Source organism: Oculina patagonica, chromosome 5, assembly GCF_052425735.1.
Source record: "Oculina patagonica isolate OP01 chromosome 5, crgOcupat, whole genome shotgun sequence".
Classification (NCBI taxonomy): domain Eukaryota; kingdom Metazoa; phylum Cnidaria; class Anthozoa; order Scleractinia; family Oculinidae; genus Oculina; species Oculina patagonica.
Genome location: NC_135762.1, coordinates 32,213,679 through 32,275,168, shown reverse-complemented (window position 1 = coordinate 32,275,168; position 61,490 = coordinate 32,213,679). Strand labels below are relative to the sequence as shown.

Below are 61,490 nucleotides of genomic sequence, written 5' to 3'. Positions count from 1 at the left end.
AGATTTCTTTCGATAAGATATTTGAAGCAGTAACACAAAAGCTTGCAATCAGGTGTAAATAGTTTTGGTACATCAGAATTTTGTCCAATAACTACTCGAAGTCCTGGCGGATTTCCTCTTAAACACTTTATTTAGTTTCCTAGCTAATGTATTTTCGTAGCCCCAAAATTGGGAATTTGAGGAAAGAGTTCTTAAGGCCAGATATTGTAACATTGTTCCATCCTATTTGCTCTTCACACGAAGTGCCTGAACTGATCACCCGCATTGTATTGTATTGTATATTGTATTGTATTGTATTGTATTCACACGAAGTGCCTGAACTGATCACCCGAGGATTGCCGAATATTTCCGAAGAGGTTCCGAACATAATAGAGTCAAAAGAAGGCAACATCCTCTCTTGCAGAAGGATAAAAACTATTTTCAAAAACCTCCCGGAAATTTTCAGAATAATTGCATTGCTGCGTATTATCAACAAGTAATTTAATGTGCAATTTGGCAAAAATAAGCACTCGTAAAACACTCATGTACATGTGAACAAAATATCAAACTTTGAAAAAGTAACTCCTGCGTATTTTTTGCGAATTGCACTTGAGTCACGTGGTTGCCTATACTAAATTTAGAAACAGTTTAAAACCTTGAAAATCTTCCCACGGTAAAAACTGAATGAATCAAAATATTATCATTATTTTTTCACATTTTCATAGCTGCTTGATTTCAGTTTTTAATGGATCAAGCTCATCTGAAATTCTGGACAGTTGAACAAAAGGAATAACCACTGTACCCAAAACGATGAAAAGAAATTGTTTATTACAAACAGCAGCAGCTCTGTGTAAAATAAATCAAAATAATATTCGGCCAATTGAGGTTCGTGATGACTATATGCAGCTCCACCCACCTTCAAATGTTCAAGGTTCATATGGTTTAAATTTTAATTTAGTGCGACGCCTAAGTTCTTAATTGTACTCGCCTAAATTTACACTCACCGAGAAAGGCAACAAAAGTCGTATTGACAGCCCACTCGTGTTAATTTCGGATAGTTTTCTTTGCGAAATATCACCATTTATCTCAGCTGAATGTACACTGACGTAGTCAGAATTTTTCTGGCCTGGTTTTTCTTATTCGTGCTTAAAATCGTTCTTTTAGATACCAATTTCCTTTTTTTTAATGGGCCAGGCTTCGAACAGTCTATATTTGACATCGATTGAGTTCGGTAGCCATGCTCTCAATATGGTGAACTCATTAGAGTACGTTTGGGTGATTGTCACATCTATAACATGGCGTTTGTATTAAAAGCAATGGATGTACCCCAAAGTGATTTTAATTTAGCGATTCATGTTTAATTCATCCACACAGGAAGGTTGAGTATTCGATTTTTGCACTGGCTTTACTGATAAAACGTATACACTCTCTAGTGTAAAATAAACAAATCGATTTTGCTATACAGTTTGAAGTCTTTGAAGACTAGCCTGTTTTTCTCCCCTAAAATTCCACTGTCAGCACATGACACCAGCTTTTCACACAGTAATTTCGGTCTGACAAAAAGGCAGTAATTGCTTTTCGGGGAGGAATTTGATTATCGAAACCCTGTTAATTGTTCAGTTATTTTGAGAGGAAGCAACTTGTCAATCGCGTTTTAAAGTTTTATGACAAACAGTTTAGCTTTCACAAAACTACTGAGAAAATGGCCAATTGATTGTAAATGATACCAAACGAAGCGTAATTCAAAGGAGTCTCTCACCGTTTGGATCAAGTCAAGGCTCTTGGCCCGCAGCGTCGGCTGCGCCGAGTTTACACCCACTTATAATTTCAGAAAAGTTGGCATGCTTTTAATCCTTCACAATAACAATCGTATTTTTAAACAAATGCGAAATAAGATTTCAACTCAACAATACCGTAAAAGACGTTACCTCGCTTCAGAAAAGTCTGCGGTAGAAAACCCCATAATTAGAAAGATTTGCATAAGATGTCTGGTCTGGAAAAAGGTTTTTTGTCGCGGCGTTTGGTTTTGTTTTTATCCGACGGAATTAGTTAAAACTACAAACGGGGTACTAATTCGCTCTCTGAAACGATCCCCGCTGATATGATGGGAAGCCACTGCTCCGCAAAGCAACTTTTAACTGCAAAATTCAATGTTTAAATTTACTGACGCATTTACTCACAAACAAGCACACAAATGTGTACAAATATATGTGCTGAGCTAGCGTATGTTGTTAACTTTTTCGCGCTCATAACTATATTTCTCCGCATAATGTAAGCTCATACACCTGTCTCGCGTTATAACACAACTGACAAGTGAAAGCAATTTTCTTGATAATGCGTTAAAAGGCCAAAGTGCATCTATGACTAGAAAATGTACATCAACCTGAAATGTATGCATTTTTAGACGGATGAAACGCCGTCGAAGACTAAACGTTTTTTGCAGTCAGGAAAGACGGCGCTTGAAGCAGATATCGCTCGTCGGTTATTCTAGGTAGGTTTACACCATTACTCCCTCAAACAGAGGCCAAATGACCTTTTTCGGATAAGCATATCGAGAAAGCAAATCATTAATATTTTATACATTTTCGCTAGACGAGTTCACCGATCTTTGGTAAAACTCACTTGCGAAACAGTCCCTGTGAGTTGGAAATAAGTGTTATCCGTCCATCTTATTGTAGTTTTTCCTCCGTTTTAAAGCGCACTGTTGTCCATAAAAGAGCATTGCAAAAGTCAGTAATTAGAAAACCAAAATAAAACCTTAAAATCGAATGAGTTCTGTACATAACAAGAACAGGACAAAAAAAGATAAAAGGTTACTGTCAGTGGATAAGTTTGTCGTCGCGCGCGCTTTTGATATGTTGCTATAAGCGTAGAAAGTGGGAATTATCGCACATGTTAAGTAAAGGAGAGGGTTAAAAACAAATCGAAAAACCGAATAACTTTTGTGATATTTCAGCTAATATTAAAAATACACAGCGACAGTTTCTGCGGGCAATAGAATTATGTTACCGTCACCTCAAGCACAGCTGCACACACTGTTTTCAAAATGTTTATTTGATATTCGCTTTACTTTTTGGAAGCAAACTAACATCTCTGACAAATGCCAGTCTTGAAAACGTCTGTCCATTTTGATTTGTGTCAAGTTATTTCCTTTAGGACGACTCGTGAGGTTCCAGAGACAGTTTAATCGATGTTCGAATTTTCATAGTGCATAGTTAATGTGGGATATCTCTAAATGTGAAAAAAAAAATCCAAAATAGTGCGAACGACACCAGGATCACTAATCGCTGTCTTGCGATATGTTATTTATTAGCGTAATGGTTAAAACGTCGTGTTTTTAAAGAGCAACTGAACGATAAAACTAAGAAATTATCTCAATATTATCTTCAAGTGGTGGCTGAAATAGTTTGAAAGTCAGAATATTTGTTGATTTTATCAGAAAGGGTGGCTTTTAATTGTATAAACATTCTTCAGTATCGTAGGAAATTGAGAAAAAACAGCCCCAGGTCACACTCCCATTTCTGGTTTGCATAAACTTAAAAAGCTTTAATTTGGAGTAAAGGAGATTCTGCCCTGATCTATTTTTTTACAGGCATTTTTTAGGTTGTATTTTTTAGGTGCATTTCCCAGCACCTTCAACTACAAAGTTTATTTTATTACAAAGAAAGATACTTTCTCATTGATATGTCTAACTTTTTTCCAAACATAAAGTCCAATTATTTTTTTCTACGAGAACAAACACAAATGAATACAATAGCTAACAGCGGCAAAACAGAATCTAGTTCAGAAAGGAAATTGCTCTCTGATCTTCCAAGACTGGTCCTTCCTACTTTGCCAAAGGCATAGTTGTAATTGACATGGTGAATCGTTGAAGTAAAAAAGTTGAAGACAGTTTTTTTTATCTCTGATATTGGATTAAGAAATTACGCGTTATTGTTTTACCGGTATGAGATTTATCCTGGTTAAAGCATTATACATCATCTTTAAATTTACGCTTGATATATGAAAAACAAATCAGCTGCCTTTGGCGAGATAAAAAGATATGGGATTGAGAGCCAATTGTACCTTAAAGCTCTGAATAAAAACAACAACGACAATTTGAAGAAGTCAAAAAAGCAAAAAAAAAGCGATGCGTAGCTTCAGGATTAAATGTTTGCCATTAGTTAGAAAAGGCAATAGTTAAAAAGTATTCCTCGTGTTTTCCGCAGGTCCTCTTTTCTGCGTGGACCGGTGGAAGCCCCTCAGTGCCTTAAACCACCGTATTAGCTGATTATTGTGAACTAAACCAACTGTGATACTAAAAGATGAGCGCTGAAAATATAATACTTTTTTGACATTGCACAAGTTAAGAAAGATTTCTATCCTTAGTTATAAGAAATCTATAATTTCTTCTGCGAAAGAAATAAAAAAGTAAAAATATATGTGGGACTTGAACCACTTGTTTAACTTGTCTTTTTTTTCTAAATATTCAAAGGAAATTCGTGGCGAGGCCTTTTACCAAATAAAGAACAGCAAAAACGCGAAAGAAATTTATGCGATAGATAAAAAGTGCCATTTTGTTGAACAGTATGTCCGTAAAAAATTCTCATCAAGTCCTGCCATTTACAAATAATTTTTTTATTTCAGGAGATCGTCCAAGGCTTACCTATGGCCATTATGATAATTTCAGGGCAACATTTGAACAACAGCTTGAGTTATTAATTTTTCTATTTGTATGCATGTCAGCTACATGTCTTTTTGTAAACTGACAAGAAAACAGGCGACTTCTTGAGAAATCAATCAACCGTCAAATTATACATCCAACGCTCCAGGCAGTTTAAATAAAATAGTTTCTACACAATTCTTGGATAAAAAAGTACCCACGGTATTTGAACAGACAAGAATAAATTAAAATATAAAAATAAACGAGGACAATAAAGCTTTGCCTTCATTTATGATAATTTATACTTTTAGAATAATAATTAGTGTTTTCCAGGGGTGTATTAAAATTTCTCACTTAAATGTTAACCTGCAAAATCCAATCAACTTCTCCAAACGAAGATTTTTATTGTTTAACAGTGCTTTTAATTGTTAAAGGAGGCTTTTTGTTCGAGGTGGCGACTTGCAGGAGACTGTCTGGGTATTTATATTGAATAAAAACGCTAACGACTTTAACACTTTGTATGAATGCGTTCCGCAGCTGACGATTCGTTACTCAACAACTTGCATTTGTAAAATTTTTCACCGGGTATCGCTGGTGCCACGAGGCTGCGGATCCGTTTCGACAGTAAATTAGTTATGGTTTGTCATTGGTCTGAGGTTAAAACACTCATCTTCGTTACATACTTCTCGTATCAGGACCACTTCACCGTGAAATAAACCGCTTATAACAGGTGCGTAGGCAGGTTATGTAGTTTTCTTTTATGTAGTAATGATTTCACAAAAAATTATAGTCTTGAATTTTTGTTGTGAACAGCTTTCTTCGCGCGTTTGATCGAAAACTCGCCGTTGACTTAGTTAAGCGAAGTGAAAATTAGTCATTTTACGATTTTATATCCGTCAGCAAGTGATATCCGTACCGTAGCGAGAGGACATCCGCGTGTTTTTATTTTTTAACCATTGATAAAAGTGTGTGCATTGAAGACAATACTGCGAGAAAGATAAATATCAAAACAGTAGATAACGTCCGATTTCGTAGCGTTGTATCATCAATATTCAAACACGAAAAATTTCTCAGCTGATTTGGGATCATTCTCTAAAATGTTGTATCGCTTTCATTAATAGTGTTTGTTCAGCCAGTCGCTTGAGTATGCAACACGTTCAATAAAGTAAACAAAGCTGCCGTCGCGTGGCGCACTTGTTCGAGTTTCCTGGGAAATTTCCGCCATCGTACAGCGATTTAGTTCACGAAAACAATATGAATAAGAACAAAATATATTAAACTACCGCCTGAAGATAGAGAGTAGAAGTTAAATTATGTCACAGGAAGCTAAGAGTCCCATAGTCGTTGAGTCAGTTTCCTGAGTTAACTTTTACCTTTGCCTTTCTATGACCATAGGGCATGCTAGAAAGTGCACGCAGTGTTTATTGGTCAAAGCAAATACTATACAGGTTGAATTTTAAAACAGTAGCCGTAAAAAGTAGGTTCTCCGCCCAGGTAAGGACTAACAAAACACATGCCGCTCATTCGACAGTTAAACATAAAATAGTCGAAAGATTATATTTTTGTTCAATTTATAAACAACTGGTCAAAGAAAGCTTGTCAGTGGTTGGTATTTTAAACTGTTTAAAGATAGTATTGTGTTTTTGTGTTACACTGTTAGGGCTTGGAATATATATACTAGATCAAATCTGCGGGTAAAGAACACATCTTTTTGGGTCTTTGCTGTGACATAAACAAGTCTCCTCTGGCGTCTAAATTAAGAAGATTGAAGAGTGTACTCTCCACTAGAACACAGTTGAACAAGTGGCTTTATAGTGCTCAGTTTCTATTAGACATAACAATAAGTCTGGAGAAAAAGAACATTTATTTTCAGCCAGTTATTTGTTCCGCATCTTGATTAGGCGTATGCCATTCTCTTCTGCCAACTCGAAGCTAAAAATACTGGTTAACTTAAGGCACATACTCAAAATCGTAATTCCAATCATGATTTCCGTTTAACATTAAAAATTTTCTCAGATCATTTCTCGTATCCTTTCAGTAACGATGGCCCATGCAGTCGCCACTGAAGTCAAACATTTTTACCGCAATGAGCGAAATCTGGATGAAGAGATTTAAATTTAGAAGGCAACAACCACATATTCACCTATACCACGGTACGAATCCGGCAGCTTTCATCAAAGATTTCGTCTGTCATAAGTTGGTCAAGGACGGTCTCAGTGCAGGCCTGTTCTTATAATACATAGCCGATTTTCTTAAATGTAAAAAAAAAATGCAACAAGAAGATAAAAGGCTAAAGTAATGTGCAATAGGCCTTATCATGGTTTTCGACGCCATCTTGATGAGTAAAGGCAAAGCGGGTAGAAATAACAGTGTTTGTATGGGAATCCGACGGCAAATATCTTTTACAAAACTTGAATTCTGGATAGCTTATGAATTGTAAAGTTAAGATACTAGGCAAAAGTTTTTATTCGCCAAGGTTGAAGGATGTATCTGGGCTAGAACGCGTTCAATTACGTTTTAAATTTCCAATACACTTGTCTATAATTTTTACCGCGAACCGCGTCAATTTCTGGGAAAAATATAGACAAATGTATGGGAAATTAAAAACGTAACTGAACGATTTCTAGCCCAGCTACATCCTTTAAACTTAGCGATTAAAAATTTATTTTCCTAGTATCTTAACTTTACAATTCATAAGTTAAAATAAGGCCTATTAGTAGTGCACATGCCGGTGAGTGCAGTTTTTCTTAAAAAATCTCTTTTGCATCACATGGCAAAACGTCAGTCATATTTCTAGCATATTAAGAAGAAATCCGCCATGCCAGGACTTCGAGTAGTTATTGGACAAAATTATTTACCAAAACTATTTACACCTGATTGCAAGCTTTTGTGTTATTGCTTCAAATATCTTATCGAAAGAAATCTTTTCTAACAACCGGCCAAACATCGAAAACCAATTTCGAAGTTCCACTGAATTCCACTGAATCGCTTAAAAGATGTGAGCTTTTGCCCATAGTCCTGAACTTTGAATATCATTTTCTCAGACTCTGATAAGAAATTGTTGTACCAAAATTATTTCCACCTTATTGCAAACGTTTTTGTTACTGCTTCAAATATCTAACAACACCAAACATCGAAAACAAATTTCGAAGTTCCACTGAATTCCACTGAATCGCTTAAAGACGAATTTACAAAATGGGTACACGTGAGATTTTGCTTATAGCTTGTGAACTTTGAAATTCATTTTCTCAGATTCTGATAATAAATTGTTGTTGGTGTTATCACGGATAATTACTTACATCTTTACCTTTTATTAAGGGTAGGAAATAACGCAATAGGATTTAAATTATTCTGGTACTTGATTTTTGTCCAACTTTAATAAATATTACTCGACTTCCTAGTGGATTCCGTCTTAAAATGTTTGCCATTATCTGATACCTGCTGCCGTTCGCGCCAAATTCACTGGCTAGAAATTAATTTCCTTTGGATCTTCGATCCATAACGTGTCTTTTTAGGCTCTGGTGTCAATTGTATTTATTTGCTCAACTGCAGGTACCCCCTGGCTAGGTAAATACGTCTGGGTTTAATAAACATTTTCGTTAATTATTTTTCTTCTTTATCGAATCACCGATTGATTTGAAGTAGATCGATTTGTTCAAATCCTGGAGCCAATTAATTGTTTCTATTGATTTGTCATTTTCATGGCACCTTGTACCTGCAGATGACCACGAGGCAGGAAAATACGAGTGGAAACTCGACTTCTTGGACTTCCTGATAACTCGAAACTGACCAAAGTCGATTCCCGTGGATTTCCTTCATTCAGTTAAATTCTGCAATTTTATCGTCGATTTCTAGAACCGATTTTTGTTCCCCTTGGAGGTCAGGGATTCCGAATTCAAATTGGGATTCAAGAAATGATTTTTGTGATTCTTGGTGGTTCGGGAATTTGCACTGTTTGACTCCACTGTTGTTGTCTCGATTTATGAAGTTTTTATTTTCATCACGGTAAGTTGTTTGTCGTATGTCAGAAACGTGCTCTGTAACTTCCTTTTTTTCTATTTTTTTTTAACTGCTAACAAACCGGAAAGGTCTGCTAGTTTAAATAATTTCAGCACTTCTTCGATTGATGCACGATTCCGGCGTGTTCAACCTACAAAGTGTTTACCCAAGTGACTGATCGTAGGACTTCATTTCGTGTGCACAATGCACGAATTATATCTGTGTTTTATGATAAGGCGAGCCACAACGAGGCCTGATAGCTTTGCATGGATTGCATTTTTTTTTTTGGCTTTTTTTTATGATGTATTTTACTCAAAATAGGGAGTCCGGCTAATTTATCTCTATTAACGTTTTGTACAGATATTTTACAGTCTACGACATCCGTCGGACCAAGTTGTTCGTGTGGCGCTCCTAATTCTACTGGATGATTGACAGCACACGTAGGATCGTCACGTGACATGTCACATGGTAAGTCACAGTTAATCGAAGTGTCTTGTTGGTCACGTGACAAGTAACAAGCAGGGTCTTGCTTATAAGTAATGTCTGGTAATGAAACACTTCTAAACTGACCATGTATAAGCGGTAGTCCAAATTTCGACAATTGTATTGATGGAACTCTGAGCGAGTTCTCAGCGCAGGACTTATTGGCGAGAACCAATTAGCCGAATAGATAACGGTTAAATTCTACCATTGTGTTTGTTCTAAATCTCGACTTAACTCTCTTTAAAAAGTTGTCTAGTCGAACCTTTTAAGAACGCAATTATTTTCGTTGAAGCCTAGTTCTTCCCATGTTAGTTTTTCCTTCCCAAGCTGTTATTTCAATTTGTAATTGATTCTGAGTTACTGATGTGTATACTCTAATATACTCCTAGTCGCTTTGAAGCAGCTTCAGTGTGAGAGCGAGAGATTTTTTTTATTAGCTTTATTGGGAAATATAACAAAAAAGGAATATAACATTATGGGATATATACAATATAAAATTAATAAAAAGACAAAAACATTTCCAAAAAGGAAGTGCGCAAACGGACGCCAGTACTTACGCGGCGCGCTTCCCAAAAATTATGTATATAAGCTATAAGATATATCTACAACGGGCAAATTAAAAAAAAAATACGTTCTTTTATTTACTTCAGTTTGGCATGTTAAGTGAGTGTGAGAGGTTAGGTTGATTCCCAAGTCGGAGAAATACCACGTGATAGAAATACTGAGTTGTGCAAATACTCTCAAAATATTTTCATCCCTTCAGTCCCAAAACGCACCTAATCACAAGTGCGGATTTGCGTCACTTGTCCAAGGGCGGAAGGGATTTTCCTTCTTAAAACCGCCACATGTTCCTGAATTATCTGGTTTATCTTTACTCAACCCTTTCGGGACCCTCTCACGGTAGTGTCTTTAAGTGGGGTGAAAACTTTCACCGGTATAGTAGCCCAAAGGCATAATCAAACCACGCGCAGTAACCCGAGTGAGCCGACATCTTTACATGCATGTAGCAGCAACGACCCTCGGCTCGGAAAGGAGGAAGAGAGTGTCCTCCCAATTTTGCATTATTAGGCGGGTGAGAACTGTCGGGAGTTTGCTCCTAGAATGTAAAAATTATGCTACGAAAATTGCCCAAATGTTGGCCAAAAGCTGCTGCATATCTCAGTTTCAGCATTGCTCTCATCTAATTAAAAAAACACATCTATGAAACAATTGCACATACGGCAATCAATTAATTTTAAATTTTCAAATATTCTTCATGGCATTTTTACCAGTCATCAAACGACGTTATCAATATTGTAATAAATCATTTACCTAAAATATAAGAGGCTTTATCTTCCATGGTAAACTGTCCTAAAATTTGGTCGCCAACCGTAAGGATAAATTTTACTGTCGACTTAGGTAATTATTATCCATCATATCTGTCTAGATATTTATTATGAAACAACTCCGATTTAATACCTTTGCTTTTTATAATCAAATAGGACAAAAAACATTAATTTTTTACGAACATTTAGGTGAATTTATGGTCATTTTCTTGGCCGTAATTAAATTGCATTGTAAATTTCTTTTTGCCTTAGTGTAAAAATAGCTTAACACTTTAATCATCGCACTGCATTGGACGTTTATGATAATATATTGGTATAATACGTCCAGAAAGTGAGATTAGTTCTTCCAAAAAAATGCAGAATTTGAATTTGCCTATTGTAAGAAGCACTCATAATCAGACCTCTATGATTATTAACCGGTATAATAATGTCAGTGTGTCTGAAATTAATTACTTTAACTGAAATGGTAAGCCATCAAATATAATAAATCTCCATAAACGGCGTCAAAATAATTTCTTCTTAACAATTGTCAACCGTCAAATGGCCAAAAATATAAAAACAAGTCACACGCCATAAAGTCTGTGCACAGCTCAAGTCTTCTGTTCGCCTGAAGAACTCGCTTCCGAGACACGCTGTTTGAATGATCCAAGCAGACAGATTTAGTTTTTGGGTCATTTGTACCTTCAATCAGCAAACTTAATTCCTTATTATTTGCGTCTAGCTTATTAACTTGAAGATTTTTTTTTACGACGTGTTTAAACTGTTATGCTTAGCTGAATGACTCCGGCTGCGTTGGACAACGTGGGTGTAAGCTTGACATCCTTATTCTATACAGAAAGAATCTTTAAAAAATGCTTTCCTAGGTGACATGTACAAAAGTTAAAAGTATATTAAACCAAACGGTTTCGACTAAAATTATGATCAGTCGAAACCGTTTGGTTTAACAAATACACTTTTAACTTAGAGCAGTTTTCAATTGAGTGTCGTAAAACCAAAACCAAAGTAATTACTCTGGCCAATCACAAAGGACACAGACAATCCAGTGAACCAATCAAAACTCGAAGCAAATACATGTAGCTGGCACAAAGCGCGGGAAAACGTGCGCGAGCTAGTCACGATTGGTTTTGCTTTTACTCCTGATTGGCTGAGAAAGTGGCGCGAGATTTTTAAGCCAATCACTAAGCGTAGTAATGCAAAACCAAAGCAAACGCAATTTACTTTCGACACTCAAGTGAAAACAGCTCTAAATGGACACTGTCACGAGTTTCACTTCAAAAACTGAAGAGCCTAAAGACATGATGGAAACTACGAATAGTAGTCCAATTTTGTTTTATAATCATCATGCAAGTCTACTGAACAAGGAATTTTTGAACTCAACTTGAAAAAATCAGGTTGATTTTTTCAAGTTTTGGTCTTGTGGACTGGAAAAACACCTAAACTTTATTGTGGCTCCCTTCTTCAATTCAGTTTATATCTCCATCTTGATGTACTAGGTGCATTTCATGTACGAGAAGACCTATTCACCAATTTTAACTAGATGGCACGCAGTAAGAGTAAGAAACTTCAGTGTGGCATCTGTGCACGTTCCAAAGAAAACATTCGTTTTCTTTAAAGCCACCAATGAAGAACAAAGACAAAACGTCTACTCCCAAAAAATCTAGCCTGTTCCAGGCGTTCGGTTAGTTGGGAAGCGGCGCAAGAAACGGCGAGCGAAAAAATCGGGAGGGGCTCTCCTCCCCGCCCCCCTCCCCTTATTTTTTTTCGCTCGCCATTTTTCGCGCTTCCCAACTAACCGAACGCCTGGAACAGGCTACACAAAATCAAGAGTCTGCAATCCTTCGACTCAGCAGTAGCCTATTTTCTTGACAAGAGCCTGGAAACGAACAAGCAATTTGCACGTTGCAAGCCAAGTTTTATCAAGACAATGTAATTTGGAAATCAGCAAGGAAAGCTTTACTCACTTTTTCCTGATAAGGAACTGAAGCATGTTTAAGCTCATGTTTTTTGGTGCTGTTTAATTTTGGGACGTGACAAAATGCACTTAACTGACTTAACTCATTGTGAGCTCTCAGAAATTGGAACACAATTGAGAAATCCTATTTTCGAACAGTACATGTCATTCATGTTTATATTAACCAGGGACATTTAGATGTTTTATTGTGCCAGTATTACAGCACATATTAAAAAATTCATGTCTAGACAAGATCAGCAGATGGCGAATTGTTTTTGTTACTGCGTTGTAGACCAAATAAAAAGTTGAAATGCAAAATAGTTTATATGGCTCCGTACTGCAACATTGTATTCTGAAGTAAACAAGCGTATAATGCAAATTTTCAAAAAATATATGTTCTGGGCAATTTCGCAGCTTATTAGTAGAAACCAAAGATCAGTGAATCAGAAAAACTGAATTGTCAAAAAGGTCGGATGAAGCAGTCTTTTTCATTTGATTTTGAAGTGGATTTTCAAAGAAATATTTTGGGAAGCCACCAGCCATCAGAAACAGAGAGTTTATATCAACGAACTGGGATTAATATTTTTTTATTCAAATATTATAGTCGCCATTCCTGCCTTTCGTTTACATCCAGATGGTAAGTGGAAGAAAACTGTTTGATTTATTTTTCAGGCAACATTTATTTGAAGGAAGTCACAGAAAGGGTCATAGACCATCATGTTTCCGTGACGTGAATGGGTTTCCCTTTGCAAATGAATTGTTTAGCGAGAGATGCTTTTATGGGATAGTGCTGGGCGCCGGGCTAATCTAGAACATTTCACACGACTTTCCGAAGTTAAGCCGAAGGATTAACCTGAAAGCACCTCAGCCAATCTTAATACTAAAGGGAATTAAAAATATGAAATCATAAGCCTCGTCCCGATTCCGCTTAGGCAACTGATGTGCATTTGAATACCTCTCAAAGTGGGATAAGCCAGGGAAGCGAAGAGTCATTAAAGTAATTAAAAAGATTTTGGCACCCCGATCGTTTGTTCGAGTCACGCAGCCGTTATTTCTAGTGTAAATTGAAACAAATTGCTAACATTTTGAACAATCCGTTTTCCAAAATGCTGTGTTTGTACTCAGCGCTTTGACTTTGCCTATGAGAAGAGTAGATGATCGGAATGGATTTTTTTCAAACGTTTTCGTATCCAATACGATGGTTCACTAAGTAAGCCGGAAATGGAATCGAAACTACCTTAATAGGACCCGCTCAGCATTCACCTACATTCAAACAACAACAAGATCCTTTCGGATTATCAGTGGCCTGACCTGTTTTTTAATTTTTTTCTCCAACGTAATGGAAGCATCCGCTCTTAAGCATGATTTTCGCCGGATAAGGCGCTCAGGCTGGAATCCAATGTGCCCTGATTTTCTTTGTCTGAAAATATTTATTTAGTATCGTGTTTAGCTGGTGTTTTGTTTGCCCAATGCGAATTAACCCAAGCCACGATTTATACTGGTTAGAGCCGAGATTTAGCGTTTAGTTCCTTCTTAAATGCTCCCGAGCAAGAACTACAAGCTAAGCGCGACTAGTAACTAGTTTCAGAAATCACGTCGAAGCCAAGGTAAATTTGAGTTTCATTTTATTTTTCTGTTAGCCTAGTACCCACGCAATATTTGCTTTTCGTGTCTTTAACTGTTTACATTTGTGTTTGCTTTACGTCGAATCTTAAAGCAAATATCGCTGGCTTGTTTTCTAGACATCGCTGTGTTTTAGACTTCGATCAATCCCTCCCTCAGTGACGTGGAAGTTCAGTTCAGATCAAAACATCTAAGATGCAAAGATCGCGAACGATACACAAACTGCATCAAAATAATTTATTCATCATCGTCAGAATATTTACAAATTTGTGACAGCAACGGTGAATCCACTGGTGATTGCGTTAAAAAAATATATCACGAGTTTTGCCGGCGACCTTGGCTATATTGCGCTGTATTACTCAGTTTGCGGTCCCTGTACGTGTTAAATATTTCAACGTTAAGTGTCTTTGTAAAATTCATGGCACATGTCAACCGTGTCAGGTGCTTCTAAAAGCGCGAGAGACAAAAAAATAAATCTGTCTGCTTGGATTTTGACATCTACGCAGCGTGTCTCGGAAGCAAGTTCTTCAAGCGAACAGAAGACTTGAGTTGAACACAGACTTTATGGCGCGTAACTTGTTTTATTCCCGTTTGTCATACATGCAAAATCAGAATTTGATGGACACATCTTGGCACTTCACTTACTAATTGCGGCTATTCTTGACAGTTTTTGGTGACGCAAATGATTCTAGAAAACCACTTTGCTACAAAAGAAATGAAAGTTGCTCTTTAGAGGTCCTCGTTTACATCCTAATCTTCGTTTTGAGATTTCCATTCTCGGAAAACTGATATGATTCAGCCCGTTTTAGTGTTTTCAATATAATTCTTGGCACACATTCTGTGCGCAAATTACACTCGCAAGTTAACAGAAAGCCAGCTCAAAAAACTTATTTTTAAAACAAGGACAACCTACTTTTATCCGCAAAGAATGATTTCATTTGCTTCAATTAATCAAAGAAAAAGCATTTATATTTGCCACCGACGTAAAACTCTTGTTCTATTAATTTATTCACAAGCCTGTCAGCATTTCTTTTTTTGTGAATATATTTATGTATTTTTTAGAAATTTAAGTTTTGATTATAGCTGATGAAAATAAAAAGGCAAACGTAAACAAGTTTGCTACAGAGCTAATTGAAACATGCTTCTAAAGAATAATAAGGGAGAAAAACTGGCAAAAATGGTTGTCCCAGAAGTCGTAAATTTTATCCACGAACTTTGAACAAGCATAATAATGTCCAAGGGAATATGAAAGCTGTGAAGTCATTAATAAACTTGTGGGAAATTTTGGAACAATTTCTAATGAAGATGCTTAGCCTTGTTTCCTTAAAACGCCCCCAGCTGAAACATTGTTGATGCGTTGTCGATCATAACAAGATTTGCTTTTGTGTTATTGGACGAGTTTCTAAACTTCGCCGCCCATCATCATCAAAATACAATAGAACTGTCAAACCTAATGCACTTTAGCATGACCGTCCGTTGTCAAAAAGTAGACATGGTATATTTTGATGTAAATCAGTCCCGTGAATGATAAGTTGACCACGTGCACCCTTATCTAATGGTAGAGATATAAGCCATGAAAGATACACCTATGACCAGTGGCGTGCGGCATGCTTCCGGTAACAGACGTAAACGCCAGAGCAAAGTGAGCACCGTTCTAAATCTTTGGCAGCCGATATCTTCAGCGTGCAATATCGGACTTTGAATTCAAAGCGTACTCCTGTCGGCGGGTCGTTCGCGACATGAAATGCGAAGGCAGTTTAGCGAAAGCTTCACCGGTGTAGAAGCTTCTGCTAAGACGCTGGAGCGATTGCGACAAGCCAGCCAGGGTAAACAGCGCCAACAATCATTTGCGGATTAGGCGATTACTGCGAGGTCTTGCTGTGTTTGGTCAGGTAGGACGGCGTTAAATTTTCTAATGTGTAAACTTAATTTGAATGCAGCGCGAGGAAAGCTCGCTCGTGTATTTCAGTATTTTTATTTAAACGAAACACACGACCGTAATTTACGACATGCAACACGCACGCTAGCTTGCTGTTAATCTTCAAGAGGCCTTGCGTGCTTTGGCGAAGCTGTTCAAATTCGGTGGACGTTAATCCGTTAAACTATTTGCTATTCTTCATGTTTCAGTCCGTGTTGTTCGGTGATGTCTAGAAAACTCAGCGCCAGCTAGTTTGGTAGAAAATACGAAATTGAGCTGCGCTACAAGCTAGCGATGTCATCCATGTCTCAATATTTTGTTGCTAACGCTTATCGAAGCGCACTGCGAAGTTCCGTGACCCGATTTCGACACCAGTTGGCAACCCGATCTTATTTATAGTATTTCGGCAGCGATGATTTGCTGTGTTTTGGCGAATGAGAATATAAAGAAAGAAACTCCAGCTCCGCCTCAAGGTTGTTTATCTCACACGGCTGTGTAGTTTGCATAAAATTTACCTTCAAAATTTTCCTAATCCATTCAAACATTTTAATTATTGCAACGATTTTAAGTGGAGGCAAAAGATGCATTTTAATCAAGAAATCGCCTAAGCCGTTGATAGCAGTGTGAAATTAGCTCGGGTTTGTGTGTGTTCATAAAGCTGTAAAGAGAGGGAGGAGACATTTATTGATAATTTTCACGGATGTTTTTGGAAGGTTTCCATTTGTTGAGACAAAACTCTAATGGCAATGTTGACATGAGTGTCACGGTTAGCAGGCAGCCTTCAAAAATTGAGATTGACATTTTCAATATATCCCTACACGTGTCTCATTGGAAAACCAAACATGGGGGCGTATTCAGGGAGGGAAATGTATTGTCACTGCGTAATTACTGTAAAAACAGAATATTCAATTAGGAAATTTGTCAGCGCCAAACGATGGACAAAACGGATAGTACAATCGCGTTTATTTTGGGTAGTTTTCTCGTGGCCTTGGTGATAAGTATATCGTATTGGACCTCAGAAAAGATCGCGCATTTCTTGACAAGCGACTGTCTGTGACGGAAAGCACTTCACACCCGTTGTTGGCAGATGTGTGAAAAACGACTTGCTAGAAAGAAGAAATTTGCATACGGATTGCAGAAGCGATATCTTAATATATGTAAATGATAAGACGGGGAGGGAGTGCGGTCGCATTTACTTGATATCAGCTGCATTGAAATCAAAAGTTTTTTTTTCTATTTTTTCGGCTAACATAACAAGCCACTAATCTGTTCGACAAACGCAGACGAAAGAGGTTAAATCCGTTAAGTAAACATTATAAGCCGGCGGGAGGTAAATCGGAGTAAAAAGACAAGAATTGCTTTGCGACCTCCCCGTGCGCTCTGGACAATGTGATTACGATTATTTCTGAAGACACTTACATTTTAACGATTACTCGTTGTGCTCATGTTAGTTTTCGTGCGTCAAAGTTTTTTTTGGACATCTGTTAAGCGCTGGAGCTTCTATGGAGCAAATTAGCAATCTCTTATTGGCTCAGTAGTTTGTCATTGTTTGGCTTTCAAAGGACACAACAGGCCCGAATACTAATTGAATATCAGCACAATGTAACAATATAATTGTGGACAATTAATTATATGTCTTAAATGGTTTAAGCACAACGTTGACTCCGACCGTGAGCGGGCACATATCAACGGAAGATATAAGTGGAGTCCGCATGCTCTTTGCTCATTCCATTGCTTTCAATTTCAGGACAACAGACATTCCATGAAGAGGAAAGAGCGATGGAAATATGCTCGATGCTTCTATGCGGTCTCCTGATATCCTCCAGCGTTCTTTCATCGGCAGCCGATGGTAAGCATATCCGCTTTCAACAGTTCAACTCGCTGCTGCGAGAAGCGTTAAACTCGCTCATGTCGTTACGCGAACAAGCGCTAGTTCAGTTCATTTCCAGCAGTACAAACACAGCTAACATAGTGTACAAGCTTTTCTTTCGATTTCAAGTGTCCTTGTCGGTACCGCTGGTTAATTGCAGTGGGATGCGTCTAATTCTCTATTTTGTAATCGCGGACAAAAGAGCGTTTAAACTGTAGTTAATGTAAATTATCTTTTCCGACCGCAGCGTAAATACACAACAGACCTGCCACATAACGGGACTCTTGCGAGGACGAAAGCGCAAGGAAATGTAATGATGTCTATTAATCTGATATATATTTTTTTGTATTTCAGATATTAAAGATTTTGGAAAGCAACCTCTAAAAGGTCTTTCCGTGGACTTATCTCCAGAGTCTCTAGACATTCTCGGTGGTAATGTCACCTTACACTTCCATTTCCCAAGCAATTTTTCAGGATTTTCTACCTCAAGAACACTCAGCGTCCTAGTGTATGATAACAACTCTGGAAAAAGACTTCACACAGAAAATGTGCTGCTGGATCGCCGCGAAATTTCCGTGATTTTGCCGTGTGAAATCTTCGACCACCCAGTGGAATACAGATTTAAGTATCGTATTTCGAGCAGCCGCTTTGAAGCTTTTATCTCGCAGACGCTGGCGCTGAAATGGGGAGAGATCCGCATCGAGTTACCCTCAAACCACACCGCCTTAACCCGCTTTGGTTCTATCTGGATACGACACAATCGCAAATGTTTACCCAAGTACCGGGACGAAGTTAATCTCTACTACATCAAAGGCCACGAGAAAATCTTTGTGACTCGAAAGTACGTTCGTAAATTATCCAATGGCAGGCAAAGACTGCCTAAAGGCTCATGGATTCGAATGGCGTTCCGCTGCGATGTCTTCGACACGCAGGGAATCTATCATTTTGAGTACAAGACTGGGTACGAAAACTTGACACTAGCTCAAAGTAAAGCTATCCGCGTTTATTGGGGTCAACAAACTCTGTCCCCTCCTGCGAAGACGATATTTCCATGTACAAACTCATTCATGATTTCATACGCGCAACCGAACTGCCCGTATGTAAGAACTCACGATGCAATAGTAATGGGCGATAGATTTTCCGAGAAACCCATCGCGCAAAAAGCCGTGGAGCAAGGCCACACTGTAGCTTTCTTTCCATGCTCGCTGTTCAAGGATTACATCAAGGAATACTGCTTTCATTACGTCACTAAATCAAGTTTGACCAAGAAAACAGTGACCGTCGCTTCTGTGTGTTTACCTTCACATCCCCCAGGTACGTATCTTAGTGATTTTATCAGCGATAAAACTGCAATTATTGAATTCGAACCCCTGACCCCAGAGAGTTTACGGAATGTTGTCAAAAGTGTCTTTTCTGTTGGTAAATAATGTAGCGATACTATGGTTTATTTTTTTGGCTAAAATTTGTTTTTCTCTAAGCGTGCCCTGTGTTTTAAACCAGTGTGTTAAATTTTCGATTGTTTTTATTCAATCCGGTTTTAGCCTTCGAAAACAGTCATTTGATAGACGAAAAGGGCGTGAGAACTTCATTACCACTTTGACAGTTTAGAAGACGTTTTGTGCAATGCGAACTGTGAAAATGTGAAGTATTTGAGTTCCGCTCGCATTTTCTTTGCGAGTATTTACGAGGTGCTTTTTGTCGTAGATGAGGTTCAAGTTTGAACTGTCACATTGATCAGAAAGGAGAAAATTAATTTGTGAAACGATTTAAGAGCGTGAACTTATGTTGACAAATCAAATTATTTACAATTTTCAGCACAGAATATGGAACTAAAATTGTTTCCGGAGTTGATTCATTTGGGGAAGTTGTGTTTGAGACATTGAGTACACCAAAAACCCAGTTTGTGTTTGATGTGCAGTGTTAATTGAAAACAAATGACGTGAGAATTACATGCAGAGGAAAGGAATTAAAGAAGAGGCGTTGATGAGTTATTAAGCGCCAATTAGCACCATTGTATGACACGACTCCAAAAAGCTGTTAATTTTTTCGCTTCATAATGGCCAGAACGTTCGCTTATAATTGGTTCGATTCATTTCCATGGAAAATAAAAGCTTTTAAATGACGTAACAAGTCCCTTGACAAGTATAAATGGTGGATATTAAGACGGCGCTTTGTTTTTCTTCACAAAAGACAAATCAACCTGGTCAGGCCATTGGATCAAGTGCCCATGGTTACTTTTGGCAAAAATAAAACACTGCAGAAGTTTGGAACAATAGATGCCCCAAATATTGACTCAACATTCAATTATGTCTCCCGCGTTGACCCTAAAACAGCAGCTCTCCCTTCAATGCCAAGCAAACAACGTGGCCAAAAAGTAAACTAAGTTAAAAATAGGAAAGCAGATTGGGCAAAACAATTAACGAACTTTCTAGCACATTGTCCATGAAAAACAAAATACCGGACGAAGTGCGAAGTACCACTTGAATAACAAGGCGTTTTGCTTTCACTGGCGTGTCATTCATTTTCTTTTTGCAGCGTCGGATCAAAAACAAAAGTTGGTCAACAGGAATTAAGCGGTTGGAATCATGTTTCCATGATCTTCTAGTCGGCTAGGGTCATTCAATCGATATTATCGGTCTCGTCTTTGCATGAAAGAGTTGAAAGGATACGTTTTAGGGATCGAAAGAAAGAAAGAAAGAAATGAGACATTGAAATCCTCAAAATGTTCAGTTGGTTACCTTTTTTTATTGAACCGGAAGTTCATGTTGGGGTAAACTTTGGACGAATTTTATTGTTGTCTTTCTAGATCTGGGCATTTATCAGTCGGCTTTGTGAAATTAATCCGACCAAAAATGTGCAGATTAAAATTGATCTTCACTCTCTTCAGAACGTGACGCGGAGAGCAATGAAATCCAAACACAATTTGTACAGTTTAATCATTTCTGTCATTATTTTACAAGTGCCCTTGTCTGGAGCTTCTTTTTTTATTCAGTTCGATTCGCTATGAACGTCAAATGCTTGAGAATTTTCCCTGTCTTTTGTGAAATTTAATCCACTTAGAGAAACCCACCCCTGCTTGAAGTGCTATTGTGTTGTTGCGGTTGGCTTGTAATTTCCCGTTTTCTAGTTACTCTTTCTAGCTACGCCAAACATTTCCTTTCTACGGGTGGATGGCAAAACCTTTATGAATGTTACTCTAACTGCCTTTTCCTATTTTCTTTACTTGCCGTTCGACGTTGGTAGCTGTATTTTTAGTGAGGCAATGAGTTGTGAAACGTCCAAATACAATGTTGATCTGTTATTAAAGTAAATGCTGATCTAATTTAGTTTTTTGTCTATCTTATGTCAAACTATTGTCTTGAACAAATTGGTTTGAAATAAAGCGTTCAAGATTGTGAAGGTCACCCACTGTTTCCAGACAAAAAAATAGGACTTAAACATGAACAAGTGTTTATTTTAGGATATTTATCTGTAGACAGCTGAAGGGAGGCAATTTATTTGTGTCAGATTTTATTTCCGGAGCTGAATATTACTGAGCATAGCTTACCTACCAGAGCTGAAACTCGTATATTAATGTTTTATCTGTAAATGCTTCAGTTGGTATTGCAATATCATAGCAACTTACATTTATCAGAACAAATGAAATATTCTGGAGCCATTCGTGTCTGCAACCCGAGTGATATTAGCTGCTTCTACGAGCTCTAAAACCTTAAGTGTCTTTAGTGAATGCGTCTAGCTACTGATTTAATACTGTATAAGCGCATGAATTATTTTTAAATTCCATTTTATAAAATACAGGAAAGGTTCGTTTTCATTTTGGCGGCCACAAGAAAGGCTTTTAGTAGACTGTAGCAAAGTTACGAATGTCTGTCAATGTTATCAGTTTGTGACCTGTAACAGTCTGCAAAATCAGCTGCGTTAAGGTTTCCCGCCAAAACTTAACTTGCCGCCGTGATTATATTTCTAGAACATACCATATTTCTTTGTTGACAGCAGAATGGCGGGAAAAGATTATCTGTGTGCACAATCTGAATGAATATTGACAATTCTGCTTGCTGTTGTAAAGGTCTTGTGATCTCGTGAACTATTTTTAGAACTTTGCTTTCAACATTACAATTTGCCTTTTATTTTACGATACAGGGAAGTTAAAGCAGTTAATAATTTTGTTTCTTGCGAGTTTTTTTTACACGTTGTAACGACTTGGCGGTGCAAAAAACAGGCAGTTTAGTTAAACTTCATTGGGCTGCATATCATATCAAATAATCCCGTTCTAGAGGTGTATATAAGTTGAACATTTATGGGGCCGTGGGTGTGGTTAGCTTTTCAGTGATAGGATTATACTTAACTGAACCAAATGCTTAAATTATTTAGCCCAGATATAAAGATATGATAAAAATACACATTTGAACCGCGGCTTTTAAGGTGAACATTATGCACCTCTGTTCATTAATAATCTACGAGAAGAGCTTCTTAGCTTGTTGTGGTGCCACATGATCTGAAAGTGTAATACACAAAGATTTTGCAAAAAAAAATTGAATCATAACATAAGATATAAGAATAAGTAATCCTGATGGACTTGATAAGTAGCTTAACAGGAAGGATGGCCATATAGGGTTGCATTGCAAACATACCTCAGTTTACATCTACAGAAGAATTTACGATTTCTCGAGAGTCGGGGGTAGAATTGCAGTATCCGACCAAGTAAAAGCATATCCAAGGGAAAAGACATTTGGTTTGAGCTATCGGGAGGTTCGATGACAATCTAACTTTCAGTGTAACCTTCGGTGTAACCTCGTGTGTCCATTCAAATAAAAGTTAGAGGATAAATCGGGTTCCACTGTATCTGCGTTATGTGCAAAAAATATTTGTATACAAAAACCAAAGAAAATCATGAGTTAACTATCGAAGGCATTGCAGTTTTGTAAAATGCGATATTCAGTTGTAAAACATATGCATATTTCACTCCAGAGCAGTAGAATCTCGATTTAGTTGTATTAAAGGCAGTTCAAACGTTTGTATACACGTCGTAAAACCCGCGGGTAGTATTGTCATATTGTACTGTAAATTGTGCTGTATCATGTTGCTCTAACCTTCAGGTACACTCTCGTGTGTGTCCATTCAAATGAAAGTTAGAGGATACTGCCTTAATGTGGTGGTGTTTGTTTGCAATATTTATTAAAATGAAATTTGGGATGATTTTATGTGGAAACACTTAGTCAGTGAAATGCATTGTTCAATCACAAAAATCTGTTTACATTTTCCATGCCAAAAAATGAGTAAAAGAGACCTTTAGGAAGTTTACTAAACCCTAGTAAAGGCGGAGAAGTAATTTCAGGATGTTTTTCAGGTATCTGGAACTTTGTTGACTTTTTCCTGTTGATAAAGATTACGATTACACACAGCAAATTAAAAATATTAATTTAGCAAAGTAATTGTAAAATACAACAATTAAGGAAACGCATTACGACTAAGTGGGAAATGAGTCATTACTTTAGGGTAAAACTATTCTATCTCTGTAACAATCCAAAAATCGGAAACACATTAATATCCCAAGGTAGATAATGTGAACATTGTATTGAAACCAGCCACAAGAGTTAAACTTGTCGAATTTGGTGTGTTATGGGAAAATGAGAGTTTGCGATTTAGATAAAGGAGTTCATTAAATATCTACCATGTCTCTTTTCTTAAGTATTTTACTTGTGCGTTTCAGAAATGTTCTTTTGATAAAGTTCGAACTGTCACGATCAAATCCACGCAATTTCTATGCACGGCTTGAGATTCACGTGTTGCGTGATATTAAAACTTCCTTTACAGGGTCTTTACATCCTGGCTTGCATGATTTGGGAAAAAATCTTAAAGGGTTAATTAAGTTATAATCCAGATTGGGCAAGGGACATTTATTAAAGCTTTCAATCCTCTTATGCGAGGCATGGAGATCCGGAAAAGGGAATTTGTTAAAGCTATTTTAGGGTTTAAAAATCGTTAAGGATACTTAAGGCGAGACACGATGGCGCCCATACGTGGTGCCAATATTTTCCTTTTGTTTTTACTTAATAAATCCACCAAGGTGAAACAAAACTTTCATTTTTTTCTACTTTCAATTAAATAAGAAATTTTTGACTGTAGCTTGCGAAAGCTAAGTGAAGTTTTTTGGTATCGTTTCAAGAGTTTTTTGTATTAAACCCATCACACTAACTATAGGTTTTTGGTAGCCATTTGCAGTAAATATATCTAAATGCACTCAGATTTTTTGATAAATTAGCACTTTGCTAAGCCACAATAATGTCAGCTATAAAGTGTTTTTCTCTGATAGTCCCAAAGCTTTTAGTCCAACGTGAGATTTATACATGATTAATATTGTCGGCGAGATCTTTGCACGATTACAAGTTTACCCAATCTATGGTTTAATCAGTTTATATATAAGAGAAAAATCGAAAGCAGTCCCGGCGAAGGCAAAATAAGGTCATCTTTTAATCCGTTGCAATGTCTCTCGCGCGGAGCTTTTTGAAACGTCAGTTTTAATTGTCTGAAAGAGATTCCGAGGGGTTTGAAATCACGAAGCAAAAACGGTACGAATCGACGTCTAGAACATTTCTTCTCTAAGCACTACGAAGTATAAGAATGCCTTTACTTTACACAATTGTTTTCAAAAGTGTCTAAAATATTTGGCAACGTATGCCTTAAGATTTCTCTTTCGTAACAAATTTGGGTCGAAATAGTTCCAGGATCATTAAAACTGAGAAAGCAAAGCGAATTATTTTTACATTCGTTTTCCTAATCCACCGTTTAAGGACTGTTTTGAGATACAATGACCTAGTATCTATTTCAATACCTCCCAAGGTTTTGAATTGCCTTATATTGTGGATTGTTTTAAGTAATAATATGTATTTTTAGTAGAACATTACGTAACATATCTAAAACCTGGTGTGTGCTGTGGACGTGGTAAATTCGTTATGCATGATAAGACTTAAATATATCACAAAATAATTACTAATAGAACGGATTCCATAACTTTGATGGAAAAATGCTTACACTAGAGTTTGTTTAGTTTTAAATTAGCATAACAACATTGTTTTTATTCACAAATGAGTCACAGTTAAGCTCGAAATATTGCAATTAAAGAAAAACAAAGTGAGAAAAACAACTCTCCCGTTCTTACGATTTGAAGAGAAATAGTTGTTTGAGAATAATTATGTTGATAAGACGCCTGTGAAGCAGAGTGATATTCACTTTCCATTAAAAACGATTGAGATATTGTGACAGGCTAAAAACAAAAGAACCATTTAAGAAGAAAAATATTAAATGTTTGATAGACACAAACTTGGCATTTTTCGTAATTTCATAAAATGTTTTAAGCTACAAAATGTGGCGAGTATTCTTTACGATAGACGCTATGGCGCCCGATGATAAATGACAAATATTGCTTGCTTTTAGTTTCCTCTTACGTTTAGTGTGGTTAACCACGAGGTCACTTGTGCTAGAAGCACAATTCAATACGTGCCCTTCTTAATGCAAACAACACGTACATAGTTTGGCTTATTATAAACAAGAAATACGAAACTCGCAAAGCCTCTCGAAACCTAATTTCAAGTGGCACTCTAAGATGTACCCTAATTCGATGCAAAGGCCCACGCAAAGATGACTTTGACATGACAAGTTTGAATTATTCAAGCGGAAGAACGCAGCTAAAACAAACTTGTTTTTTTTCCTGTTTTGCCAGGTACTATGAATTATGACGGTTGGAGTTCGTGGTCGTCCTGGGGCCTGTGTTCTAGTTCATGCGGTCAAGGGAAACAGCATCGGTATCGATTCTGCACGAGTACCAGCGTCAGCTCCGCTGTAGACAAGGCGTCAACGTGTGAAGGAAAGGCACTTGTGTCCAGATCATGCGCTCTCAACCCCTGCCCAGGTATAAAACATGATAATGCTTTGTCATTTGTCTGAACAAAGTTGAGTTTCGACAACTTCTTTTTCTTGGTCAGTAAAATCTCACAATTTACTTACGGATGCTTGTCAAGATTACACATCTAAAATAAAGCGAAAGCCAGCAGTTGCAAATAACAAGCCATTAATTTTCTCAGTCTTTTCTTTCGAAAACGCTTCTTTCCTGTTTGTGAGTAGTCGTGTAAGATGACAAGATGACTAGGCGCTGTTTTCTGTCCTATAGACTGTCTAAGAACCTTTTTTTCTATAATAGTTTAGTTAGTGTTACTATATTTCAGTTAGAGAACTCAGGGCTCCTGTCGATAGTGGGGATGCGTTGTAAACTTCCTGAATGGCTACCCTGAATAATACATGTATATTTTTTCTTATATGTGTTTTTCTAAATAAAGTCGTCTAGCTATCTATCTTCTGGATACTCTAGAGACTAACTGTACGTAAGCTGGTCGGGTTAAAAAGCAAACTAAAATATAATCGGATACATCACACATGCACATACTCTTGTAAATTCAGTCCTGTAACTGTTTTTTTTTTAACACGAACAGCTTCAGGGTCCGCTTGTTCCTGTGGATGTAGACTAACAGAATCACATGGGATGATTACGTCATCACCTCAGCTGTTTTCCCGTCCGGGTTCTTCCAGCTGCACGTGGGTCATAAGCCTACCTGAAGGCAGTAGGGTGCGACTGTGGTTTGATGCTCTGAAAATGAATGGAGACTCGATCATTATTCGAGATGGGAACTCGTCCAGTGCGCCAAAAATAACCATCATAAAGACTGATAATTTCAAAGAAGCGATAGTTTCAACAGAGAACAGCATGTACTTGTTTTATAAACACAATGGTCATTGGATTAATGGTACACGGAGAGGGTTCACTGCTTCATACAGGACAGAGAGTAGAACAAGAAGTAAGTAGCAGTGCTAACTGATATAATGCACCTTATTATTCCACTATTGCGCCGTTTTACCATATTAGGGCAAAAGAACGCGCAAAATATGCCACGTTATTACACAGTAGATCAGGGCAAAAATACGGGCGGACAAACTTACGGAATACTGGCCCAAACAAAGTGGAAAAAAATAGTGGAATAATAAATCCCTTATTCGATGGTTTAACATATAATACTCGCGCACATTTTGCTCTTTGCTCGTATTTTTTCCTCGCCCCCACGGGGTTCGGAAAAATACTACGCAACTCACAAAATATCCGCTCGTATTATATGTTAAACCATCGAATAAGGTGTATATATATAGTGTAGTTCTAAGATAAAAGAAATAATTCTCCTAATGGATTTCCATGCGATTCTTTTATTACTAGCCAGGAGAATTTGATGGCATATCAAGACAATTTTTTGTAATGTATACTCGTATTGAAATCGCATTTGCTGGCACATGGGTTGTTCGTTGCTAACTCATTCTTTGTGTATTTTTTACAAATTATGCAATATTCATTAGTTTCTATTACCAGGTTTTTCATATTTGGTTTCTACCTTAGGGACACTAAAGAACATTTTCATTTGATCCACGCATTTTTCTAAATTAAAAATGTATGTTATAGCCGTTTGCATAAATGCTGAAACCTTTCAATCATCTACATTCATTTTGTTACTTTTTTTTAAAAATTATTTTCTTACTCGTTTTTTTTTAAAAAATATTTTCTTTTTGTTTTCAGCTAAAACCGAAGCAGCCGCTGTGGTCCAAAGAAAAACATTAGGGAAAGCCGAAGTTACTTTCCTTGCAGTATTTGTATTCGCCGTGCTTGTAATCGCCGTACTTTTGTTTATCGTGTTCACCAAATTACGCCGACACCACAAACTCCTCCCACCATCGTCCAGCGGTAGCTCAAGTACGTCAGAATCCACGCTAAGATCCACGGGAACTTCGTCTCCTCTTGATGACGAGGTTTCTAGCAGCGAACCTTTAAAGAGCTTTCATAACCAAAGAACAAAAGGCGATCGAAGAAGATCGTCGCATAGAAAAAGAACTCGAAGAACAGAATTTCTTTGCGATGCGGATCATGTACCGCGTTGCACTTGTGGCGAGATTTCAGAGCTGGATTCTGCCTCCGGAAGTAACTCTGCCAGCGATTTTTCACCCGTCAAGGCGAATAACAGTGTGGAGAGAGTACTGGTAAGGAGTGACGTGGAGTGTGACTGTCCGGAGTGCCTCAGATATGAGAGGTATGCCGTGAAAGGATGTCCAGAATTTCGAGCCCCGGAGAAAAAATATTACGGAGACTGGATGTTAACTGAAATGCCGGCAGAAACAACGGCTTGTCACAAAGATCAGCATATTTATAGAGATTCGTGTAAAGGTTTTGTGTAAATAGTGTTAATAGTGTTATCTGGAGTCATGTTTGCTTAAGGAAAGTACTCAATGACACACTCTTCGTTTAGGTTTCCCAAGCAAGAAGAGAATGCGTGTCCTCTCAGCCAATCACATTCTAGCACAAAAGCCAAACTTGATTTTCGCTGCTTTGTCAGTTTTCTCTAAATCTGATTGGTTCATATCGATATAAGTGCCAGGTTTTGTATTGGTTTACTTGGGGCGAACAAAAGTAATGAAAAATTCACAAGTCAATTAAAATACCTTTTTTCTTTTCCTTAGCTCGAAAAGATTCGATTTAAAGTATAAGCATCAGTTATGTCACTGAGTACTTTGCTTAAACAACAAGAAACAGTGTATTGTGAAATTGAAGTATTGTAAACAGAAATGCGTTCAATGTAGAGTTTTTAACTTTCCAATTTTTTTGGAGTGTTTGAGTTAAATTGTGAGATAAGTTTGATTTTATCCAGGTTTAACGGCGTATTTTCCAAAATGCCAGAAAGTCATTACACAGAATAATGTAAAAAAATATAATATATTAATAATTATACTAATTTTCTAACAATTTTAACTCTTTAAAGAGGCAGAGAAATTAATTTAAAGAGAACAAGAAAAGGTTAAGAAACCTCGTGACTCGTTCGTTAAACGATTTATATCTTGCTAGACAGGCTAGAAATGTCGAGAATTCTCGTTTTACTTCTGAGGCTTCTCCTGAAATGAACTAGAAAATCTATTCTAGAACGGTAAAGTAATTTACTTTTTCATATCCAATCTCAAGGAAAAAGCATATAACGTACGCGTGAATTTTGCTTTGCCTTCGATAACATATCATTCTACTCGAAGTTACAACTTGCGTAAAAAGAAACATTTTCTTAGCAATTTATATAAAAGAGACGGAAGTAGTATCACTATATGAAAATCATGAAAATTTGATTTTTCTATTTCTTCATTTTTCAATCAACAAGAATTGCAATAATCACTCGATAATAACACGTAACAAAAATCACACAACTATACATAGTAACGCGTTAAACCCTGTTTAACAAATGAAAATACATCGAAACCATATATTTGTAGTATAAAGTTTTGTAAAACAATTTTAGAGCCCTGCTAGTAGGGCAAGACTTAAATTAAGATACTTTTGGAAAAAAGAGGATATATTGTACTATTAAAAGGTAATTAATATTTATTGAATCAAAAAGGGGACAAAATCCTTTAAAGTACTAAGGTTGGGACTTTGAACAAAGCCACAGTAGTTTTAGTTTGAAACACACGGATTTAAATAATAAATAGAAGAAAAAAGATTGCATCAATTGTGTTTTGTTTCTTTAGTAATAAAAAGGGGAAGCCTCGAGCTATGGGGCCCATACTGCCGGAGCTTATCCCGGTTTCCGTAGCATTAAGCGGCTAGGAATATTTCTACTCCCCCCTGAATGGAATGCTAGTCCATCGCAGGGTACCCTTCCCAGCATTTTGTGTTTATTACAGTAAACACCTGGGTGGAGAGAGGCATTATGAGAGTTAAGTGTCTTGCCCAAGAACACAACACAATGACCCCGGTCAGTGCTCGAACCCGGACCGCTCGATCCAGAGTCCGGCGCACTAATCATTAGGCTACCGCAAGAGAGGATGAGGGGACAGAGAGGGACTTAGAGGGCGTCGGCCGGGATATGTCGAAGACAGAAAAGTTATTTTTAGATATGCAGACGTCCACAAAAGCGTAGTTCCGGTTCTAGTTAAGTCAATAAATCGGGCCAGCGTGACATTTATTTTATCGGCTAATCAACATTCAGTATGTCATTTTTAGTGGGAATTTTACAGGCGTTTAGACTTCGGCAACGATATTAATGTCAATGATAGATTGTATCGGAAGCTTTCCAAAGTAAGCGTCTTCTGTAGATGCTAAATAAAAATCGTGACAGGCCTACACCAAGACGGACTTCTACTGTTTATTATTACTATTATTACTCTTGGCCACCGCGCCTCCCATTTACGGTCTTACAACGAACAGTAAATGAGAAGATGCGGTCCTTGTTGATGATTCACTGCCTTTATTTTTTGTGGCCCAAATCAGTTTTCATCCCAGATTCCGTGTTTTCAAATGGAAATATCAATGATGGCAATTTTTCAATTGGTTATTTTTTCAAATGAACCCTTCCAATTTGAATGTCATCTCGGAAAAGACACTTTCTAAGAAATATAAAATATTTTCCGTGTTTCTTTTGACTTATAGGAACACAAGTGAAAGTTTCATCGGGAGAACTAGCCTGCGTGGCCGGCGTTCTTCGCGCTCTCTCCTCGCACCGCGCGCTTCGCGCTCGAACTTTCTCCTTCCCCTTTGAAAGCCGCCCACGCGGCTACGGGAGAACAAGGAAAGAAAAAAAAAAATGCTGCGAAAACACGGGCCGTTTGCGAGTGTTACCGTAGCTTTTTCGAGGTCTCCCAAACTTATATGAGTGTTTTTATAACTCGATACAGACAAAGAAAATGTTGACAGTTGATTCCGCTTTCCGTCTCATCAACTATCACCTCTTAGCATAACCACACTGACCGTCTATTGGTAATCGCGCAATCTGATTGGTAAACGGCTCTCGGAGCGCGCGCTTAGTTTTCGCTTAATTTTATCGATCAAAAACCTTCAATAAATCAATTCTAGCGATATTCAAAGTTAAATAGATCTGTCAGTGGGTTATGCTAAAACAATTAGACGGCTCGCTCTCGGTTTCTACCGGCTTTTGATAGTTGGCTCGGGGCTTTGCCCCTCGCCAACTATCATACGATAGAAACCTCGAGCTCGCCGTCTAATTGTTAAATAGAAATCTCGAGCTCTACGGCTTTAAACACAGACTATATTACAGAGGGAGGGTCTAAATTTTAATAGATCACTTACAAGCTTTTCACCAGTTTTACTCGAGGGTAAACTGTTCACAGCCCCACTATTTTTCAACGCAAAAGAACGCGAGAGAAGCGCGAGTGCAAAGCACCCCCTGCGCCTCCTGTTTTGCGCTTGCGTCCAGCTCTCTCATGATCTTTTCCCGCGTTCATCGATCGAAAAAAAATTCGAGAAAATGGAGGGCTGTGAGAAATTTAACTCGAAAGTAACTTTAATAGGTCATTTATAGCCTACTAGACTAGCCACGAGTCGACGATCGTCGCAAAAACAAGTGATAAGCGCTTGTCACCCTCATGGTGACGACGCAACCACATACTGAAAGAAAATGTAATATTGGAAAGGACTTTGGAAAGGGCAATTACAGTCTCCTGACGGCACGAGGAGCCTTGCCTCTACCTCCTTCCCCGCCCTTCATATGGTCGGCCCTCTTTCAGCTGCAAGCCTGCTAAAGCTTAATTTCATGCAATGATGGCGCTAGCAGTTGCTTAGCAACTTTGAGACGAAAATGTCGGGCTCAGTCCAACAATTGGCACTTCCAGAGGCGGGGAGGGGATGGGATTGGAGCGGGAGGAGGGCACTTCCTTACTGAAGGCCTACACAGGGATTTTCCGCTCTCACCACTGCGCCATCCCTGCTCTCTAAGTCACACACTGAAGAGAAGAAGTAATATTAAGATTTCATTTCTTTTGAAATTCTCACAGGGAGCAGAGGAGCCAAATTCGCCCTTTGTAAATATTAAAATGTTCGATCTATTTCGAAGCGCTTGTCATACGTTATCCGATCTTTTTGTTTACGCGACGGTTAAGCCAGCAGGGAACTCTTTTAATGGTCTGTTGCGTAATCGCAGCGGGGTTTTCATTTGTTCGTTGTCCGAAAGCCAACTAACGGAAAGCGAAGCTTTCCGAGCAAGGCACGAATAGCCAAGAAGAAAAAATAGAGAACGAGGAAAGAAACATAGTACCACGTGACTAATTCGATGTGAACCGCAACATACTGGTGACGGAAGCGAAGTGCCGTTTGTCGTATCATTTTTTTACTGCGTAACGTTCTTGTGGCGCCTACCGTCACTGTGCCTGCGGCTACGCCAAGCGCAACAGGATTCTCGCTGGTTTTACCGTCGCGTAAACAAAAGATCAGAAAACGTATGACAAGCGCAACGAAAAAATCGAACATTTTAATATTAACAAAGGTCTAATTTGGCTCCTCCGCTCCCTTTGAAATTCTTTGCCATATTTCGAACTTCAATGTACCATTAAAGAATCATTACCTTTGCATAAAAACTCTTACATTTAGGTTGTAATGCAATGTCATTTAATGGTACTTCAATGTTCACCGCTCTCAACAAGCTACGATCGAACAATCACTCTACCTTTCACTCACTTTATTTGCTACTTTTTTCCTTATTACTTACATCACTTTTTTTCAACACAAGTAACAAGTAACTGGATGATTTAAGCAAACTTGATTGAGCTTTTCAAAATAATAATTCACAATAAAGTGACAAAACATTTATGCCTTAAAATTTACAGTTCACCTTTCATTAAAAAGGAATGGTACTCGCGGTAACGAGTAAAACATTTCTCTCTTAAGATTCACAGTATACCTGTCATTAAAAATGATTAGGACTAGCAGTAATATTTACGAATAAAACACAACCTAATTGTAGTTCAGTTCCGTTTTGTAATGAACAGTCAGGACCAGATCTATTTACAATGACTGTATATACTGGTATATTGCAGCGACTTCTCTTCTTGCAATGATTTGAAATGGCTGCTCAATGGTTTAAAAATGTCCTCCCACAGCAGTAAGGCAATTTCCTCGTCCAGTTCTTTCAGTGCAACAGCGGTCTCGAACTCTTCAAATCCAGGTGGGGATGTCCTCTTCAGATCTTCCAAACTCATTTTCTTTTTGGATTGATTCTTGTACTCCGGTTGCTGTGAATGTTGTGTTTGGTGTGCTTCCTTCTCTAAATTACTTTCATGCCCATCAATATCATCGATGTATGACGTTTTTTCCTCGTTTTCTCTGACGCTTCCTTTGCTGGTTTTGTAAAAGAGCGACCATTGTGCGAAACTTCGGACCTTTTCAGACTCTTGACCTTTGACGCTCCTTTTTGGGCATACGAACATATCTCTGATCCGATAACTGTTTTCTTTTCGTTTGAATAATTTGTTCAGAAAATTAGACATCGTTCAGCCTGCTCGTTCCTTGATATATGAATGTAAATCACAGTCAGGAACAGCGCAATTGAACAAAACAAAAAAAACAGAGGGGTGCGTTTTTACATGTGTTATTATGCAATAAGTGATAATTACTAAATGTTAAATGACGCACACGCTTATTAGCAACAATATGAAATGACGCATAACGTATTAGCAACAGTGTGAATGAGATAATTAGCAACGGGATAATTAACAAAAAATGTCAAATGACGCACGAGATTATTAGCAACCGATATACAATGACGTACAACAAATTAGGACCTATTAGTAACATTGTTAATGAGATAATAATTAACAACAACAATGTCAAATGACGCACGATATAATTAGCAACGGAATGTTAAATGACGCACGAGAGTAAAGTATTTTTATTACTAGATAATAAGATAATAAGAATGAAAATTAAACAAAATACGAACTAATTAGTAACAAAGTATTAAAAGACGCACGAGATAATTAGTAACAGTTCAAAAAGACTCATGACATAATAGCAACAATGCAAAATGACGAACGAGACAAGTGTTTTACTTCCAAAATTTAATGAAACTAAATTAAACGAGACAATTAGCAACAATGTAAAATGGCGTACGAAGTATGTGTTTTACTTTCTAATAAAAAAAGTAAATTAAACCACTTTTAGCAACAATGTAAAATGACGCACGAAAATTGCTTTTTACATTTGACTTAAAATAAAACTAAATTATAATTACACGAGATAATAAGCAACAATATAAAATTACGCACGGGATACGTACAAAATATCTCTGTTTAAATTTTACAATAACTGTCAAGTTTTTGCACGTTCATTGGCTGATTTTTATCACAAAGATGACGTCATCTCGCCCGAATCTTGAAACTTTCGCCAAACTGTGAACAGCGTGTTTAGCGTTGTTTGTTCTCGATTTTTTGAGGGGAGGGGACGGCTGTACACAGGCCATAAGAAAGAATGTACAGAGTAGAAGGTTGTAAGAATAAGAAGACAGAGAAAAACGAAAAGGAAAGAAGCAGGAAGAAAAAAATCTGAACTGTTCCGCATTACAACAACAGCAACAAAAAAAACAATAAGTCCAAATTTTGGCTTATACGCATGCGCCAAAGTAAAATATTGTACATTTTTACATGAAATCTTCATCGAAATCTTGTAGTGTGAGAAAGTGCATTCCTAGCAAATGTTACAGCAGTTAGCACCGTAGGACAAAAGAAAAATTAAACGGTTAAAGAAACGTTACGGGTTAAAAATCGTGAGATTATGTTATCTTGGTTCCAGGCAACCTCGTCCCCAGGGCCTTCTCGGCGACGAGTTTTCAAAATGGCGGCTATTTTGAAAACTCGTCTCTGAGAAGGTTGGGTTCCAGGGTCCTGTCACTTCCTTCCCGTCCCCCCCCCCCCCCCCCCTTGTTCATCGCTGTTCTGATGAGCCGTTCATTATATGACATATTTCGAACTGCTACGTACGATCGTTACATTCTCATACAAACTCTCATGTTTAGGTTATTACGCAATGTCATTTAATGTTTACGGCTCTCAAGGAGCTTGGGCTACCTGTGCTTTAAGGCCCCACAAACGATCAATCAATAACTCAATCGCTCAATCACTTTATTTGCCACATTTTTCCTAACTTAGATCTCTTTTTTCAACAAATACTTGTCTGGTAACAGGGTGATCTTAGCAAGCTTTGTTAGAGCTTTTTAAAATAACATAATTCACAATAATGTGACTAAACATTTCTGCCTTAAAATTTACAGTATACCTGTCCGGCATTAAAAAGCAGTAGGACTAGCAGTAATATTTACGAGTTGAACATGCCTTAATTGCAGTTCAGTTGCGTTCGTAAATAAAAGGTAGACAAGGTCTTTGGTCTATTTACAATGACTATATAGACCTCCCACAGCAGTAAAGCAGTCTCTTCATCCAGATCTTTCAGTGCGACAGCGGCCTCGAATTCTTCAAAACCAGGTGATGTCTTTAGATCCTCCAAACTCAACTTCTCTTCGGTTTGATTCTTGTACTCCGGTTGCTGTGAATGTTGTGTTTGGTGCGCTTCTTTCTCTGAATTGCCTTCTTGCCCATCAATATCACCGATGTGTGAACTTTGCCCCTCGTTTTCCATGACGCCTACTTTGCTGGTTTTGTAAAAATGCGACCATCGTGCGAAGCTTTGGACCTTTTCAGACCACTGACCTTTGAGGCTCCTTTTTGGGCAAGGTATGACGGACATATCTCTGGTCCGATAACTTTCTTTTCCTTTAAATAGTTTGTTCAGAAAATTTGACATTGTTTAGCCTAGTGGAGGTCAGGTGAAAGGTTCGTTCCTTGATCAGAGAGCAGCGCTATTAAATCAAGCAAAAAGCAGAGGGGCGCGCTTTTATTTGTTATTATCGAATTAGTGATAATTACTTAATGTTAAATGACGTATGCGATTATTAGCAACAATATGAAATGACGCACAACAAATTAGCAACAATGTGAATATAATTAACAACGAGATAATAAGTAATTAAATCTTAAATGTTACAATAGCGAATTAGCAACAATGTGGATGATATAGCTAACGAGATAATTAGTAATTAAGCCTTAAATGTTACAAGAGCTAATTAGCAACAATGTGAATCATATAATCAACAACAGTTAATTAGCAACAACAATGTCAAATGACGCACAAGATAATTAACAACAGTGACGCATAACATATAAACAACAATGTAAAATGACGTAACAAATATTTTTTACTTTCATGTTAAAATAACACTAAATTAATCGAGATAATTAGCAATAGTGTAAAATGACGTAGGAAATATGTTTCTTTTACTTCCAAAATTTAGTTAAACAAAATAAAACAATGAACTTGAATTAAAATTAATTTAACAAAATTAAACTATGAACTATTGAACTTTGCTTTCGAAATGAAATAAAACAAAATAAAACGAGATAATTAGCAACAATGTAAAATGAGGTACGAAATATGTTTTTTTTTGCTTTCAAGTTAGAACAAATCTTGAAAATTTCGACCAACTGTGAATAGCGTGTTTAGCGTTGTTTGTCTGTAGATATTTAGTGCGTATCTCGTGCGTAATTTTACATTGTTACTAACAATCTCGTTTAATTTTGTTTTAATCTGACATGAAAGTTAAGACATATTTTGTACGTCATTTTACATTGTTGCTAATAACTTGATTTAGTTTATTTTAACTTGAAAGTATAAAAAATCTTTCGTACATCATTTTACATTGTTGCTAATATGATATGCGTCATTTTGAACTGTTGTTAATTATCTTGTGCGCCCTTTAAAATTTTTGGTGCTAATATCTCGTGCGTCATTTAATACTTTGTTGCTAATTAGTTCTTGTAACATTTAAGATTTAATTAGTAATTATCTCGTTGTTGATTAATATGTTGCTAATATGTTGTAATATGTTGTGCGTCATTTCATATTGTTCCTAATAATCGCATACGTCATTTAACATTAAGTAATTAATTAAAATTAAGTAATTAAGTAATTAATTTAGTTATTATCACTTATTCGATAATAACATATAGAAGAGCGCCCCTCAGCTTTTTGTTTGATTCAATAGCGCTGCTCCCTGATCAAAAAACGCACATTTCCCGTCAGCAGGCTGTCAAATTTTCTGAACAAACTAATCAAACGAAAAGAGAACAGTTATTGGACCAGAGACATGTCCGTATGTTTAATCAAAGATCTCTTCGAGATATCGACATTTTTGCATGAAGTTAGTATGAGTAGAAGGTTTATCCTGGGCATTGTTGTTCGAACATATCATGGAAGAATTCAAACGTCTTTCAGTTCAAGCATTTTTTTTATTTTCGCGGAGGAAATGCTGTATTTGTCAGTCGCGACGGCTGGGCGCTTTGCGACTCATATACTTTGGCTTGGTTAAAAATGGTAAACTTTGACGCTTGCCTTTAATCGAAATAGTTGTTTCCTTTCGAGTTAGAAAGATTTCTACTCGGCTTAATGCAGGCTTCCCGATAAAGGTTACGCACGACAGAGTTACCTTTTGTCTCGTCACGCAATCTTAACCCCACATTGAGAAGTAAATTTTCGCTTGGATATTACCAGAAGCCGCTTCTCCTCGCGTTATTTTTTACCTTACGGCTACACATGCCATTTCTAACGACTACATTTCCAGTAAAACAGTTGCTGTTTTTTTTTTTAATCGGGCGATGCATTAACTTCTGAACAGAAGCAAAAACTTTTAGTGTTTACTGCTTCCACCGGAAGTAATTTCACAACAGGCTACAAAAAAACTTGTAAATATCATTTCACACCTGCATTGAATGTTGCAATTCTAAATTGTGCAACTCAGCAGAAATAATCAATTGTCACGAAATGAGTTCCCTTTGGTTAACTATTAGCAACGTTTTAGTGTGTGAAAGACTTGAACCAGTGCAAATTTGCGTTGTTAATTGTTTTAGGTTAAATTAATATTAGAGCCTAAAGACTTGTACCAGTACAAATTGCGTTCTTAATCGTTTTAAACTTCGCTGTCTTCAAGCGCTGAACCCCTCACATTCTAAATTGGTTATGTCACGTAAGATTTGGGCTACTCACGTTTTTAATTGTTATATAACGTTTGTAAATTTGACAAGTCACGTTTTTTCTACAAGAACTGAAGTGCTGAAGCACAACTATAGAGTGACACTTTACAAGTCACGCGCTTTGATCACCCACAGCGGAAAGTATTCCCTTGAGAAATTAAAACAGTCCCTTGAGAGTTAACAAGAATGTGGTTCGAGATTACCCAACTTAACCGCTAGTCTCCTTCCTTTTGCTTGTAAACAAGCAAAATTTCGAAAAAGGAACCTCAAAGGTCAGAGCTCTGAAAAGGTCAGATGCTTCGCACGATGGTCGCTTTTTTGCAAAACCAGCGAACTGAGAAGCGTCACAGAAAGCGAGGGGCAAATTTCACACATCGGTGATATTGATGGTTATGAAGGTAATTCAGAAAAGGAAGCACTCGAAACACAACATTCACAGCAACCGGGTAACGAGAAACGAGCCAAAAAGAAGTTGAGTTTGGAAGATCTAAAGAGGACATCTCCACCTGGATTTGAAGAGTTCGAAGCCGCTGTTGCACTGAAAGAACTGGACGAAGAGACTGCTTTCCTGCTGTGGGAAGTCTATATAGTCATTGTGAATAGACCAAGGATCTCGTCTACTGCTCATTTTCAAACGCACCTGCACTACAATTAGCGCATGTTCACTCGTAAAAAGTACTGCTAGTTCTACTCCTTTTTAATGAAAAGTATACTGTAAATTTTAAGGCAGAAATGTTTTGTAACATTATTGTGAATAATTTTATTTTAAAAAGCTCTAAAAGCTTGCTAAGGTCATCCTAACAACAAACTAAAAACCTAACAAGGAAACATTTATGCCATTGTACGGAAGTATTTTTCTCGGTTCAGGCATGACTTAAAAGACGTAACAAAGGAATAAAACTTGTGTTAAGTGTCATACCACGCGACATATTAGGGTCTGTTTATATGGAGAACGTTTTCCAACATCTCCCCGAGCCATCTTTTACGGAGTGTTTATATGAGAAAAGTTGTCCTTGCCAACCGAGCCAAAAATTGGCCGTGCCCGGTTTAACGCATGCTTCGCACTTGTCTCTGGCTGGCGAGTCAGAGACAGGTGGGGTTTCCGTGAATAGGGTAGGGTTATACTGGGGGCGAGTCAACAATTCCATGTAAACACTTTGGCTGTTTTAAGTCGCCTATCAGGAAAACTGAAGACTGACTTCCGTTGCCTCTCTGTGAGGTCGCAGGGAATGAAGAAAAAAGATAAGCATGAAATAAAACTGTTGTTTTTAGTCACCAAAATGTGTGTACCCTTGGGCCAACTGTTTTCCTACGACTTCGAAATAAGGGACCCAGTTTTATTTTCGTTTTCAGTTTTTCATTTTTCCATGACGTCATTCTCGTCCTCAGAGCCGCCTGTCCCTCTTAGCCGGTGGAGCCTGGGGCACTAGGAAGAAGTGGATCTGGGAAAACATGATATGATTGGCTAGATCTTTAACAAACGGAATTTAAAATCTAGCCAATCAAATCGACCGTTTTAAAATCGCTTTATTGTAGGGGTTTAGGATTTAAGGTTGACTTGGTTGGCTAGATTTTAAATTTTCTTTGTTAAATATCTAGCCAATCAGATCAAGTGTCCCCATAGCGAAGGATGCCGGCACTTCCTGTCGCCACGAGAAGGCCTAGAAACTATAAATTGGCGGCCTAAGAAAATATTCTTGATGCGGTTTTTGTCTGCAGTTTTTCTTATTGAAGTAAATAATAGCTATAGTAACTCTTTCAGATACCTTCCGTAGGATGTGGCACCCCGTTTCTCATGCTCACAACATAGATATTGCATCCCCTTTCAAAACTTTTCAGTTGAGTAACCCATTACAATACTCAGGACCAGGTTGTTTAAAGCAGGGGTAACGTGAATTTTGATTTCAGTTTTTCAGCTTTTCAGCGATATATTCTGTCCTCCAGTTTCGACGTCGGCTTACCTCTAACTCCACAAAACGTAAATAAGAAAAAAGTTTTATACAAGACAAATTGAACCCTCGATGAACTTTTAAACTTGGGTTAGTCTTAATCGGCATTCGGACGTCCCGGCCCAGATGAAACGGTCGTAAGGGCCGCCTGCTTGAGATATTTCGTAAGACCCTTTAAATACCTAAGTGATACTTTTCCGTTGCCCCTTTCCAGTAATTTTAAACTTTAACTTGTGAAATCCCTATCCCCAGTCTAAAAAATCTCGATGATTTGGTAAGTGCAGAATGCAATATGGAACAATTGAAAGTATGTTGTTTTATATATGTTCGTGTTTATTTGCTTTATTTTACTTTCGGAAAAACTGTTCACAGGCTACTTGTATTCTTTCCCAGGTGTTCCTTACGCTAATCTTTGCAAACGTAACACGACACTTTTGTTCGTTTGTAACAAAATACTTTTGTCTTCCTTGAAAATGAGATAACATGAAACTTTTGTTTTTTGTTTGTTTTACGGCGGCATCGATGACATTTGTTTAATTTAATTAAGTTACGGTTTAGACTGCACGAAAGACGATTCTCAAAAACTAAGGAAACAGATCTAATCAAAAAACATATTTTTCGACAGGTTTTTTTAAACGCAGTACAGCTAGGATATTTGTTTCCTGGTTATCAGGTGTTCACGCCGAAAATCCCGGTGCAAGTTTTTGCATACCTAATTACGAAAGCGCCGTGAAAGTCTCAAAATCTAATTTAATTATTTTGCGGTTTTTACTTGGCGCCAAGAAGTCTGCAGGAAGCCTACCGCAAACACGCAATACAAGCGATGTTCATGATAGTTCCAGAAAACAACGTAGACTAATCTGCGCATGCGTTTGGTGTAAATTACGTTGAGTAGTACCACAAGGAGAGCAAAGGGTTTTCTGAAACAAATATATACGTTTGAGATCTTCATATGAAAGTAACGTAGATGTGCTCCAGGTTTTACCTAGGGGTACGGTCAGGTGCTCCCCACCCCCACCCCCTCCACAAGGAATAATTAATTAATTGATATTAATTAATTAATTGGTGATTAAAAGTTTACACCATAGTGCTTTAGCGCCTGAGGGGTTTAGCAAACGACAACCCACCAAACCATCACAATAGTGCATTCTGCACTAAAAAGACACCCGACCCATTTCGGGTGGAGCCACCCCGCTTAGTCTACTACAGAAGGTGGTCCTCCCCCTCCCCCAGGAGTCGATATTTAACAATTATCCTGCGAAATCGCGCGGAATATGGCTAAAATCAGACGATATTCCGCAAGATTGAGCAGGATAATTTGGGAATATAAAAATGATAAAAGCATTTGGCAGAAAATGGAATAATTATAGCTGATTACCGCGCCGGTAATTAATAAATTACTGTTAATCAATACTTGAGGCGATATCAGCAAGTTTGAAAATATAAACTTTGTTGAGTTAACCTTGGGCCAATTTTTGGTAGCAGAATACATCGATACAGGACAAAGTTGCATGGAAGCGATCGATCAATCACTCTATCACTTGCTCAATTAATTTAATTTGCCATTTTTACATACTAACATAATTTTTTTTCAACAAATACTTATCTGGTAACAGGATGATTTCAGCAAGCTTATTAGAGCTTTTTAAAAGAAAATAATTCACAATAGAGTGACAAAATATTTACGCCTTAAAATTAACAGTTTACCTTTTATTAAAACAATGGTACTAGAAATAACGAGTAAAACGAGTAAAACATTTCTGTCTTAAGATTTACATTATACCTGTCATTAAAAATGATTAGGACTAGCAGTAATATTTACGAATAAAACATAACCTGTAGTTCAGTTTCGTTTTGTAATGAACAGTAGACCAGATCTATTTACAATGACTATATATACTGGTATATTGCAGTGACTTCTCTTCTTGCAATGATTTGAAATGGCTACTCAATGGTTTGAAAATGTCCTGCCACAGCAGTAAGGCAATGTCCTCGTCCAGTTCTTTCAGGTCAACAGCGGTCTCGAACTCTTCAAAACCAGGTGGAGATGTCCTCTTTAGATCGTCCAAACTCAACTTCTTTTCGGGTTGATTCTTGTACTCCTGTTGAGGTGAATGTTGTGTTTGATGTGCTTCTTTCTCTGAATTATCTTCATGTCCATTAGTGTCACTGATGTGGTACCTTTTTTCCTCGTTTTTTCTTACGCTCCTTTTCCTGGTTTTGTAAAAAAGCGACCATCGAGCGAAGCTTCGGACCTTTTCAGACATCTGACGTTTAAGGGTCCTGTTTGGGCATGGTGTGAGGGACATATCGTTGGCCCTGTTCTTTTTTCGTTTGATTAGTTTGTTCAGAAAATTTGACATCGCTCAGCCTGCTGAAGGGAAAGGTTCGTTACTTGATCAGGGAACAGCGCTATTGAATGAAGCAAAAAGCAGAGGGACGCGCTTTTATATGTTATTATGGAATTAGTGATAAGTACTTAATGTTACATTTTCGTATGTGATTTTTATAAACAATATGAAACGATGCACAAGGTATTAGTAACAATGTGAATGATGTAATTAATGTGGCAACAAAATGTTCAATGACGTACGAGAGAATTAGCAACAACACTGTCAAATGACGCACGAGATAATTAGTAACGAAATGTTTAATGACACACGAACTAATTGGTAACAAAGCACGACATTTTAGGAGCAAAAATGTTAAGTGACGTGCAAGATAATTAACAACAGTTTAAAATGACGCATAACATATTAGTAACAATGTGAAATGACGTAGGAAAGATGTTTTTGGTTTCAAGTTAAAATAAAACAAAATTAAACGAGATTATTAGCAACAATGCAAAATGACGTACGAAATATTGTTTTCTTTGAACTGAAAATAAAACTAAATTAAAGGAGATTATTAGCAAAAATATAAAATTTCGCGCGCTCTTTTTATCATGTAAACTGCCGTTGTTTATTGGGATTTTGACCACCGAGAAAAACAGTATCTGAACGTATTAATTACCATAATTTTTTACGTGTGTTTGATATCACCAATCACGTCCTGACACGTTAATCGATGTTTCAATGCTGAATGAGCCACAGTTTATCGATATTAAGTCGAAACATCTTCGAATCTTCCTCGGCAATCTTCGTAAATTATCGGAAAAGTTCGGAAATGTTTGGAAATATTCGTACGACCTTCGGACAACATTTTGAAAATCTTTGAAAATCTTCGGAAAATGGTCGGAAATCTTCGGAAAATTGTCAAAATCTTCGTAATTAGTAGGTTTATAAAATAACAAAATAATACATGGTTGCTTGGAGATATGCACTTTCTCTTCTCGTGTTTAAATCGAGTTTGAGTTCTACGCGCACCCATGTATTTTTCTCTTTTTAAACTTAAAATAACTGTCAAGCTTCTCTACGTTCATTGGCTAATTTTTCATTAGAAAGATGATGTTATTGTTGCGTATCTTGAAAAATTCGCCACACCGTTAACAGTGTGTTTGCTGTTGTTTGTTCTCGTTATCAGCGAAAAAATGCATCTAAACGGAAGTTATTTAAATAGAAAATCATCAACATCGTTTAAGATGACTTTGGGTTCAGATTGGATATAACGAGGCTGACAACGGGTTTCCAGAACTTTCCAGCTCCAAATTTTTACATTTATTTCAAGAAGAAACGTTGCTGGTTTTCGTTACACTGGATGATAAACCAAATTGAGATTTTTAACTGTCAATTTTGCCATTTTACCTATGAGAATACCGTGACACGAATGTATCATTTGTATTTCGTGCTGTCAAATTTTTTTATTCAGTAGCCCAAAAATTATTGCACATATTTGAAGAAGAAGTGTTGCTCTTTCGTTGGCATATATTTTTATAGCGCAGCGTCCTATAACAAGTTGAGCTTTTTACTCTCAATTTCGCCATTTTTTGCCGTGATGAAATCAGCAAAATAAGCCGAAGAAATAAAAATCTTGAAAATATTATTCTTTCAGTCAAATTGCTCATGTAAACATTTAAATTGTTAAGCAATATGACTTACAGTATTTTCAATGATGTTTAAATTGTTTGACTTTTGATCATCTTTGGTACATATGGTAAATTATTAAGAGGACATATGCACAAATTTCAAACAAAAATGAAAATTCTTGGCAAGAGCCCTGTAATGGATTTCGCTCATTCTCTTACCATGGGTAGGCCTTAATATAAAATAAATCACAGTATACTTTGTTTGGCTAAATATCGATTTGTTTTCGAGAAAATCGATAATTCTAAAATCCAGCAAAATTGACGCTTTCGGAGCTCAAAATTTATGCCGAGTTTGTTAGCTTCGCGTCGAAAAATAAAGCACTCTGGAAGAAAAATACCTATTTAATATCGAAGAATAACATAAATTAGTACGTCGAAAGCAATTTCTGCTCTTAAAGTCCTTTTATTTACAAAATATAATTAAGTTTATTCACACATTTTGATTTAATTAAAATAGGTCAAACTTATCGCTTTATTTAAGTATGGCGAAGCGAAATAAATGGCCGAAAATTTGGTGTTAGACAGATAAATGATTGTTCTTTTCGATACTAAAAGGATTTCCTGGAGAAATGATTTAGTGCGTGCTTTCAGATCTCAAAGTTGCTTAAAATTCGTTAATTTAACCGACCGTGACATTGTTGATCTTATCAAATTATGTAAACATTCCACGCAAATAATTTTCCCCATGTGAACTTCAACTGAGTAAAATAAAAACATAGACTTGCTACCTGGTGTTCGCTGATACATTGTAAATCCTGTTTTCCTCATTTACGACAAAACCTAAGCCCTCGGCGAAGCGTATCAATTTTCTTGACGCGCCATGTAATGTTTCCACTCTTGAAGTGACAGTTCTTTTCCATGCAATCTTGAAAACAGTCCTGAGTCTTAACTGATCAGTGTAAACAGGAATGCGAAGAACTTTGCTTTAAATCAACTTAAAGCTTAGCAGCAGTGGTAGATAAATCGATACGGCCGGCGAATCTTCGTTTCGATCGCCATTAGTTTGTCGGCCCTTTGTCCTGCGGTATGCAGATAATTAATTCACACTTGAGTAACTTCCGGCACATGAAATCGACAACCACCGTGACCAGAAAGCACCCTGCTTTTTGGTGATTGGTTGAGGCACTATTTTTATCATTTTAACATAAGCTCTCAATGAAAAACTTCGGGCTGAGAGAGTTGTTAAATGGTTGTTAAATGGTTGCTGAAAGCGCTTTTAACTTCCGGGTCGAAGTTCTTCTGTTGCGTTGCTTCGCTTTGCTGCATATTTTTTATCCAGTTCTTACCCTTGTTCAATTCTTGATTAGGCTAAGGCAAAAAGTTGTAGAGTCAACTCTCCCTTATTGAAGATCTCTATAAGACGGACACCTGGTGTTAGTCCTGTTCTTCCTTTTTTCAGTCATTTTTATACTCTAACCAGCTAGGCTACGTTTACACGGACCGACCGGAGCCGTTCCGAACCGGACCGATCGGCCTCTGTTTACACGAAGCGTTGGCACCGTCCATGTGTTTACACAGGGCGGTTCTGGAACCGGTCCGGAACGGTTCCATAACTTGACCTGCAAAATAGCAGGTCCAGTTTTGGTTCCGTCCCGCACCGGTTCCAGAACGGCCCCGTGTAAACAGAAGGCCTATCCTATCCGTGTAATTAGAAGGCATATCCTATCCGAAAATCGGACCGAAACGTTCCGGACAGTAGCAGTGGTTGATAAATCGATTCGGCCGGCAAATCTTCTTTTCGAAAACTGAGATTTGTCGGCCCTTTGTCATGCGGTGTGCAGATAATGTATTTCACACTTGCGTAACTTCCGGCACATGAAATCGACAACCGCCGTGACCAGATCCCAGATAGCACCCTGCGTTTTGGTATAGTATTGGTTGAGGCACCATATTATTGCTATATTAATATAAGCTCTAAATGAAAAACTTTTGGGCTGAACATGTAATTAAGTTTCACTTTAGGTAGCTACCGTTTGTGAAAGTTGCTAAATAGTTGCATGACAGCGCTTTTAACTCCCGGGTCTAAGGTTCTTCTGTTGCGTTGCTTCGCTTTATAGTTTTTTTTTTGTTCTTACCTTTGTCCAAGTTCTTGATTAGGTCAAGGCAAAACGGGTGAAAGCAAAATCTAAGATGTTATCGTTGGATCCGTCTTCCGTGGATGTTAAAAAAATATGACCATGTATATATTCTGTTGGGGTCCGGCGTAAACAAGGGAAGGTGCCCCCCGCCAGAGCTTGCGGGGAGGGACAAGCGCCTCGACGTCAGGGAACCCAAATGTTTTAAAAATATCATAGTCATTATATAAATATTTTGTTTTTAAACCTGTTTTCCGATGTGTTTTTGAGTTGATTTGGAAGCTATTAGGGGAAAACGGTTTAAGTTTCAAATATTATCCGCAGTCTATTCCTTCATAAATAAGACGGTTATAATTATAATACGACTCAAGTTTCCAAACAACAAGAGATATAAAGTAATAACTTTATAATCACCTTAATTCTCAATTCAATAGGCGAACTTTATTAGGAAGGAGTTGTCGAAGCTGGGGTATTCCCCAAAAACGGCTCTGTGCCGTCCAAAGAGGTCGTGGTTTTGGCTTCCCGATCTAGAACGGGATTTTCAATATCAGACGACATCTAGAACGAGATATGGTATTTTGAACACACAAAAGTTCCAAAATATCAGCAGCCAAAACGGGGTGACTTGTTTCTAGAACGCGGTATCTTTTGAATGCAAGTTCTTTCTAACTGAATACCAGAGGCCCTTCCAATTACGCTGGTAAAAAGGGAATGTTATGCTTCTAACAATGCTTGTTTTTTGTCCGATATAATGCTCAACTGTAATTATGCTCATTTTTTTTAATAATGCTACTTTGGTATAAATGCTTTGTTGTACTTTGCAGAAATAAATAGAAAATATGGCATCACGTCAGAAGTCCATAAAAAACTTCTGATTACGTGTACTTTTCTTCACCTAGCTTAATCTAATGAAGTGAAAAGCACCAATAATTTTTTATACAGTCATAAATGTTCAGCGTTTTATTATAAATTGTTTACCGTGACTGGTATTACAACTGCATATTCTTGGTTTTCATGTTACGTCATAAAATTCTGAAATCAAAATTCACTAGGCCTACTAAATTTTCGTTTTCATTAGACGTAAGATAAATAGAGGATATTACATGGTTGCGCGGAGATATGAAATTTATCTTCGAGTGTTGAAATCGATATCTCACGAGTGAGCGCAGCGAACGAGTGGGATATCGATTTGAACACGAGAAGATAAATTTCATATCTCCAAGCAACATGTAATATTCTGTTTATTATATAAACCTACTAATTACGATGTTTTGACGATTTTCCGAAGATTGCCGACCATTTTCCGAAGATTTCCGAAGATTTGCAAAATGTTGTCGGAAGGTCGTACGAATGTTTCCGAACATTTTCCGAACTTTTCCGAAAATTTCCGAAGATATCCGAAGAATTCCGAAGATTGCCGAGGAAGATCCGAAGATGTTTCGACTTAAATCGATTTACTTTGACTCATTCAGCATTGAAACAGGGCAAACTTGTCAGAAAATGTTTGAAATCGATATCTTCACTGTGAAAATAAATGTTATTTTCACGTGTGAAGATATGATTTTTCGCGCGAAAGATTTCCTGGTATTTCACTGATGTTTATATAATAAACTAAAAATATATCTTTTTGCACATTTCCAGATCGATAGTGTCATTCGTTTTTTAAACAGAGCATTTTGAATATTTGAGTTCTCTGTCGTATGTAACATCAAGCTGAGTGCCATGACAAAGCTGTTTTGTTTGAAAAAAGGCCTTTCCTTTCCTTTTTGTGCAGAATGAACATTTCAGATATAATAAGTGGTGTTTATGTGAAAGTGTACTAGCTCTTAAGCCAAGGATGACCGCTGTTGTAAACAGAATTGAGTTCCAGATGGTTTCTCTGACATCACGGCGGCCATTACTGTGTCCCTTAGCAGGACACAGTGATGGCGGCTCCATACTAAGCTTTATAAATTTGTGTGGAAAGGTTTGGCGGATAACTCGCGAATGGTACACCGCACAGACCTGAAACTTGGAGAAATTGTTTATCTATTTATCGTATGTAATATTTGAAATTCATAGCTTCTGTAGTTGAATGGTTTCGAATTTATTGTTTGATTGCGTGACAGTGAAAACCAGCAATACATGATATATGGTCCCTTTTTTCCCCAGCCCTTCCCCACCTTTCCTTCCCGCTTTTATTTCGCCCAATCCTCCACAGGAGAAAGAAGGAGAGCTTGTTTACAGGCTAGACTACACAGCGGAATATATATTTTTAACTGACATTCACGGGAGACGGATCCAACGACGCCATCTAAGGCTTTGTGTACAGCCAACTCTCTCTGAAACGGGTACCTTCGGGACCGGCTCCAACTCAGTTCGTCTAAAAGAGATCTCCGTCTTATAGGGATTTTAACGTCGTTTCAAATTTTCCACTGAAGAAGGGACAAGAATTTGAACAAGGGTAAGAACTGGATAAAAAATATGAAACAAAGCGAAGCAACGCAACAGAAGAACTTTCCACCCGGATTTCATGCAACCATTTAACAACTCTCTCGAACGGTGGCTAAGGCCCGTTCCAAACGCCACTCCGCTCATGTGCCGAACCTAACTCAGTAAGGTTCGACCTTGGAGCGACTTTGGAACGACAGCTGATTCAAACGGCGTATTTGTGTCGAACTTAATTCGCGGAAACAAGCCGTTAACAATAATAATATTGACTGAACGTCTGCGTTGAGGATGATATAGATAAAAGGTTTTTGCAGTCGAAATCAGCAAACTATTACGCAAGTTTTGCTATAATAATAATAATATTTCCGGAAAAGCAAATTCATTCCGCGAGATTTATATTATTTAAACTGGTTTTCTCTCGAGAATTAGTTTGTAAATGCTAATCTACAAATTTGATCTCACAAAGTGGGGAAACAGCAAAAAGGAATTACCACCAAAACAATTTTCCCACGAAGTTCCGCTTCTCTTGAGCTGAAACATATTAAAAAAGATAAACAAAATGCGAGCCCGGTGAGCGAAGTAATTTTCCCGGAATTTTGTGCCGTCGTGCTTCATGCATGACTGGTCAGACCTAGTCACGCCACTCCACTTTAGACCAATCATGAGCGCTGTTATATCGAAAATACATTACAGTAATTCATGCATTAGGTTCGGCACATGAGAAGAACGCCGTGTGAATCAGCCGCCGCTCCAATGTCGCATAGTGCGGCAGACCCTGCCGAACTTAACGTTGTTTGCCGAACCTAATTAAAAGCGCCGGACCAAACTGATTCAAACGCCGCTCTTCTGCCGTACTTTATTCACCAGTTAGGTTCGGCACATAAGTGGAGCGGCGTTTGGAGAGGCCTAACTGAAGTGAAACTTTATTACAAGTTCAGCCCAGACGTTCTTCATTGAGAGCTTATGTTAAAATGATAAAAATAGTGCCTCGACCAATATTTCGAAAAGGAGGGTGCTATCTGGTCACGGTGGTTGTCGATTTCATGTGCCGGAAGTTACTCAAGTGTGAATTAATTATCTGCATACCGCAGGACAAAGGGCCGACAAATCTCAAATGGCGGTTTTCGAAACGAAGATTCGCCGGCCGTATCGATTTATCTACCACTGCTGCTAAGCTTTAAGTTGATTTAAAGCAAAGTACTTCGTATTCCTGTTTACACTGATCAGTTAAGACTCAGGACTGTTTTCAAGAATGCATGGAAAAGAACTGTCACTTCAAGACGTGGAAATCAGTTACAAATGGCGCGTCAAGAAAATTGGATAACAGCTTCGCCGAGGGCTTAGGTTTTGTCGTAAATGAGGAAAACAGGATTTACAATGTATCAGCGAACACCACGGTAAGCAAGTCTATGTTTTTATTTTACTCAGTTGAAGTTCACATGGGGAAAATTAACCTTTGCGTGGAATGTTTACATAATGTTGATAAGATCAACAATGTCACGGTCGGTTAAATTAACGAATTTTAAGCAACTTTGAGATCTGAAAGCATCGCACTAAATCATTTCTCCAGGAAATCCTTTTAGTATCGAAAAGAACAATCATTTATCTGTCTAACACCAAATTTTCGGCCATTTATTTCGCTTCGCTCATACTTAAATAAAGCGATAAGTTTGACCTATTTTGAATTAAATCAAAAGTGTGTCGAATAAACTTAATTATATTTTGTAAATAAAAGGACTTTAAGAGCAGAAATTGCTTTCGACGTACTAATTTGATGTTATTCTTCGATATTAAATAGGTATTTTTCTTCCAGAGTGCTTTATTTTTCGACGCGAAGCTAACAAACTCGGCATAAATTTTGAGCTCCGAAAGCGTCAATTTTGCTGGATTTTAGAATTATCGATTTTCTCGAAAACAAATCGATATTTAGCCAAACAAAGTATACTGTGATTTATTTTATATTAAGGCCTACCCATGGTAAGAGTATGAGCGAAATCCATTTAAGGACTCTTACCGACACATGTTTGACCGTAGGAAACCTGTGCTCTTAAGTCATGTGTTGTATACACTCCTTGTGAAAGCTTTCAAACAGTCATCGACGCCGTTCGCGTAATTAAATAAAAAAAAATCTGATTGGGCTTGAAGTATTTTTTTAAAAATTAGTTCATCTTAAATAACCCGAACCTTCAAAGGGAAATTGAAAAAGGTTCGAGTTATCGGGATTCAAGCTATCAAGGGTAAAATAAGTTAGAAAATGACCTGAAGGGGGATTGAAAAAGGCTCGAGTTAGCGGGAGGTTCGAAATACCGAGGGTTCGAGTTATCGGGATTCAACTGGACATTCTGGCCAAGTTTGAGAATTTTCGAATTTTCAAAATTGCACCTCTCCAGACGCCGAGGAGCTTGGGCTACCTACACCTAAGGCCTCACAAACGATTAATCAATCACTCAATCACTCAAGCACTTTATTTGCTACATTTTCCTTACTTACATCTTTTTTTTCCAACAAATACTTGTCTGGTAACAGGGTGATCTTACAAAAAATAATTCACAAAATGTGTCTAAAAATTTCTGTATTGAAATTTCAGTATACCTGCCATAAATGGAGTAGGACTAACAGAAATATTTATAAATAAAATATGTAAGAATTATAGTTCAGCTTCGTTTAGAAATGAACAGTAGACCAGGCCTTCGGTCTATTACTATTTACAATGACTGTAGATACTGGTAAATTGCAGTGACTTCTCTTCTTGCAATGATTTGAAATGGCTGCTCAATGGTTTGAAAATGTCCTGCCACAGCAGTAAGGCAATTTCCTCGTCCAGTTCTTTCAGGTCAACAGCGGTCACGAACTCTTCAAATCCAGGGGGAGATGTCCTCTTTAGATCTTCCAAACTCAACCTCTTTTTAGGTTGATTCTTGTACTCCTGTTGCCGTGAATGCTGTGTTTGTTGTGCTTCCTTCTCTGAATTATCTTCGTGCCCATCAATATAATCGATTTGTGACTTTTTTTCCTCGTTTTCTCTGACGCTCCGTTCGCCGGTTTTGTAACAAGGTAACCCTCGTGCGAATCTTCTAACCTTTTCCAAAGATAAGGTCCTCTTCGGGCATGGTATGACGGACTTATCTCTGGTGCATGAACTGCTTTCTTTTCGTTTGGATAGTTTGTTTAGAAGACTAGACATCGTTCAGTCTGCTGGGTTGGAAGGTTCGTTCCTCGATAAAATTAAAGTGAACGAAAGTGGGGAACAGCGCTATTAAATAAAACATAAAGACGGGTACGCATTAGTGCTAATTAGATAGTTTGTAAGTTAATTTGAAAGTGGGGAACCGCGCTATTGAATAAAGCAAATAAAGACAGGAACGCATTAGTGCTAATTAGATAATTTGTAAGTTAATTTGAAAGTGGGGAACCGCGCTATTAAATAAAGCAAAAAAAGACAGGAACGCATTAGTGCTAATTAGATAATTTGTAACTAATTAATGTTGAATGACACACACGATTAGTAGCAACAATATAAAATGACGCAAGGGCAGCACTTAGTCATCAACAACAAAGTGTTGTTCTTAAAAACTAATTACACATTACCGGTAATTTAAAATGATTTACACACAAACATAGGAACAATTTTTATTGCTAATTTAACTTACGACAAAATTTAAAACGTTTTACAGTTTTTTTGTCTGAAATGACGCACGAGATAATTAGGAACAAAATGTGAAATGACGCACGAGATAATTAGCAACAACATGTTAAATGACGCACAAGATAATTAGCAACAACATGTTAAATGACGCACAAGATAATAAAAAACAAAATGTCTAACTCACGTACGAGTTAATTAATAACAAAATGTGAAATGATGCACGAGATAATTAGCAACAACATGTTAAATGACGTACAAGATAATTAGCAACAACATGTTAAATGACGCACAAGATAATAAAAAACAAAATGTCTAACTCGCGTACGAGTTAATTAATAACAAAATGGTAAATGACGCACGAGATAATTAAAGACGAATTGAAAAATGACGCATAAGATAATTAAAAACAAAATGTCTAATGACGTACGAGTTAATTAATAACAAAATGATAAATGACGCACGAGATAATTAAAAACGAATTGATAAATGACGCACAAGATAATTAAAAACGAATTGAAAAATGACGCATAAGATAATTAAAAACAAAATGTCTAATGACGTACGAGTTAATTAATAACAAAATGATAAATGACGCACGAGATAATTAAAAACGAATTGATAAATGACGCACAAGATAATTAAAAACGAATTGATAAATGACGCACAAGATAATTAAAAACAAAATGTCTAATGACGTACAAGTTAATTAATAACAAAATGTGAAATGACGCACGAGATAATTAAAAACGAATTGATAAATGACGCAAGATAATTAAAAACGAATTGATAAATGACGCACAAGATAATTAAAAACAAAATGTCTAATGACGTACGAGTTAATTTATAACAAAATGTGAAATTAATAATAATTAATAACAAAATGTTAAATGACGAACTAGATAATTAGTAACAGAATACTGAATGACGCACAAGATAACAACAAAATGATAAATTGTTGTACGAGATAATTAAAAAAGAAATGATAAATGACGCACGAGATAATTATTTATGTAAAATGACGCACGAATGATATAAGCAATAATGTAGAATGACCTTTAGTTACGAAATATGTTTTTTCCTTTCATGTTAAAAACTAAATTAAAAGAAATAATAAGCAGCAATGTAAAATAACGACGAGACAAGCACGAAATATATATTCTTATTTTCGCAATAACTGTCAAATTTCTCGCCCGTTCGTTGGTTAATTTTGGCACAGAGATAACGCCATTGCGCCCAAATCTTGGAAATTTCGCCAAACTGTGAACAGTGTGTTTGGCGTTGTGCATCTAAACTTTGAAGAAAAAATCTTCAACATCGTCTAATTAGATGACTTTTAATTCAGATTGGATTCAACTGACCGGGAGCATGCCCCTGACCCCGCTACTTTCTGATATAGCAAAATTCATCAACTCAAACCACCAGTTATTATTTGGTTGCAAATATAATTCACCCCCAATAAAACCATGGTCCATTGGTGAAAACAGTTAATCGGTGCACTTGCAATATTTTTGCTATTATTATCCCTTTAAACTGCAAAATCTGCATCTTTAGGTACGAACATTCAAAAAAGCGCTTCTGAAGTTCTGGAAATCGAACATTTCCTGGGGGATCATGCTCTGGACCTCCCTGGTTACCGAATATCATCGACTCGGCACTAGGGTATACGCATCAGCAATATAGAGTTGTTAATCCTCGGGCGTCCACCGTCGTACAAAGAGGGGAGGGGACACTCCCCAGATTTTTAGTTCTATTAAGGCACAGCGAAACTATTTTGCACGGCACAGAGAGCCCTTAGCTTAATTTTGGTTGGCTTTGTTGTCATATTACGTCACATGACGTCATTAGAGCCGCCATCTTGGATTTCAACATTTCCTAAGAAAGTCAGTAAAAAACAGAAATTGATACAAAATCAAGCCACAATGCCTTGAGTAATCGTAAAATTCGGTTAAAATAACTGGAAAAATAAAGAAAATTGTTAAAAAATGACGTTTTTTGGCCAGACCTTTTTATAATTATGACGTTGCCATGGCGACGTCAAGTATCATGGATACATCAAAATTTCTGCAAGGGATGAATGAATAGCTACTGAAAGTTTCAGCATTGTAAAAATCTTTTCAAAATTTTGAAAAAACCTCATGGGGGGAGGGCTGGCATCCAACCCCCTCCCCCTTTTACATCCGACGGTTTTAAAACAATTGGCAGAAAATGGAATAATCAGTACCTGACATAAGGCGATATGGGAAGGTTTGCATATTTTAACTTTGCTGTGATTACATCTTAAACACCCGACCTTAGGGCAATTTCTTCAGTAGTGTAGCAGCTGCTGTAAGCTTGTAATTCTACTGGTCCTCTGGGGTAATAGTTGCTTCTGTTTTGGGGATAGGGACATTGTTCCTGTTGTTTGTTCTATTGTTCTCTCGAAGGGTAGTGATCCGTTCATGTGGGACTTGGGAAGAGCTGCTCCGATCCAATTTCTTGAACATTGTACAAAGGAATAACAAACTTGCTCCTCGTGCATTGTTGATTTATATGAGCTCTTGGGGAATTTTTAAGAACACTCAAAAAGTGCGAGTTTGTCTATGCACCTCTATCGTGTTGTTAAGTAACTCAACAGTGCACTCGGGTGCGTTAACTGTTCCCTGCCTTTCTACATATTTTCTAAGAATTTTCTGTCGGAATAGGGTAAAAGAACAAAGTATGGTTTTCTCTTCATACTAATAGAGCATAATTTTCCTAGACTTTGCATGCGATCAGTACGGGGGCATTGTTGTTTGATGTCTTCAGAAAAATCGGATACATCCGACTGGGTTAAGCGAAGGTATTCCGAACGCCGATCAACAAAGTACCTGTTTACAGGTGTTAACGATTCCGCGAAAAAATAAGTTACAAAAGCCGGGCTCGGATTTCCAGCACGGTCAAAGCGACTGAAAAGGGATGCAAAAGTCAATGTAATCGTAATGAACCGAATTTAAGCCTGGGTCGAATATTGAACTTGGGCATGTGCATTGGTCGATTACAGGGCTAAATTAGCCCTGGCTGAAAATTGATCATGTAATAGCAACAGAATTCTAACCCCATCGCCGGGCCGGCTCCTAGGAAAAACCTCACTTCTAAAATCACGACATAACATGTGTAAGGTTTCCCGAAAATATTCTGTTAAAAAACTTGTGTCTTACATGCATCTTTCTAGGGAATGGTATAAACTTGCTAGTCGACAGCAATAGCGACAAGAAATGAATAAATTTTATATAAATAGAATCAGTTAAAGTATTAAAATCTACAACCCAAAGACAGAAAGAGTTGGGAATGTTGTAAAAACATTCCCGATTAGAGAGAGTTTCTAATTCAATTTAGCAATCCCCATTACTGTACTGCTGTAGGATCCCCCGTTGCCCCTATCAATGTTGGTCCCTCATTTTACAACCTTGTGTGTGTAAGGTCGCTTTTCACTCAACATTGAATAGGGGAGGGAGGGGAAGAACAAAAGGGCAAAACTTCCCAAGACTTTTTTCTGGGGTTGTAGAATTCGTAAGTTGGACGTACGTCCTGCATGGGTGTGGCAAGGGCACTTTAAGTCACAATAAAATGAAATTTAAAATAGTTTGTGGACATATATGTCCTATACTAAAATGGTATACTAAAGCTAAGATTCACATGAACGGAAACAAGGCCTAAATCTAAATTGCCAACAACGGAAATATGTCGAAATTTTAAATGCTGTAACTGAAATTTTAAGCCAAATGAAAGAAATCTGTCGAAAAACAACTGATGTCGGCGAAAACAGAAATCCTTCCAAAATAACAAATGCCGAAAAACTGAAATCTAAACTGATATTCCGAAAATAGAAATCAGTCGTAAACCAAAATACCGAAAAACTGAAATACGAAAACCAAACTGCGGAAATGCCTAAACTGAAATTTTAGAGCCAGATTATTTTATTTTCGGTCGAAAGCTCAGGATGTTCTTGGCCGTAAAGGAACACTGGTTACTTTGCTTATTGCAGAAAGGAGACAAGTCGAAGAAAAAACTCCATCGCAGTAAGTCATGTTTGTTATTAGATTTTACAGTATTAACGTGCGTCACACGACATGCAAAATGTTTCAGATGAATTTTTTATCGAAAATGAGACCAAGCAACCTTTTGAAACCGAAGACTTTTAAAGCCGTGACATTATGCATGCAGGCCGTGATAAAATTTAATTAAAATAAAATTCAATTGGTCATTATTCAAAGTTTTTATTTTGAAGTCATCTTTTCCATCGATAACTTTATTGATCTCGTAAAAAATTCCATTCAAGTTCGCACCGATACTGTACATTACCAATGTTTTGCTGACGTCTTGAGAAGTGTCTTACTAACGTCACTAACCAAATCTAAAATATATCCAAAACATGTTGTGCAAACATTCGTCTCTTTGTGACATGCGACTTTGACGACCAACTGTGCGGAAATGAAAATCGACACACCTCCTGCTAAATAAAAAAATACGGGTTTAAAGTGGAGTCCGCCTTAGCCTCAAAAAATGTACCGTCAGTTCACACCGCTATTTGTAGAAACCAGAAAAGCGTCTAGTTTCAAAGTTTGTCACAAAAACACTGCGTGACATGTATGACGTTACCTCTTTTATTTACAAAAATAGCTTCAACTTGTCAAAGCAACTACAGTTTCACAATGGTGAATGTTAGTACTTTGCCCCTTAAGCTTTTTTCTCTGTCCTCCCGCCGAAGCAAAGAAGAGAACATGATTGCAGATTAACCCAAAAGTCTACCCAGGGTACCTTCAACGATTTACTGTCAAAACTGAAATGAAACCGATTGGCCCAGGCTATCCCGTCGTTTTTGGCCGACAGGAGACTATCGTCTAGGACGCCCAAAGGGTAAATTATTAATCGGCCACGCCCGATTAATTAAGCGCTGGAGTAAAATTAAGGAAAGAAAACACTCGAATCGAATGAGCGTATTTCAATATTCACTAAAAAACCTAAATGTGTTCTTGTCCTCTATATCGAATCTGGTTCTGTTGTCGATTCCAGTTTTAAAGGGAATCACATTTTTGAATAAGAATCTGCAGCGTTAAGCGTTTGTAGTTGTACTGCGCCCCATCTGCAGCCGTTATTCTATTACGAACCCAAGAGGAGCGTTAGCTGCTAGATCGCTTCGGGCTTCGGGATGTGTTCTGCATGTACTCAACTATTTTCCTAGAAACCGCCGATCCAGCCCCTTGCTCGGTCGACCGAACCGACTCTTGGTAAAAGCTTTGCCAGGTATTAGAATGTTGGACTACTTTGTGTCGAAATAAAAAGTTTTTGTTTATTTTGATGAAATATAGCCTATAAATGGCGTGCAAATGATTTAGTACTGAAAGCATGAAAATGAGCCGTTTGTCATTTTTGAAAAGCAGGAGGGAAAAATTACCCAATTACATTGTTTCTTAGCTAAAATTCGAAAACAATTGAATTTCTCTCAATTTTTTAAAATTCTCTGCTTTGAACGAGGACTATATGTTCTTTTTTCTGTCCCATGGTGTTAAATTTTGTTTGTAACTCTCTTCCGCCATATACTCTTATGGTATCAGAGAGGACTTTAGACCAAAATATTAAGGCAACAATTATCAGTGTCAATTATCAGTGGTTTTCATTTACTGATTGATTAAGCAATAGGCGTACCAAAATGTATGGTTTATAGGCTTAAAACGATTTTATCCCACAATAGGCTGCTTTAATCCGGTATATAAACGATTAGCACAAGGCATTTTGAGTAAAATACGTTTCCTAATTTTGCCACTAAACCAATTGAGATATATCTCTCGCGAGTCTTGGAAATGAGCGGATAAATAGCGTTAAAATTAAAGAAGATAGAGTAATAATAACGGGTGAAGGTATTGTTATATTAGGCAACGGTCTTTAATGAAACAGAGTTAAAATTCCGAAGTAATTGTCTTGCAAACAGGAATCGAGTTATCGTTAATTTGTTTGAGGAAAGGAAGAGCCTCTTGGTTGACTGTATGGATGCTTGGACGCAGCCTTGGTAAGAGCTAACATGGCAAGTCATTCAGTGAATGTGTTTAGTTTAGTGAAGAAAAGTCCTGACAAAAAAGTGCTTCTTATATGGACATCGTAATGTAACATAAATCCAACACAGTGTAAATAACAACTGCAAGTGAAATCGAAATTGAGTATTCTTACTACAATGATGCGATTTGTTACATTTCACGATCTTTAGTCTAGCGTGGGTTGATTTCTCAAGACGGTACAGTTTTGCACATGAATTTGCAACTGAAGAAATAAAACCTACTCGACCATTTGGATAGTAGTAATGCTTCACTATTTTGTTTGTATTTTAATTTGTCTTTTTCGTGTCGGGATAATTTTATATTTGTGTATTTGTAAATACATCAAGCGGGAAATAAACGAAAATAAACGAAAATGTTATTTGTTCGTGTGTGTACGCGTCAAGAAGATTTCTTTTGACTTTCTGTTGTGTTTTGTAGCGGAATAAGTAAAAATATTTAAGCTACAGAAACGTTTAAGATACTGTAGCCAGCATTGTGAAGAAAAAGACTCGAAAAATAAACCGCAAGTGCACATTGTATGTCAGTCACGGAAATGCCTCAGCGAGAACTCAGCATTGTTTTACCAATATTGACTGACTAGTTTTTGTCAAATAAAATTACGCTTAGGGTATAAGCACACCGTCCTACGCAATGTCCTTTAGTAGAAAAGGATAATTTTTACAAGGAATTAGGCAGAGAAAATCATTAATAAACCTTTTATATTACAGTGAATGCTTACTTTAAATAAATAAATTCATGCTAAATCCATTTCCAGGGTTTCGAGGGAATTAAATCACAGCAGACAATCTAAAGAAGTCTCTTTTCATTAAAAAACATCTCCAAAAACAATTATCGGCTCTGAAAGTGATTGGGTGTAATTAATGTTTTCTTATGGCTGTTGCGTTGATGCGTTATCAACCTTATTATTATTCAAAGTTGCTGTAAAATTTTATTTCATGAATACGCTTCGAAAGCGACAGGAACAATTCTTGGTAAGTCCTTATTGTATTAAGTAAATTCCAGATTTTGTCACTTGCTTAACCGAATAGTGCTCAATTGCAAAAAATTGGCCTGAAAAACGAATTTTCTGAAGCAAATCATGTCGCCAGTTATTGTAATTTAGACTCAACGGCCGAAGTAAGGAATAATCTGGTGTAGGCCTTAACTGAAAAAAAAAAAACTGGCACTGAATTATTAGTCAAACTGAATGGCACATGCTCGCTTGATAAGCATCCAGTCACTATTATTGTAAGATACAAAATTGATGCATAATGATTTTCCAGTACTCTTTTAGAGTGACTCTTTCATAGCATATACTAGAGCAAATAGTTTTGATTTTATGTTATTTTTGAATTTCGAAACCGCGAGTTGTTCATTGGCCACTTGTATGTTTTGCCATTCACTATAAATTTATTTCTAAAAAAACTAACTAAGGGGAGTTCCGAAGTTGATTTATTTGTCGTTCGATCTTTGCGACTTTTACAAATAATCAATACTACAAAAGGAAAAGAGCAATAATATAACAATAACACAAAGCATGAATATGCATTTACAGAATTGCCAATAACAAAAACACACATACAGGCAGTACCCAAGAAACTTGGCTCGCATAATGGAGTCTTCTAGAACATTTTGATTTCTTTGAAACAAGCCGTTTATGAGTCATTTTGTAGCAAAACAGGAAACTCGGTTAAATCAACATTGAGCGGGCCATTCATTTATTTGGAGATGGAGTGTGCAAATGGATTGCTGCAGGCAGATTTTGAATCAGAACTTTTAATGCATAGGTCATTACGTTTTACCCACAGGGCTTTACTTCAATTTTGATTAAGAAAAGGTGATTTAACGTACATTTGCGTAAAAAAACGATATGACTGTTTTAAGAATTTACTTTTCTGAATTTTAAGCACCATTTCACGGAGTCATTGAAGAGCAGGTGACAAAGTAAATTACTCAAAACGGAAATGTTGGTTTTACGATCTACTAAATTATTTTAAGACCACCAGACATAAACAAAGGAAACAACTTATTGATTATTGCGCTTTATTGTAACCCCGGACAGTAAAACTGATTCAATATACTTGGAACACGAAAAAAAAATACAGGAAAGATGCACAAATTTACTAGAATTTATTTTCGACGAGGGAATAAAAAGTAGTGGGCTGGGCTTTGCACTTGATTTTTTGTTTCGCCGAACAATGTAAGATTACATTCAACTTGTTTAATGACTATTCTATTGTCACAAGCTTTAATTTGTCAATATTTATGATAGATTGTTACAAAACGAATCTAGGAATTCTAATTTCATTTGAAAACTAAAAATTGTAACGTTTTCTTGTTGTTGCGCGCTGTGTTGTGAATTTGTATTTCAGCTCAAAGTTCCTTTAAGGGACAATAAAAAGAGGCATTTATCATTCTTTTATGAAATCATTTGCTGATATCGGTAGCCTGCAGAGCCCCAAAAATAACAAGTTAACGCAGAGCCCTGATTTTGAATAAAAAGGGAAAAATACGAATAAATTAAAATAAACGTTAACGTGTTGAGCCATTTTTCAATGATAAAAATTGTCTTAAGATCTATTGTAATTGTAAAATAATCATTTATTAATGCTAAAAACAAATAAAAAAATGAAACACCAGAAAACGATCGTGGCTTTGAGATTGCGAAGATTTAGATTTATGCAAAATGTTTTCATACTCTAGCTACTTGAAAGATAAAAATTTCAAAATTAAAACCAGATTGTCTCACCAATGAACCAAAAATAGGCAAAAAATTAATTGAAGACTTACAATCTTTTCTGCGGCTTCCTTTAGGGTGTTTCTATCCTTTAATTCACTATTTGTGGTTCATTTGAGCTATTTAGAATTCTGTATCCAATAAAATCTCCTTAAATAGCTTGAGCTTGTAAAGCGTCAAGTTTTCTGAATTGAAATATAATATCTAGGTTTAATTATAAATTCGAGAGGGCAGAGCAGTTTTTGCGAAGTAACTTTAATGTAACATGAAAGGCAAGATTACCTTTTCATCTTTTATATATTATTAGTATAGGTAATCGCATGATTTCGAGTGCAATTTGGGATAAATCAGCACGAGTAAATTTTTCAAAGGCTAACCAAATTGCACAAGCCCGTAGGGCGAGTGCAATTTGCAGTCTTTGAAAAATTTACTCGTGCTGATTTATCCCAAATTGTACGAGAAAAATCATGTGATTACTTGTTATTAATACACATACAAAAATTTCACTTGAAGTGGATGACAAACAAAACGTGTTCAGTGGCTTACCTTTCGGATTCTTTCTTAAACATAACGGAGTTGCCGGGCTTTGTAAAATCCAGATACTGCTAGGGAATTTTAAATCTCTCTGTCACGCATTATCAGGTGCTTTTATCCTTATTCAGTTGTATTGGTTTGGGCTGAAATGTCCAACTTCAATTCACGCTTGTAATCTTTCTTCTTTACGAGCCGTCCCGTAAGAAAATCCACGATTGGTAGCTTTCAGTAGTTTCGTAAAGCCTCTCTTGTGCTGTACAAACGTCCAATTCCTAGTACTCTAGTTTATATAATGTAATGTATATGAAATAATTCAT

At 37.1% G+C, this 61,490-nt stretch overlaps 2 protein-coding genes across 4 annotated transcripts in view; both read left to right on the top strand.

Moving 5' to 3' along the window:
• Positions 1 to 9,011: 9,011 nt before the first annotated feature.
• On the top strand, positions 9,012 to 29,365 carry LOC144653712 (uncharacterized). Of its 3 annotated transcripts, none has more exons than XM_078513773.1 (6): positions 9,012 to 9,088; positions 17,668 to 17,769; positions 18,145 to 19,104; positions 25,511 to 25,699; positions 26,277 to 26,639; positions 27,404 to 29,365. In XM_078513773.1, the coding sequence occupies exons 1-6, from the start codon at positions 9,079 to 9,081 to the stop codon at positions 28,054 to 28,056; spliced, it is 2,277 nt and encodes a 758-aa protein (XP_078369899.1). In that variant the 5' UTR covers positions 9,012 to 9,078; the 3' UTR covers positions 28,057 to 29,365. The 3 variants fall into 3 exon arrangements, with proteins under 3 accessions (XP_078369899.1, XP_078369901.1, XP_078369900.1); XM_078513775.1 differs by lacking the exon at positions 9,012 to 9,088 and adding an exon at positions 13,793 to 13,986; XM_078513774.1 differs by lacking the exon at positions 9,012 to 9,088 and adding an exon at positions 15,554 to 15,894.
• Positions 29,366 to 55,869: 26,504 nt separating this feature from the next.
• The window catches only part of LOC144653684 (galanin receptor type 1-like), a 21,968-nt gene continuing 16,347 nt past the window's right edge, over positions 55,870 to 61,490 (top strand). Inside the window, exon 1 of the mRNA XM_078513744.1 lies at positions 55,870 to 55,889. The gene's annotated coding sequence lies outside the window, so the exon portion shown is untranslated. The remainder of the gene's footprint in view (positions 55,890 to 61,490) is intronic.

Coding starts and splice junctions, on each gene's coding strand:
- LOC144653712 (XM_078513773.1), top strand. Junction 17,770..18,144: donor TCTTTCATCGGCAGCCGATG/GTAAGCATATCC, acceptor TTTGTATTTCAG/ATATTAAAGATTTTGGAAAG. Junction 25,700..26,276: donor CGCTCTCAACCCCTGCCCAG/GTATAAAACATG, acceptor TAACACGAACAG/CTTCAGGGTCCGCTTGTTCC.